Source organism: Vulpes lagopus, chromosome 19 (genome assembly GCF_018345385.1).
Source record: "Vulpes lagopus strain Blue_001 chromosome 19, ASM1834538v1, whole genome shotgun sequence".
In the NCBI taxonomy this organism is placed as follows: domain Eukaryota; kingdom Metazoa; phylum Chordata; class Mammalia; order Carnivora; family Canidae; genus Vulpes; species Vulpes lagopus.
In genome coordinates, this window is record NC_054842.1 from 18,065,129 (window position 1) to 18,137,217 (window position 72,089).

General features: G+C 40.3%; 1 long non-coding RNA gene across 1 annotated transcript; it reads left to right on the forward strand.

Moving 5' to 3' along the window:
- Nucleotides 1-811: 811 nt before the first annotated feature.
- Nucleotides 812-12,742, forward strand: LOC121478586. The gene is made up of 4 exons (XR_005984521.1): nucleotides 812-879; nucleotides 5,464-5,578; nucleotides 10,507-10,639; nucleotides 11,568-12,742. It is a non-coding gene; the product is annotated as an uncharacterized LOC121478586 (long non-coding RNA).
- The last annotated feature ends 59,347 nt before the right edge of the window (nucleotides 12,743-72,089 follow it).

A 72,089-nucleotide genomic window follows, 5' to 3' on the forward strand; every position in this document is an offset into this window, starting at 1 on the left:
CAGAAACTAAGAAATCCTGATGGGGAGAGACAGGGAGAAATGAGCCATAAATGTTGGATATGTTCCACAGCACCAACAGATGATAAACTCCTGCTGCTCCTTGCATAGATCTGTAGCCACAACAGCACTTGCCTCTTATAAAAATAGCAGTTGGAGTGGAGAGCATTTCTAAGATAGTAGAGTGTCACCTTCATTATTATACATGAATAAGCTACACAGATGAAGCATGTGGAGGCTAAAGCATCAGGCAAGAGAGACTCAGGGCATAGACAGGGGTTGATTTTGTCAGGGGGTTCTAGAAAAGAGTTAGTTATTCATCACTCTTTCAACTAGCATGTAGGTAGCCTTTACTATGAGATGGCTACTAAGCATTTGGGGGAATATTAAAATATATGGGGTGCAGACCCTGTTTTCCAGAGGTAGTATGCTATTGATCGATTCCTATAGATTTGATAGACATATCTTTAATCACTTATTCATTCACTAACCAGATATTGTTGTGTAGACACTGTGCGGGACACTGGTGTGGCAAAGATAAGTAAAATAAGTGTTCTGTTCACCAGAGCCCACAGCATGAACCTCTGGAGGGTCAGGATTGCAGTGGATCTGGAACGATAAGGGAAGAAAGAACAAATAAGGCACCCAATTCAGTTTGGGAGACAGAATGGAGAAGTTTCTAAGAGGAAGTGGTACTGGAACTGAATGTCAGAAAGAGAATTTAAAACATTCTTTAAATGCATGCAATGTAATATGTATAGAATTCATAACTGCCTTGTATAACTGACTTTCCATCTGTCTGTCCACCAGGCACGTGGCTTAGAGGTTACAGTCATGGGCTTTGGATCCCAGTTATGCCACCTACTAGCTCTGGAACTGTAGGTAAGTGACTCTCTGGATGCCTGTTTCCTCATCCACAAAATGGGGATACTATGAGAGATTATTCCCCATGATCATTATGAGAATTAAACAAATGAGTTAATGTCTGTGAAGTGCTCAAAAGAGTACCAAGACCAAATAAGTACTGAGAGTGCCCCACGCTCTATGTAGGTATTACTTATTTCTGTCTAGAGAGAGAGGCAGCAATAAAAATTTTCCACCGGGATGCCTCCCAGTGATATTCCTCGGTCATAGGACATAAAATCATGGCTCACAAAAGAGAAAGGCCAAGATTTGAGAGTGGTTGTAGAGATGAGGTGAGAAGTCTTTATGGTTATCCACCAGGAAAAGGCAGAATTGCAAACTTTTGGGCAAGAAGCAGAAGCAAGAGCCAGGCATCTCAGATCTTCACAGTATCAGAGGCCTTGAGGTTGGGACTTTTGTACAGATACCCTCACGGATGCTCTGGCTAAACTGACCACAACGTGGAGGAACCAGTGTGCTTGGGTTGCATCTCCAGCAGCTTTCTGTGGGGTAGAAGATGGGCTACTTTTAAGTTCCATGTCCTCATTTTGTCTCCCCTTCTCTACTCTCTCCCCTTGGGAGGCCCAGAGACTGAACCCATTGGGGAAACTGAGCCTGCAATCAATGTATGACTTGTATACAAGTAACCGCTCTACAATGTATGGAGTGAGAACCCTTATTTGAAGCAAAATAAATAAAATTAATGGTTACAGCATTTTGTCTACCTTGTGGTATCATGTTATATATGTATCATTCCGTGTTTAGCTTCAAACCAGCCTCCTGAGGAAGCTAGTATTATCACTCCCATTTTAAAATGAATGAGGAAATATTCAGAGCAATCAATACGTTCTCTGATGTTATTATTAGCAATTGGAAGAGCTGTGTTGTGAGCATAGATCTATACGACTTTAAAGCAAGTGCTTGTAACTTCTGTGATACGTGGTATCAAAATTAAGGAGTTCTAGAAATCCAGAGAAGAGTAGAGGGGAAAACGGTGAGGACTTCCCCAGAGATTGGGTATTTGGTTTGATTATCAAAAATGGGTAGTGTTTTACATGTGAAAAAGGTAGAACAAGTCATTCCAGATGAAGAAATGCAAAGGTTATGAGGGCATGAGAGTTACGAACTTCCCAGGGATATGGAGAGGAGGTCAGTGTGGCTAACACATGGGAATGTGGTGCTTCACAAAGCTACCTAGGGTCACTTTCAAGGAGGTTCATTTGTTCTTTCAACCTAATAAAAATGCAAGCTCTTCTTTAGAGTAAGGCGGTGGGAAAGGGGAATGAGGGAGAGGCTCTGTGTCCTACCATGTAGCACACACAGATGACATTCTGTTCCAACAGCCTTTTGCCTATGGCTGATGCTCAGATCTGCATCACTGTCTGAATAGGTGGCATGACCTCTAGACACTGCAAGGGACCTAGCTGTCTAGACCGAACTTGATGATGTGAAATGAGCAGCAGAAGAGAAACCTGTGAGGAGCTGAACCTTAGACCCAAGAATGATGGATTCTGAAGCAGAGGGGTTGCCTGTCTAGGCCAGGAAGGAATCCCCTCTGGCTTCTCTGGGCGATACTGACAATTCCCATGGTGATGCCAGTTTGGACACAACCATTCCACAGACAGCCCATGTGTTTCTGAATTGGAGTTCATGGAGATATCAAGTCTGGGATTTGTTTTTAATGATCTGTTCTTTCCCTATACCATCCTGGACTAGAAATCACCCCCAGGCAGCTAGCCTGTCACTTTCAGAGAGGTAATGTGAATCCCAAACAATAGAACTCTGACCTATTCACTATGAGAGCAGGTAGGGTATCACTTAAACAAAACAAAACAAAGCAATGAAGCACTGGTTTTGTAATCAACGGTTCAGATTCATGCCCCAGCGCTTGGCACTGAGCTGTCCCATGATTTTGGACAAAGAGTTTACCTTGCCTACTCCTCAGTTTTCTTAACTATAAAATAGTTAAGAAACAAATAGCTTGCCTACTCCTCAGTTTTCTTAACTATAAAATAGGGTCAAGAAAGTGTCCTTGCCTACTCCTCAGTTTTCTTAACTATAAAATAGTTAAGAAACAAATAGCTTGCCTACTCCTCAGTTTTCTTAACTATAAAATAGGGTCAAGAAAGTGTCCCTCACAGGGTGGATGGGAACAGAAGTGAAATAATGTGTGTGAAAAATCACTGTTATTTTAAAGCTTCAAGCTTTTAGACTGCATGAAAAATAGGTAGGTTGTCTCATTACTTTCTTCATAACAAAAGTTCTAAATTTGATGAAGCACAATTTATGTTTCTCTTTTTGCTGCTTTCAGTATCATATCTAAGAATATATTGCCAAATCCAAGGTCACAAAGATTTAGGCCTACATTTATTTAAGAATCTGAGGGAAACATGAGGACCCCTAAAGGGGTCCCCTTGAACACTACTTGTGCCCTGCTCTGTTAGGTCCCCTGCAAGGACAGTAGAGCTTCTTCCCGGGGACAACCAGAAGAGAGAAGACTTTGGGACACTGTTGGCTCCTGTTTTAGGCAAGGTCTCCGATCACCTTCACATCCTTCTGTGTCCTAGGAAATGTTAGAGATGGTGACATCCAGGTGCATTTACCTTTAGGTGTCTTTTTTTTTTTTTTAAGATTTTATTTATTTATTCATGAGAGACACACACAGAGAAACAAAGACACAGGCAAAGGGAGAAGCAGGCTCCACGCAGGGAGTCTGACATGGGGCTCGATCCTGGGTCTCCAGGATCATGCTCTGGGCTGAAGGCAGGCACCTAACCACTGAGCCACCCAGGCTGCCCACCTTTAGATGTCTTGAACAACAGTACAAACCCCAAAAGCACCTCTCTCTCTTGCACCCTGGCATCGCTAGTTACTATCTGTTTGCAGTTTGGTGGTCTTGAGAAAGTCATTTCATCTCTCAATGCCTCACCTTTGTCATCTGCAAAATGGTGACATTAATAGTACTTCCTTCGTCGTACTATTATTGTGGAGAATACTCATGATCCCATATATAAGCAAAATGCCTGGCACATAATAAGCACTCAATGAACATTAGCTACTACTAACATTGTAATTACTGCAGTTCACTGCAATCACCTCATTCCTTTCCATGGGGGACTCAGCCCCATTAGCCCCATTGGACCGCACATTCCCTGGGAGTGGTCCAGCAAGAGGGGAGTCTCCCATACAGTAAATGAAGAGCAAATGAACCCAGAAAAGCCAGTAACCCCAGTGGACAGCAGTGGGCAGACAGCATGACAGGAGAACTGCTTGGAGAAAACAGAGCTGAGACTCAAAATGAGTTGATGTCAAGGCCAAGTAGGGAGGCATGGCCTGAGCACTCATCCCAGGCCCGGTCCAGGCACCCTACAGGGTGAGAGTGAGGCCAGGACCATCTGGGAACTCAAGGTAACAGGTAGTGGAGGCCCCGAGCTGCACATTAAGCAGCCGGGATTCTCTCCCACTCCCACGGGAATCAGTGTTTTCCAAACTTCAGCCAGTATCACCTGCACAGGTTTTGCCACATCTGAGTAATGCGGTATTTCTTAATTAACCTCTTAATATTTTCCTTAAATTAATTTACCTTTTTAATTTTTTTTATTTTATTTTTATTTTTTAAATATTTTATTCATTTATTCTGAGACACACAGAGAGAGGCAGAGACACAGGCAGAGGGAGAAGCAGGCTCCCTGTGGGGAGCCCAGTGTAGGACTCCATCCCCGGACTCCAGGATCACGCCCTGAGCCGAAAGGAAGATGCTCAACCACTTAGCCACCCAGGTGCCCCTAATTTACCCTTTTTAAACTTAAATAAACCTATTATTGTTGTCAGTAATAATCCATATCTTCTGCTGTAAAAATAATGGCAAAACAAGTAAAGTAAAAACAAATTACTTTCATAAATGCTTGCTAGATACTTTTGCCTGCAAAGGCTCTGAGCCTACTGTCTCTTGGCTAAAAAGGGAAATCAGTAGGTTTTCGAGGAGTGTGAAAACCATCAAGCACATATGGCAAACTTTTCACTTAGAAGGATGGAGAGGAAGCTGGGAAGGGAATGAGCTTGGTGCTGTGGAATCCAATGTCAGGTAATGCTGTCACCATGAGTTTCTTAAAGCATCCTCAGAGCTGCCAGGGGCAGAGTTCCCACAATTAGGGAAACCCTCTTGGGGTGATAGGAACATCGTTTAATGGTTTTAAGGAAGAAAAATTACCCTTTTGTAACATCTCTGTGGCTATGTTGAAGAGTGTAGATTTATGGGCACTAAGACTGGTGGCCAAGAGTTCAGGTAGAGGCAAATGACCACAGCCCAGGGGAGAGGTAGTGAAGGTCTGAGAGAGGAACGTTGTAGGGCTCGGGGGTGGGAAGTGGGACAGAGAAACCACTGATGGAATATTCAGGGAGCATATACTGTGCTTGCTGATTGGCTATGCAAAGAAAGAATCTAGGATGCCCTCCCTGGGCTCAACTTGGGCCAGGGGAATATGACGGAACCATAGCGGAAGAGAGCTTTATAGGTGACGTTCTCACTTCTCTTTTCTGGACTTGTCCATCAACTTCTTCTAGGCTTCCAGGGTCTTCCAGCTGACTTTTAGGTGCCCAGACCTTCAGGATGCCCCCAGTCAGACCTGCAGAAGAGTTCATACTCCAAACCCATGAGACTGCTTAGGATGGTCCTGAGGTAAGGCCTGGCTGAAGACAAATCACTCTATATCTTGCTGTCTCCATTCCACTACAAGTATACAGTTGAGGACTAGTTAAAAAGAAAATCAAGTACGGGGGCAAAATGAACCTCAAAATTCACCCAGAGAACCCCACAAATCCAAGTGTGGATTCCAGGATCTCATTTTTTTTTCCACTTGGGGACTAAGCGGGGTTGAGAAAGTTAGAGGCTGCATGCATGCATTTATATCTGAGATGATTTCCTAGTGCTGCTGGGGGAACAATTTCTTTGGTCTCAGGCTTCCTTATTTCACTGCCCAGACAGATATCTTTACTTGCTGCCGTGGAATTCCTGCCCTTCTCTCGAGGGGCCAGTGGTCTTCACATCAAATTGCTATATCCTGAAAATGACGCTATCCATCTTATTTCTCCCTGATCCAAATGAAAATATCAGCTGGCAGCCACAGCAGCAAGTGGCTAATGAACTAGCTCACACTATGGTGTAAATGACTATGAATAAGTTAACTGTCTAACACTTAGCGACAAACTAATCCAAAGTAATAAATATCTTATGTGGAGTTTCAGATCCCCGGGGCTTTATTTTGAAGTAGCAAATCCATCTTTTCCCTCCTGTTATCTTACCCTAAATCAACCGACACCAAGGCACTAAAGTTTCATTGATTGGATAAGAGTGGTCCATAAAAGACACTCCCAAGAGTGTCATCAGCAGTCTACTTTCAAGTCTGGCCATAGAGTCCATTAAGTTCTGAAACAAACACCTTCTCCTATTTTTAAGAATTATCACGTCTATTTCAAAATGAAAACGTCTCCTTTGGCAATGCTTTAAATTGAAAAGACACTAAAGGTAGTGACAAATGCATAAAGGCCCTCTGTGGGATCAAAATATTTCTGTGTGATTTTGTTAGTTAGTGATGTAATTTGACATTTCACGGATACTTCAAACATGGTATCTGATTAGGAAAATGGAAGGGGAACACGGGAGAAAGTGATAAACATTCCTGGAATTATATAGGCAAACTATGGAGTTCACTATTTTGAGAAAGTAGGTTTCTCCTGCCCTCATTATAAATATGTCAACTTCCCTTAAGTGGACAGACTTTGAATTTGTCCTTGTTGACAAGTTCCCCAAACTGAAACTACTTGAAAATATTGAAGAAGTTGTTCCTAATTAGATTTAAGAGACTTAAAACACATCTTGACTCTGACATGCACATCTTGTATAGGTGTTGCAAATCGTAGCCATTCAGAATCTGTAAGGTCAGTGTCAGCCAACAGGTCTATTTCCTTTAACTTATAGAAGGAGAGTATCTAAAGTGTGTAACTATATTATGGTCTGCTATGGCAGAGAATCAAAATTAATGATATAGGCTACAGAAATATTCTTTCTCCACTGAGTCATGTTTTTCTAACCCAAAAGTGCCTTTTTTGACACAGTACTTGATTATTCACTCAAATCATAGATTCCTAAGTTAGAAAGGAACTTAAACATACATATACCCCATGTTGTTAAGTTTAAAATAATGGTTTCCAACCCTCAATGCTCATTAGAATTCTCTGGAGAGCTTTTTTTTTAAAACACACACACACACACACACACACACACAGCTGGGCCCCACTCTTTAGCTACAAATCATTATCTGTGGTTGTTTGGGCCCAGGCATCAGTATTTTTTAAAGCAACCCTCCCTCTCCATGATCCTGATGAATAGCCAGGGTTGGGAACCACTGACTTAGAGATCAAACTCACCCCTAGTGTCGAGATTTTGCTTTTAAATGGTCAAATTCAAGGAACGCTTCACTCATATATAAGGGGTTTAACTTGTAAAAGGAGCCCTATGCATTTTTTAGTTTGTTTTCTTCTTTCCATATACAACATTGATTTTCCCTTTCCTCTGTAGTCAGAAGAGAGCTTGACTGAACAAGAATAAGATATTAATTGAATAGGGAGAGGGGGGTTGGAGGCACTGTCCTTCCCATCACCATGGTGGGAAGAAACCTTCTTCAAGCTTCTATCGACAACATCCAATGAAGCCAACTGGGATAGGAATGAAGATTGGGGGACTAACCCACTAGATCCTATGTCAGTGCAACTCAGCCTGGACTTTACACCCCGTGGCTGCCCCATCCTTGGCTTGGGAAATGTTGTGTTTTCTGCCCAGGGAGTGAGCTACAAGGATTCCTCTCAGCCTACGAACCTGAGGCATTTGTCAGCTGTAATTATTACAAGAACCAAACACAAAGACAGAGTTAGTGAATATTATTCACTACATTTAAATGTATTCTCTGGCCTAGGATATTGGTATCATTGGGGGTTTTGTTTTTTGTTTTTTGTTTTTTTTTTTTAATTGGCATCTGCAATATGTACTCCTTATTCTCAAAAATGATGAATGAGCCTTTAAACCTAATGAGTCAGTAAATAACTGTTGAATTTCTACTGTGCTTAACACTGTACCAGGTGCTTTTATTAAAGATTATTATTTATTTATTTATTTATTTATTTGAGAAACAGAGAGACAGAGCATAAATTGGAGGGGTTAGGGGTAGAGGGAGAGGGAGAAGCAGTCTTCCCCTGACCTGGAAGCCCAACGTGGGCCTCATCCCAGGACCTCAGGATCATGGCCTGAGCCAAAGGCAGCCACTCAACTGACTGAGCCACCCAGGTGCCCCTGTACCAGGCCCCTTAATGAACAGAGAATAGGACCTAAATCCTGTCCTCAGAGAACATCTATTTCTGTGCACCTGTAAGAGTGAGAACATTGTGAATTGAAAAAGCAGTGATCTCAGGGACTTAGATCCTGACCAAAAGAGAAAGTACGTATAGCAAAATAACAAAGAATAGATTTGGACCCAAATGGGGAGATATTAGGAAGGGTCGTAAGAATACAGCAGAGATTATACTCAGTAAAGACAGTCACAGGAGGGATTTGGTTGCAAGCGTTGTGAGCAGTGGTACCAGCAGGAAAAAGTGCGAGCTGGGAGGTCAGAGATAGGCTGGTGAGACACTCCAGCAGGTGTTGTTACATGACTTTGTGGCCATGGGATCCCATTTTTTAATGGGAAAATGATAAGAATTAGTCTTTGGGATTGGAGAGCAATGAAGAACATGCAAGATTTCTAGGGTAAATAAAGGTAGGGCTATAAACAGTGGTGTTGGAAAGGAACCAAAAAGACTTTGGATTTGAAGCCATTCTAGGGTATCTAAATAAAATCTCCCAGTTGGTAATAGAAGATAAGAGGTTAGACTCTGAATAAGAGAGATCAGGGTGATGGATCCTCTAAGATCGAGGACCTAAGGAAAAAAAGAAGACAGAGCTGCAGACTCTGGGGAGCAGTCTCAAGAGGATATCATCCATGAGCTGAGCGCTGCGTGTGAGAAAGATGCTTGTGTCATTATTTATATGCGTAAATGCCTCCTACGTGGTTTTACTAAGATTGAAATCTCAGGCCTTTGCCCAAAACAACTGCATTTTATGCCATCAGTTCAAAATCTTCCACATAAAATGAAATTCTGTGTTGACCAATTAGCTCAAACAGAACATTTTGTCAGACAGAAGAAATGTGTACAAAAAAGGGGAGAGACAGTTACCTTTTAAAACTGACCTTTCATTTTTTGTGTTTTATTCATCCTTTTTCAGCAGATAAGGTTAAACTCATTGTTACTTAAACCATGTTACTATTTCCATGAATTTGTGAGAAAAACATTGAAACTTAATAGTGCTGACAATTTTAAGCATCTTCTTTTTAATGAACCAATTATTACTTTTTCTCTAATTACCAATCAGTCATAGCTCCTTTTTATTTCAGACTGTAAAATATGGAGCAATCTAGAAGTATTTAGCTGTATGTAATGGGATTCAACAGGGAACCACACAGAATAATCATTATTTCTCTTTGGGACTCCAAGTACTATAAGTAACCTACCTCGGCCAAGTTCACCTCATCCATGAAATGGGCCAAACGAGATCTGACTTGCTCATCTAATAGGTTTTCTATGAAGGCTAAAACTAAAAAAGTGGAATAGAACATAAAGGAACTTTCTAATCCATAAAGCATCACAGGCATAAAAGTTCCCATTATTGGAGATTGTATGAGTTCCGTGAAGAGAGTTCTCTATGAGCATGATGCTGAGGCTGATAAAGGAGCATTGGGCTGGGCTCTGAGTGATACAGAATGTGGGTGCTTCTGAGATTGTCTTAGTTTGGGTCCCCTCACAAAGGAGACACTAAAGCAAGGGTTTTCATTCATGTTGTTTATTTGGAAAGTACTGTGAGGGAGGGAGGGAGGAAGACAGGGAGGAAGGGCGGCAGTGAAGCATGTGGACGTGAGCAGGACACCACTATAGGCAACGTGAGTTGAGGCCCACAGGGATCCTCTGAAGGACCCTGTGCAGCGCTCCTCCAAATATCCACTGGGGGTGAGGAAGCTCAGGTAGTCTCTAACTTCCGTCCCACCCTGGAGGGTTACTCTGGGGCCTTAACTTCTGATATTACTAGGCTGTGACAAATGGGAGCTGAAGAAAACAAGAACACATCACCCTGAAATATCCTCCTTTAACAAAAATTATTTTGAACTGAAGGCAATTAATAAGCAGCAAATAAGTAATAAGCTCCATGTACCTTCCCCCTTTTCTGCCTAAAGCCAAGATATAAAATGTGTTTTACAGGAGATGGCACCAGAAGAATCTATAAACAAAGCTTACTTCATGAATTTCCTTCCTTATATACTTTCCCACAATTTTGCCATCTTTGGAAGCCAAAAACCACCTTCTTGTGTCCTGTCTTTTTTCCCACGAATTGACTATTCTTTGTTGAAGACACTATATGACCCAGAGTTCTGAGCCACCTCCGTGTTACTCATCTGTTGGTACTCCCATGTGACACACGTTGGTCAACTTATTTTTCTCTTGTTTATCTGTCTTTTGTTGCAGGTGCCCCACTTTAAGACCCTGAGATGGACAGAGGAGAAACGTTTCCTCCCCTCCAGAGCTAAGCATGCCTCCTCTGGCTAGAGAACACCTTCAGACAGAGTTGCCGGAAGCCCCTACACATCCAGGACGGTCGGTAGGTGACTTCCAGGGTAGAACAAGGCCCTGCAGGAGGGGCACCATGCCTCTGCTTTGCAGCCAGACACACCAGGTTTTGAATCCTGGCCCTGCTCCCCATAAACTGTCCTGCTTCTGCACATCACTCCACCTTGCTAACTTCAATTTCTTGGGCTGCAAACCGGGGACAGAAGCGATAGCTACCTTGCAGAATATTAAATAAGTCATTATGCATTCTTTCGATGGCATATCCAATCGCCAATGTTATGCAAAAATATTAAACGTCCTGGGAAAAAGTTCACATTATAGAATTAAAAGAATATAGGAAGTCACACTTATTTGCACGATGAGCCCATTTTTGTAAAGTACATACATTGTATATGAAAGGATAATGATTGGGACAAAACGTATTAAAAGATTAGGAGTGCTTATTCTAATTTCGATTTTCCTATGTATGCTTTTCCACATTTTTGAAGTTTTCTGCAAAGAGTATATATTACTCTACAATCAGAAAAAGGCAAGTTTCACAGAACACATTCTTCAGGGCTCTTCTGAGGATAATAGACGATTGCACAAAAAAAAGTATTTATTGCAGTACATGACACAGAATATGTGCTCCATATCTGATCATTCAAAAACCAAGTAATAAACATTAACAAGGAAATGAGAGCTTACTTACCATATACCAGACACTGTGCCCAGCGCTTTGCATTTATATCCTCTTTTAATTCCCAAACTGGTCTTATGCGGTAGTTACCGACCTCACCACGATTGCACAGATGTAGAGTAATGAGAATTAGGAAGAATACTAAAGCTTATTAAAGAAACACCTTTCTATGTATAAGAACCCCTCAGATTGGCTCTGACATTTTAGAATAAATCGATCAGAAAAAAAAAAAATTTCTCTTACTTTTTTCTTTTTTTCTTTTTTTTTTTTTTTACTTCAGAGACTGAACATAGTTTGAATAACTGCTACTTTACTAGAATGCTGGTTAAGGTTAATGTCAAAGAATAGCCCCTGGGTGACTGCAGTTCATGAGCAGAATGAACTTTGATCCTGTGGCAGAAATCAAATGGACCCAGGAAGCTTGGGGCTTGGCCTGCAGGGGAAGATTTCTGTGCCTCTCCGAAACACAGTTATCTCTTCTAATAGCAAAGGAGGGCTGGAGACAGCATTTCAGCCTGCAAAGACCTCATGCCCCAGAGATGAGAAGAGGCTGCTTCGTGGACAGTTCTGCTGCATGCCATATAACAAAACACACCCTGGACGTGCCCGTGAGGAGCGCAGCCTGAGAAGCAAAGAAAGGAAGGCTTTATATTGGACAGAATGGTGTTACTTCATTTTATTTGTGTTGCTGACAGTAAAGCAGAGGCCCTTTTCTTGTTTCTTTGTTATTGTTGTTGGTGTACCGTGTTCCGCAAAAGCATTTAGGACTTAATTAAAATAGTTTAAATGGCCCTAGTCTGTCAAGCTTACAATTTCCCTTGAAAACCTCTTTGTTCTCCCCTTAGTGAATTTCATTCTAAGAAAATCAAAGAGAAAACCTCTGGAAATTGTCACCATGAAAATAAATGGGAAGAGGGTGGCGGGGAGGGAGAGAGGGGCCGGTGCCTACATGAGTTTGGGTATCAGCAAAGCCATTTGTGATTTTCGTCTTCACTTTTCAAATGACAGGGAGCGTCAGCTACTGCTGGTCAGAGGTGGAGGCCTTTGAAAATACACAGGAGAGCTCTAAGTCTGTTTCCTGGCTCTGTTTCTTGTTGGCTGGAGGGAAGTGGGGAAGGCTAGAACAAGAGCTTCGCCTACTGCTCTCTTGATTCCAGGTGGCACGAAAGCTTGCAAGTCCTTGGAACATGTGCTCCAATTAATTTGATGGAGGCTCCTGTGTGGAGAAGCAAAAGACCTCATGTCCCAGGTAGAGGACAAGCATTGGTGTCTCAGAGCTATGGATCCTGGGACCCCCACTAGTGGGCTTATTTTGGGGATTTAGTCTCTTGTGGCTAAATTTTAAGAAAACAAAGAATTAGGGGCACTTGCGTGGCTCAGTGGTTGAGCGTCTGCCTTCAGCTCAGGATGTGATCCCAGAGTCCTAGGGTTGAGTCCTACATCAGGCTTCCCATAGGGAGCCTGCTGCTCCCTCTGCCTATGCCTATGTCTCAACCTCTCTCTGTGTCTCTATGAATAAATAAATAAAATCTTTAAAATAAAATAAAATGGCCTGTTATATTGATTTTAACATCATTCTTAGCTTCATTTTGTAAGCCTTTCCTAGATTTTCTTCACCTTTTTAAAAAATGTATATTCTCTTGCGTTATCTTAGGCATTATTGTGAGCTTACTTAAGGTAAGTTGTTTTTAGAAGAGAGTAAAATATAAACAAGGTTAGAAGACTTGTCTGTGGGCAATAGTGAGGGGTCCACTCAGTACTTGGCAAGAAGATTGTCCCCTAAGAGTGAAATCGAGGGGACACGGTGTCCTGTGGATATGGTTGCAGATTGCTTGTTCCATCTAGAGAAGGCATGTTTCAGCTGGAAAGGCTAACATGGAGAGAAAACTGAGTTCAAAGACACCAACTTGACAGTCCACCATTGTTCCAGAGAAAGTCCCTAAACCTGGGGGTGACAGGAATTCTGGCAATCAGCCAGGGGTACCACTAGTGTGGGGGAGAGGAGATTTATCAGGCCTCTCCGTGGCCTGGATAAATAGCTCCACAAACATCCATCTCCCTTTGGCTATATCATTGCCAACCTGACACATTTCTGATCATTTTATTTAGCTTTGGGCACCCTGATGGGGGTACTATTGACAGAGAAGGAAAACATACTGATTCCTAGAGCAAACTCTGTCTTACTATAAAGTTACTCATTGGACTTCTGGCATTGAATCATTAGGCATGTGTACATAGTTAAGAGAAGTTTAACACTAAAACACTGATCATGCCAGTGAACTGAGAAAGTCTTTCTATGGCTGTCTGGTTGGATCCTGGGCTGAGTTTATCAATTCATCCAGGAAACTGAACCCGATGGGGCTTTGAAGTAGTCAGGCCTTCAGCGTTCCCTTGGTTATATCCTCTTGCTTGGATCTGTCTTTGACTGGCTTCCCACAAAATCCTGAGATAATGATTTGACTGCAGTTTGTTTATTTGGGAGATGATGCTCAGCAGCACTGGAAAGGCGGAGGAGGAATGAGTCAGAGATGGGAAGAAACCCCTGTGGCCAACTGAGACTCAATCTCCTTGGAATACTTTGCTAGACGGTGTTGAATGCTTCAACTTCACAGGAGAGGTATTTATCCTTGATCACATCCCCCATTGGCTGAGGACTGCTTCAGGGGGAATTAACTACTGGAGACACTGCTTAGGCTGCATAGACTTCTTTGGCTAGAGAAAGCCTCAGGCATAGACGTAGAGTTGCTGGCAGTAGGAAGCCCTTGGGGTAGAGGGAACAGTGGGCTCTCATAAGATTTGGGAGGGGCAGTGTCAGTGTCTATGACAGCACCCTTCAATGATGTCAGCAAATGACACTGTGCTCTTGCATTTCCCGCCTCCACCTACTGCTGCTGCCCAATTTATTTGCTGTTTCTTTGATTTTGATCCTGAATTCTATAGTCAACTTCATAAGAGTGGTCCACGTTGGATCACTGAAGAATACTAGTTGAGGGCTTAAGGTACGAAAAATGCTTGTTTAAAAAACAATTTTAAGAAAGAAGAGTATTGCATCTATGATCATGGGAAATAGCACTATTTTATCGACTTCTTTTCATTGATGTTATGGTTAAAATTATTTTCACTTTGAGTCATATGTGGTGATTGGGGAGTCATGATAACTGGAGATCAGGCTTCCTTGGTGTTAACTGTATTAACTCGTGTTAATAGGCTAAAGATGAATCCAATCAGGGCATAATAGCCCTAAGTGTACTAGAGCTGCCTCTCCAACAGCCAAGCAACTGTCTTTCCTAAGAACGGCCTCAGTGTGTAGGGGTGAAGTTGCAGTAGCAATGTATTTACTACATGATCTTGCCCTTTTGGCCATGGTGATTGGACATCTGATGCAAGATGTGTCAACCAGACTTGCTTTCGAGGAATTTAAAGTTTGGAATGAAGAAACACTGAGTAAGAATGATTGGACCTGACTAACTTTAAAATGATGGAAGTTTGGAAAGAAAGTACACAGGCCCTGCTCAAAAGAGATCCTGATTTTTTCTTTCCATTCCAAAGCCAACATCATCAACTAGGACTCCAAGATAGAGGATGGTGGACGTTCATTTGTTACCTGATTAACATCTATCCCTCAACTCCCACTTTCTAACAGGGCACTAGTTGACATTTAGGTGTCTGTCTTGTGGCTAAAGTGATCCCACCCTCAATCAGACATGGACCGTGGTGAAACTAACCCAATCAGCTAACCCCATTTTCCTTGTCACAGTGACTGTTCAGGTAACTCAGGTCATCCCCCAGGCCACAGGGATTACTTAATTGTTGGACACATCACCCAGTTTAGGCTGTTATCCTTCAAATAATACTGTATTGGTTCCTGGTGTTGGCCACCTACTGAAAGAACCTATAATTAATGGTGATAATGAGCCATGATATCTTTTCACAAAGTTCAAAGAGTACTTATATGTTAAGGCTACAATAGCTAGGTAAATACTTTGAATAACCCAGAGTAATGCAGTCATCTGAGTCAAGGGTGGTCTCCAAGGATTTCCCCCTTAGCTATTTTGTGCCTCTATATAGTCTGTCCAACACCAAATATAGCTGGCTTGTGCAGCAAATAAGACATTTCAGAACTGATGCAGTGTCACTTATGAGACTGTGTCATAAAAATCACTGTGGCTTGTTGTTTTCTAAGACCAGTTGCTTGCTCTGGGGATACCAGATACCATGTCATAAGAAATTCATGAAGCTGAATGGAACGTACTAAAGAACTGAGGTCTCCTACTAATACCAGGAATCACTAACATCTATGTGAGTGAGCTATTTGGGAAGTGGATCCTTTAGCCCAATCTTTAAAGATGACAGCTCTGGGTGACATCTTGAACATGTATTTGATAAGAGTTCTTGAGCCAGACAATTCAGTTATGCCATTATTAAATTTCTGATCTATAGAAATTATGTGAGATAATAAATGTAGTTTTAAGCTGCTAAGTTTGGGGGTACATTTTTATGCAGTGATAGATAACTAATACACATAGCAAACCACCTACACATACATACACTTGTATTATATATGTATGCGTGTGTGTGTGTGTATATATATATATATATATATATATATATATATATATATATATATCTCCCAAGTGGAAATATACAATATACTTTTCATAAGAATGAATACATTATTTTAATTTCTTTCATCCATCCATTGATTTGTTCATTCATTCATGGAATGTTCACCATGAACCAGGAAATGAGTTAGGCACCAAAGATACATTGTCCCAGTGCTCTAAGGACTCTATATATAGCCTGTATATTTCCTAAAAATACTTGGGCTTGCCTCAGGTTTATCAGCTACTGGCTTCAATATTCATGGAAAACACAAAGCTGATTGGAAACACTATTTGCACATCAAGCTAAAAGCCTGAGCAGAAAAGAAAAATAAAATGAAGATAGGCTCTCTAACCAAGTACACATAAACATAGCATTCTGTCAAAAGCCAGTGAAGCTGGCTCAAAACTGATGTCCTACCCTAACCTAATGGTGTTAGGGAAAAGATAAGTCACTGCCACATCTCCAGTGCTGTGTTTTTGTTCTGTTCAGTAGCTATTCCTCACAAACAGGCACTCAATGCCTTTCATTTGGATGGGAATGATGATCATAATCATCAGACCCAAGTGCAATACTTCGAAAACTCAAGAGCATAGTCAGATCAGAGGATTTGGAGGCTCTGATGTTAATTTATCCAGACAAATTTTTCCTCTCTGAATACAGAGTTAATGAAGCCATGAAGAAAACTAATCTGTCTAGAAAACTAATCTTCCCCACACAGACACACAATTTATATACTCTTTCATTCCCCACTTCAGGGAATGTAATACTAGAATTGAGCTCAAGTATCCCCCCAAACTTACTTGTTTTAGATGATGCAAATGGCATGTAGTCATTTATATAACCTGCATGGTTTTAGGTAGTATGCATAATTTGACAAACATCAACAAATACCACCTAATCAGACACTTTAACAGTTTTCTATGCCGCTACGCTAATATTTTATGTGTCATTTGTACAACTTCTTAAAGGCGTATTTGATACGTATCAACTGAAAATATTTAAACTGTCAATTTGGTGTTATGACATATGTATACACTTGGGAAAATACCCCAAGGAATATAATGAACATGCCTTTCATGCTTAAAGTCTTCTTTTATAAATATTCCTTCTGCCTCTCCCCACCAACTTTCCTCTATCCATAGTTAACTACTGACTTACATTTAGCATTATAGATTAGTTTACATTTTCCCATGTTATATAAATAGAGTCATATGCCATGTGTGTTCATGATCTGGTTTCTTTCACTCAGCATAGTTACTTTTCTCTCTCTCTCTCTCTCTCCCTCTCTCTCTGTCTCTTTCCCCCTCTTCACATAGGCAACAGCTTTTTGGATTTTTGTTTTGTTTTGTTTTTGGTTGTTGCTTTTTTTTTTTTTCTTGCTCAGTAGTGTTCCATTCTAGGGATATAACACAATTTTCTTTTTCCTTTCAGCTGCTGTGGATTTTGGGTTTATCTCAGGTTTTTACTATTACAAATAAAGCTGCTATGAACATTTGTGTACAAGGCTTTGTGAAAATGTGCTATTAGTTCTCCTGGGAAAAATCCTAGAGGAACAGCCACCTCACATGATGGATGTGTGTTTAATACTCTAAAAAATTACCAAACTGCTTTCCAAGATTGTTGCATCATTTTACCTTCTCATTAGAAGTATCTAAAAATCCCAGTTGCTCCATGCTTTTATCAACACATAGTATGGCCCAGTCTTTTTAAATTTTAGACATACTAATAGGTATTAGTGGCATTGCATTGCAGTTTTAATTTTCATTTCTCTAACTAATGATGATGAACCTCTTTCAGGTGCTTATTGGCCAACTGTATGTCTTTAAATCTTTTGCCCATTTTTTGATTGGGTGTTTTTTGTTTATTATTCAGTTTTGAGAGTTCTTTATATATTCTGGTTAAAAGTCCTTTGATAGATATGTGATTTGCAGGTATGTATCTTTTCATTCCCTAAGAATGTCATTTAGAGAGAGAATTCTTAATTTTGATGAAGTCTACTTTATAAATTATTTATATGACGGATTGTGATTTGGATGAATATAAGAAATCTTTGCCTGACTTAAAGTCACAGAGACTTTTTCCAATTTTGTTTTCTAGGTTCTTCTGTTTGGGGTTTTACATTTAGTTTATCATTTATTTCCATTATTCTTTGTGCATGGTTTAAGGTATGAATCAAGGCTTATTTTTTTGCATTTTGGATATTAATTTTCTTCATTTTTGAGTATTAAATTGTTCAGGAATTATTTGTTGAAGAACATACTTTTTTCCTCTGCTGATTTGCTTTTGCATATTTGTGAAAAATCAATAGGTTATATATATGTGTAAGTCTACTTCAGGGCTCTGTATTTTGTTCTACTGAGCTGTTTGTCAACATTTATGCCAATATTATACTGTCTTGATTGCTGTAGCTATGTTATACATTTTGAAATCATGTAGGGCAACCGCTCCTTGTTTCTCTTTTATTTTTGCAAAGTTGTTTTAGCTAATCTAGGTCCTTTGCATTTTCAAATGAATATTGAATGAAGCAGCTTGTCAATTCCTATAAGAAAGTCTGCTGGAGTTGTGTTGGTATTGCAGTGAATCTCTACATAAATTTCTGGAGAAATGACATCTTAGCCTTCCCAGTTTTCTTTTTTTTTTTTTTTTTTAAAGGAAGTATTTTTTTTTTTTTAATTTTTTATTTATTTATGATAGTCACAGAGAGAGAGAGAGAGGCAGAGACACAGGCGGAGGGAGAAGCAGGCTCCATGCACCGGGAGCCTGATGTGGGATTCGATCCCGGTCTGCAGGATCGCGCCCTGGGCCAAAGGCAGGCGCCAAACCGCTGCGCCACCCAGGGATCCCCCTTCCCAGTTTTCTATCTCACAAACAGGAACTACCTCTCCAGCCCTTCTCTATCTTCTTCCAGCAATGTTGTGTAGTGTTCAATGTTTAGGTCTTGCATATCTTGTATCAAATTTATCCCTAAATATTTTACATGGTGCTGGTATTGTAACTGGTCTTGTAAAATTTCAGCTCCAGCTCGCTCATTGCTAGTTTACATTAAATAATTTTAGTGTACCATTCTTGATCCTACAAACTTTTTTCTTAAGATTTGATTTACTTATTCATGAGGCACACAGAGAGAGGCAGGGACATAGGCAGAGGAACTCCCTGCAGGGAGCCTGTTATGGGACTCCATCCCAGGACCCTGGGATCACGACCTGAGCCGAAGGCAGACACTTAACCACTGAGTCACCCAGATGTCCTTTGTGCCTACAAACTTCCTACAAGTCCACATACTGCTTCTCATAACTTTTTTTTGTGAATCCTTTAAGGTTTTCTTCAGAATCAATCATGTCATCTGTGAATAAAGATGGTTTTTTTAATCTTCCTTTTCAAGCTGGATACCTTTACATTTTTTCTGCAATAGTTTTAGATTCACAGAAGAGTTGCAAAGATTATATCAAGTATTACTCTTTATTCTCTACTTTCCTTTAATGTTAACAACTTACACCAGTGATATATATATATCTAGCAAAAAAAAAAAAAAATTAACCATGGCCCAATACTAACCTAGATATTACTATAAAATGTACCTCTTCATCTCTGATAATAATCCTTACTTAAGAGTCTACCTTCTGTGAAATTACCTTAGCCATTCCAGGTTTCTTATACTTTGGTTTGTAAAGTATATCTTTTCTACTCTCAATTTTTGCCTGTGTGATTATATTTGAAATGTAGTTCATATAGACCTATATAGTTGGGTTTTTCTTTTGAACTCAATATGTTCACCTCTGTTTTTATTTGGGCTGTTTAGAGGATTCACACGGATCCATATATAGGTACATAGATATAAAGTAGATAAAGAGTAGAGAGTTTGGGTTTATACCTATCATCTATTTTTTTTCTACTTGTCCATTTTTTCCCCCAGTTTCTTTCTGAGAGTGTTGACATCCCCACCGCCACTACCCCTGCCACTTAGGAAGTAAGGTTACTTAGAGAGCAGTCTGATTCTTGGATGCTTGTTTTGAAGATTTCTTAGGAAAACCTCTCTCTAGGGCTATTTTACCCTATCAGTAACATGTGATCCTATTGATATCTCTACTAAATGCCCTGAGGACCCAACAAGATCTCATTTTCCTGGCTGGGCAGCCTCAGAAATCACTGTTTACAGTTGCCTGGTAACTGTTCTTTGCCTGAAATTTGTTCTTTTTCTAGTAGTTGCTCTGGCACATGAGATTTTCCCCTACGTTTCCACCACTTTTTCTTTAGCCAAAGACTTGAGGGGAGCCTACTGCAGATTTGAGGAGCTTTTTTTCTAGCAGATACCTTCTCTCTGGTACTCTTGCTTAGGCAAATTCTATTCATCTCCAGTTCGATTGCTAACTATCTAATTGCTAAATATCTCCTGAACTTAGAGAGACCACTGGGCTCTACTTATGGTTCCCTTTCCTCTACTGTCTGCTCAAAAATGCCTCTGGACAGAAAACCAGAGTGATAAAAGAGCTCTCAACTCTTCTTGTTCTCTCAAGGATCACTTTCTTTTCCTTCCTGTTGTCCAATGTAATAATTTCATTTATTTGTCTCATTTTATACTTGCTTGTAGTCATTGGGCAGTGTTTTAGTTTGCTTGGGTCACTATAAGAAAATAACTCCAACTGGGGAGCTTAGCAACAGAAATGTATTTTCTCACAGGTTTGGAGGCTGGAAGTCCAAGATCAAGGTTTGGTAGAACTGATTTCATCTGAGGCCTCTCTCCTTGGTTTGTAGATGACTGTCTTCACCCTGGTCCACCACATGGACTTCCTTCTATGTTCATGTCCTAATCTCTTATGAAAACATCAGTCATATTGGACTATAGCTCACTCTAATGATCTCATTTTAATTTAATCACCTCTTTACAGACTATGTCTCCAAATGCATTCATGCTCTGAGGTACTGGGGGTTAGGGCTTTAGTATATGTTTTTTTATTTTTATTTTTTATTTTATTTTTTATTTATTTATTTATTTTTTTTTTAGGGCTTTAGTATATGAATTTGAGAGACTGGGAGAGGGGTAGAACACAATTCACCTCTAACAGGCAGTCTACAAATGGCTACTCTTACACATCAGTGGCTGAATTTTTTAATTTCACCATTTGCCAGTTATTTTAAGAATGTTGTTGACTTTAATTCACTTAATATTTTCCAACATCCCTGTCAGAGAGGCATGATAAATCCTATTTTAGATCTAAAAACATTGAGGCTCAGGCAGTTAACTAATTTGCCTAAGATTCTATAGTCAATAAGCAGAAAGGCCTGGATTTGAATCCATGCATTACTCCAAAACTCTGCCTCTTAACCACTGTGCTTTGCTTTCTTTTAGGACACATGTGAATGGCATGACTAATGTCTCAGTATCATACTCTCAGAACTGTGGGCAGATATTCCTGGAATACCTAGCCTTGAAGCTTGACTGAATACAGAGTTTCACTTCTTAGCAAGCAAGTCACAAATTTTCCCATGTCAGAAAACAGAAGAATACTAGAATATTCCAGGACTCAGAAGAATCACTTTGGACAACAGAGGAATACTAGAGTACACCAGAACTCCAGGGATATAAACACCTTTCACTTCATTCATCTATCCTACCCAAACTCTTATTTCACCTATGTTTATGTCATTACCTTAAGATATTTTTTAAATAAGCAAAATCTTGGGATTTTACATAAGTTAGATGTCATATACCATAATGATCTACTGTATGCTGGGTAAAGTTTACTTTGTATCTAAATTATCAATTATGTATGGATAGCTGACAAAGATGACTCTCATCATTTTGGGGATAACAATTTTTTAATCAGTCAAGTAAAAAGGTTCATTTAGGCATCAAGAGAAGTAGATGTTGTTTAGTGTTCTTCTATGGGCCCATTTCTGTCAAGGATAATTAATGATCATCATAAATGTATTATGACAGCAGTGTTTTCTATCTTGAATAATAGATTAGACTAACACTTGCCATCAAAATTTTAGTTTTTGAGTTGTATCGATGACAGCATGAATGTTCTGAGCAAAATAGATAGTCCATGCATGAGGCAGAAACAGACAGGGTAGTATGTACTGAAGATTCTAATGTCAGTATGCCATTTTGAGGCACTGCAATGTGTTTTCCTTTTTTTTTTTTTTTAAGATTTTTATTTATTTATTCATGATTATGGTAGGAGAATTCAGAAATCTGCAGATTGTCTTTGATTTTGAAGGCATTGACCAAACAGAAAGTTTTCCCATTTTCTCCACGACACTGCTAAGCATTAGTGTCAAAATACCTTTGTTTTATATTGTGTTGTTTTATTTTATTATTTTATTTAAGATTTTATTTATTTATTCATGAGAGACATAGAGAAAGAGAGGCAGAGACACAGGCAGAGGGAGAAGCAGGCTCCATGCAGGGAGCCCGACGTGGAACTAGATACCAGGTCTCCAGGATCCCACTCTGGGCCAAAGGTGGTGAGAGCACTGAGCCACCGGGGCTACCCCTGCAATGTGTTTTCTAAGCGGATAATGTTGCCATGTGTATTTATGCCATTGATTGTCCAATGATAATGAGCCCAAAGGCTCTGTTTGGTTGGAATTTCTCTTATAGAACTGATCCTGATGTTAAATAGAAATATCATTTTCTCACTCTCCTTGCTCAAGTACTGTTATTTTTAACCTGTGATTAGAATGTCAAAATTTTACTTATAAAGGATTGAGGAATTAAAGGAAAAGATGTCAAAAACTTTTTGAAGTTTATAAGAACACTCTACTTTACTATCAAAAATTTTTGCTCAACTTCTTTTGTAGACTTACCCATGAGCTAGATGTTGAACTTCTTCACTGAACATGAAGATTCTGATGTGGTAATGATGATAATCAGAACTTGAGACAAGGTCTAAGATGGAGTTAATTATATTTGGTAGATAATTCCTGGAAGCAAAAATGAGTAATTGGGAAGAGAGAAAAGAGAACTTATCAAAGGCAATCCGAATGCATAAGTTATTTGCTCACTACTGTGCAATGGGACTCATGCCTAGGTTAGCTCTGGGGCATTGCCTAGAATGTGCTTTAAATGCCTCTTCAAGGACTATGGAATGAAGGTAGCATGTGCTTCTATTCCATTAATTGAGGCTTGCCCACAGAGCATTAAATCCTGTTCAGTTCTGGCCTGTGCCTGGTCACTGGCTGAGAGGGCTCCCTAGCATCTAGAAGAAGGCCATAGACAGAAAAACAAGGGCACTGGAAGGGGAGGGCATCAGTAGCCAATGCATGAGACTTTCCACGATGGCTATCCTGGGACACATGTGAATGGCATGACAAATGTAAAAAATCTGCCACAAATTGTTTGCTTTATTTTTAAAATGTAGATTCCTTTTAATAGTGAATTCCTGATGAGCCTGCTTCTTTCCAGGGAGGCACAGAACACCTCTGAGCAGAGGCATTTGTCCAGTTTTCTAAAGATAGATGAAGATGAAGTTTAATCTCTCTCTAGACACAGTGCCATCTGGACCTGGGATTAATGACTACGAAGATGAGACCTTTAGAGCATTAATCCCAACGCAATGGCAAATGCACAAATACAAATGTGTGCGAATTCAGGGCTAAAGAGTCTCTAATGACATTGCTTTTATAAGAAATCAGGAGGGAATATATTAAATATGACCTTGCAAGCAGATAAAATAGGTGGCTATGTATAACCTACGTTTTGAGAGCTGTCATACTTGGGGGAGAGAGGCTGCACGGGCCTCTCCTTAAATCAGGAGAAATTTCATTGTAATAGTATTTGTAATGGCTTTCATTGACACACAATAAACTACATATGTTTAGATTGTACAATTTGATCAATTTTGCCATATGAATGCATCTGTGAAGCCACTACCAGGATCAAGATAGTGAACAGATCCTTTACCCCAGAAAGTTTCCTCAAACCCTCTTTAATCCCTCGCCCACCCCTCCATCCCAGGATCCCACTGATCTTCTTTCTATTGCTGTATGTTAGTTTCCATTTGAGACAATTGTATATAAATATAAACAATTGCATATAAATAGATTCAAACAGCATGTATTCTTGTTTCTGGCATTTAAAACTCAATATACTTATTCTAAGATTAATTCTTGCTGTTGTCTGTTTCAATAATGTATCCTTTCATTGGGGTTGAGTATTTTCCATTGTATCAATATAATACAAATTGTTTATCTGTTCATTTACTGAGGGACATTTCAATTCCTGGCAATTGCAAATAAAGCTGTTCTGAACACTAAACACACGTCTTTATATGGACATACGATTTCATTTCTCTTGGGTAAAACAGGAATGACTGGGACATATGGTATGTGTATATTTAATTTTTTAAGAAACTGCCTAATTGTTTTCCAAAGCAGTTGTATCATTTTACATTCTCACTTGCAGTGTATGAGAGTTCCAGATGTTCTCCATCACTGCCAACACTTGGTGTGGTCAGGGGTTTTACCATAAGTGGTATCTAGCAGTATCTCTTTGTGGGTTTAATTGCATGTCCCTAAGGGCTAAGATGTTAAGTATATTTTTATGTATTCAGTTACCATCTATGCATCTTCTTTGGTAAAGTGCTCATTCAAATCTTTTGCCTATTGTTTTATTGCTTATTTTCTTCTTACTGAATTTTGAGTTCCTTATATATTCTGGGTACAAGTCCTTTATAAGTATCTGAATTATGCATCTTTCCTCCTCCGATGGGGTTTGTCTTTTCATTCTCTTCATAGTGACCTATGAAAAGCAGGGGTTCAGGCAGCACCAGTGGCTCGGGGTGTGATCCTGGAGACCTGGGATCGAGTTCCACATCCGGCTCCCTGCATGGAGCCTGCTTCTCCCTCTGCCTGTGTCTCTGCATCTCTCTCTCTCTCTCTCTCTCTCTCTCTCTCTCTCTTTCTGTGTCTGTCATGAATAAATAAATACAATCTTTAAAAAATGAAAAGAAAAGCAGAGGTTCTTCAACTTGACGATGTTCAATTCTTTTTTTTTTTTTTCTTCTATGGGTCTATTGTTTTGCCTATCCCAGGTCACAAAGATTTTCTCCTATGTTTTTATCTAGACCGGTATAGTTTGGTGCTTTATATTTAGGTCTATGATAAATTTTGAATTGATTTTTATGTGGTATGAATTGTGGATTAAAGCTCTTCTTTTTTCAATTGTTCAATCATAACATAATTAATAGCAGTAGTAGAAGAGGTCATTGCAGTGTTGGGTTAATTAACATAGGTTTCTTTGAAGAATGTAAGGCTGCAGCCTTTGTCCACTATAAGTCAGGTACTCTGGCAGATGCTTGGAGGTATCATCCCTAATCTTAACCCAAACTGGAAAAATAGGTATAGGTGATGGTCCCCGCTTATCTCCTTAACTTACCTCTTATTTAAGTTATCGTTGCGATGAGTATCCGGGGCAGGCTCAGATTCATTTCTGTTGCCATCGCCCACCCCAGCACACTCTACTTTCCTCAGGGTCTTCTGTGATGCCACAGAGCCAGTTCTCACTCAGCATTGCAAATGCAGCCTCAGAGGGCAATCCTCCACCAAAGGAGACTGAACACCAATGCGTTGCTTGAGCCTCATGTCCTTCAGGTAAGCAATTCTGAGAGGCATACTGTACTTTTCTCAGGAGGTCATGGAGGAATTAGGTTCTCCCTGACCCCAGTACAAACTTCATAACATACCCTCCGCTGCCTTTCCCTCCTGTTTTATTCTCCTTGCTCCCTCATTGCTGCTTCCTGAGATTATTTTCCAGATAAAACACTTGCATCCAAGTCCTTCCCTTGACTCTCCTTTCAGGGGAACTCAAACTGAGGTAGTGGTTATTTTTATCCCAATTTTAGAGAGAATTAAATAACGCCCGAGATCAAAAGATTATTTATTCTAAGTCACTAGGCTCATAAGTGATAAAGCTGAGATTTGAACACAGATCTATCTGCTCCCAGAACCTACATTCATTCCTCATTAGGATCAGCCTGCTGGGCAGCCCTGGTGGCTCAGTGGTTTGGTGCTGCCTTCAGCCCAGGGTGTGATCCTGGAGACCTGGGATCGAGTCCCATGTCGGGCTTCCTGCATGGAGCCTGCTTCTCAATCTGCCTGTGTCTCTGCCTCTCTCTCTCTCTCTCTGTCTCTCGTGAATAAATAAAGTAAAATCTTAAAAAAAAAAAAAAAAAAAAAAGGATCAGCCTGCCTATCATCAGCATCCTGGCAAAGGCAGCAGTGTGTGGTAGTTAGGAGGATGGATTCTGGCACTGTCACCGCTGGCTTTGATGCCTTGAGTAAGTCATATAACATCTCTGTGTCTCAGTTTTGTCATATGTAAAATGGGCACGCTTTTTTACTTTAACTCATAGGATTAAATGAATCATTATTATAAAGTGCTTAGAACAGTGCTTGGTATATTATAAGCATTACATGTGTTATGATTACTATTATTATCATGTTGTTCGTACTGCTGTAAGTCATACCATATTCAAAATATCTTCCGCAACATAGAACTTGCATGTAGTAAACTTCTCAGTGGTTATATTTCCAGTATAGTAGTTATATTCCAGAGAAGTGGAGAAGAAGAAAAGTTTAGGAGTCTCCGCTGGCACCCTATATAATCAGAAGATGAGGAATTTGAATTGACCTACCTTAGCAAGAATATTGCTGTGAAATGGATCATGCCCCCACTTCTGTATTCTTTTTTTTTTTTTTAAGATTTTATTAATTTATTCATGAAGACATAGAGAGAAAGGCAGAGACATAGGCAGAGGGAGAAGCAGGCTTCCCACAGGGAGCCCAATGTGGGACTTAATCCTAGGACCTCAGCAGATGCTCAACCACTGAGCCACCCAGGAGTCCCATCCCAGTCCCACTTCTGAATTCTTATGTTGAAGTCCTAACCCGCAATACAATTGTAACTGGAGATGAGGGTTTTGAGATGTAATTAGGTTTAGATGAAGTCATGAGGATGGTACTCTCATGATGAGATTAGTGTCCTTATAGGGACAGACACCAGAGAGCTTATTTATTTAAACTCCTGCCTCCCTCTTCCGCTCTCTCCCTCTCTCTTGCTGTCTCTTCACCATGAGAGAGGACAGTAAGAAGACGGCCATCTACAAACCAGGAAGAGAAGCTCACATCAGACTGGACAATGTGGGCATCCAGTATGTTGTATTTTGTTATGGCAGCCCAACTGACTAATATGGAAATCATGTAACTTGAGTTAGATAAAGTTAAACAGTTTTATAAAGTGTTTACATCAATTTACACCCCATGAGAAGCATATGATAATTAAATGGTATGGGAAAACAAATCTATGATAATAGAAGCCACACTCAATGAGAAGTCAATACTGACCATTTAGTGCAAAGACCACTCCTCCCTAGAAAGTCATTCTGTTACATTGTGAACACAGATAACAGCCCACAGTTGCATTAGCAGTACTTACAATTTTTTCACAATTGAAAACACATATTTTCACATTTTCAAATCACAGTTTTTACAAACATCATGAGATATTGTTTGAAATTACTTTGAAATTATAGTAATTATCAGACCCACTGCTAGATCTTGTTATTTAATGCATTAATTAAAAAGAAAACATATAATTCCATCACAATTTGTAAATTTTTTGCTGACTACATTCTGATATAATTAGTTTCCTTGATGATTCTCTGTGCTTGATTTTATGGATTTAAAAACATTATTCCAGCAAGAGATCCACTGATTTTACCAGATAATCAAAAAGATCTACATCCCCCCCCAAAGTTAAAAACCTATGTCTCAGCCACTAAGCTAGGGTGCTTCTGTTAGACTTCCTGGTCCAAAATTTTGCTGGTTGATGTGGAGACACTTTTACTTCCCAAGAGGTTCTACTCAGTTAACACTAAATCTAGTAAACCTCCCAGCTCCCAAATTAGGAGAAGATTCCTGCAATATGTCATTTATTTGGCGAGTTCAATCCTGGTGAGTGTTTCTTGTGTGTAGTTTAGTGTTTCTGTATCCAAATAAGGTTGAAATAGATATTCTGTGCATTCTGAAGTTGGTGCAAAAATAAACATTCTTCAGGAAGAGCTTCTCTTAGGTTTAATCTAATTAAATGGTGGACATATTGGCAAATTAGGCTGTCATCAGTATTGTAGGGCTGGATGAATCCCTATTACAAAGATTCCTGGGGCTCTTTGTGAATTATTTCTCCAAAATGAGTTTAAAATGTATTTCTTTGTCTACTTCTTTGCTTTTAAGGGGTGGTAAAGCAGAGAACAATCTTTAGGAATAACCTCACATCTTCAAATTTGAAGGTTGGATGGATACAATGTTTGAATACAGCCCTTGAATAGCAGTTGTATTTGCCCACCAAACATGAGCTGGTCACACAATGGGTTAGACAGATCAGTAAAAACCTTGTGGCTGAACTAGTTGTTTACTGGTTATACACTGTTTAAATTGATGCTAAATAAATAAACCACATCATTGTAGGGTAAGAACTCAAATAAAAATCAAAAGAAATATTTTATACGCAGTTAGGAAAACATTTGGGCTTTCCTCAATGTGAAGAGAAACTTGTCAGTTCTTTAACCATAAAGCAGATGATGACTCAGGATTGTCACCATCGCCAACTGTGTAGGATAATGTTGTTGTATGATATTTGTAACCTACTCATAACTTTATATTTCTAAGCTGCCTGTAAACACATCTTCCTTGTCACAACTTTGTGTGTTCATGCTGTAAAGGAGGCAGGATTGAGTAGACAACAGAGTATTTTAGGTTGATCCAAACCAGCAGCTGAGGCAAAGGAAGATCTCAGGGTATATTAGTTAGAATGTTTGGGGTTGCAACTAAAACAAAACAAAACAAAACAAAAAACAACAAAACAACAAATAAACAGTATCTAAACTGGTAGAAGATGGTTATCATGTCATTTCTTTAATGTTTTCTCATAACTGCAAATAATAACAGCTTTAAGCCTGGCCTTATCTAGCAGTTGAATTATGGAACTAGGATGCAGATTTTCTTTTTTCCTTGAAGGCTCCTTCATCAGTGATAACTTTCCTTCTGTGGTCATGCAGTGGCTGTGGAAATTCAGGACGCTATAGGCTTTTTTGATGTGATGCTACTGGAAAGAAAAAGAGTTGTCTCTGATTGGACTCGCCTTTGAATTTACTCACTTGGACAATTTGAAAACTCTGCCCACCCACCTCCTCTCACCACCAAAACCACCATCAAATGGCACACTCTCCATAGAGCCTTTGTCAATAACCCCAAATGAAAATCCATTTCTTTCCTCTATGAATCCAACACTGGCTGACCCTCTGGTTGCTGTGCAATTGGAAGGGCCCTGATATCCCCTACGATAGATACACAGACTCATTTAATTTAGCACTTAGCCACCTAGTTGTGTGTTCATTGTCAGGGGTACGAAGATGAACAAGGCATGGTCCCTGACCTCGAGAAGTGTATGGTCTAAAGTGAGAGAAAATACAGGTCAGGGATCCCTGGGTGGCGCAGCGGTTTGGCGCCTGCCTTTGGCCCAGGGCGCGATCCTGGAGACCCGGGATCGAATCCCATGTCGGGCTCCCGGTGCATGGAGCCTGCTTCTCCTCCCTCTGCCTGTGTCTCCTGCCTCTCTCTCTCTCTCTCTGTGACTATCATAAATAAAATAAAATTTAAAAAAAAAAGAACTGCTTTAAAAAAAAATACAGGTCAGGATGTGAAAGAGTTGTGCGCACTGAGATGACATATAGCTGCAGAAAGACAAAACTAGGAGAGACTAATTGAAAAACTCAAGGTACTCTAGACAGGGGAGGGAGGGCTGTGACAAAGAAGAGAATGATATCAGCACAGACATGAGAGAGAGGGTGTTCAAGAGTAGGCCCACCAAGGAAAGGGATAGGGTATATCTAATTTCATATGATGCTTAGACAATCTTGAGCAATGTGAGAATGTTTTGAGAAGGAGGCCTACTTATTGCCTCCTTCTTTGCTGGGGTAAATGAAACCTGGATTCAAATTCCAGCTTTATGACCTAGGAGCTGTTTGACATTGAGCAAATTAATTTCTTTGATCCTGACCTTCCTCATCTATAGCATGGGGAAACAGTAATGTTCATGCTTAGGTAGAAATGTAGAACACAATGTATGTCCATACTTAGAACAGTGCCTCCCACATGGTGGAGGGCTTATCAAATTGAAGTTTTGGAGTTTTTGTGTCTTCTGTACCTTTTGCCTAATGCTTTAAGGAGGACTATATCAGTGCTCAGAGGATCTCTAGATCCTCTCACATAAGTATTTGACCACGGTGTGTCTTCTCTGACTTCCATGAAATTTCCAGGGCCAGAACCTGTGGCTTTCTTCACAGAACTAGTTTCAGGCTGCTGGAACCACATGTCCGACAGGTGCAGAGAGCAGAAAGTAATCCACTAGGGTGGTAGTTAGTCAATGATTGGCTGGTGCAAAATTTTACATCAATTTAGGACAGTGCCACCACCTGGCACAACTGACCCTCCAGCTTCCCCCAGGGCTTAGACTGGAGCTCCGCTCTGTGCATGTTGCCTGAGACCACCCTTCTTGGTTTACTCTCTTCCCTGCCCTATCCCCCCCTTCCTTTAATGGTCTCTCTGGCACACTTCCTTAATAAACTACTTGCACATGAAGCCTCATCTCAAGATTTAAAACCAGGAACCCAATATAATATATGTGTCCCTCACCTGACTTCCCAATTTCACTGTTGGCTTCCAGCAACTTCGATCAAGCTGTGAGAGTAGCAGCAAAACTAGATCTAAGAGAGGTGGAATGGACAATACATGGTGCCAGGCATTGTGAGGAGAACTAAAGAAGTGAGATGGGAGGCCAGTAGAGACTCTAAGATATTCCATTGCTGAGATGTTCTTTCTATCTAATGGAAAGTAATTGATGCTTTAGGGCAAATCCATTCCCCAACCTTAGCACCATGAAAACATCATTTGCTGAAAGCACTGAGCTGTATGCACCTGATAATCTCTCCAAAGGGCCAGTTTGCTTGGTTCAGAGAAGACAGTGGGCTAGCTGTTCCAGGGTGAGTGCTGGACAAATGTCCACCACCTGGCCAGAACTTCAGAGTTCTAACACATGGGTACTTGGGATGCAAGACCATCTTGGCTGCTCTCATCACCTTTTCTGTCTATCTTCTCTATGCAGGACTCCAGTGCCAGTTTAAATTAATCCTACTGTTAATTCACTATGCCATAATCAACCCCATCCCCAGAAACTCTACCAATAAACTGGAGATCCAAATTACAGTTAGTTTCTAAGAAAATTCCTATGAATCCAGAATAAATATCAATATAGATTAAATTTGTAACCTTTTGTAATTCTTACTATCATAAACTATAACAAAAAAAAGCTGTTGTCATATTTTAGATATTTCTCTCTAGACATGTTGTTGGCTAATGTGAAAATCCCAAATCTAGCCAACTCTTCCTTCCTGTATGGTGAATTCTTAAAAATGGTAATTTCCAGGGCACTTGGGTGACTCAGTTGGTCAAGCCATGATCTCAGAGTCCTGAGGTCAAGCCCAGCATCGGGTTCCCTGCTCAGCAGGGAGCTTGCTTCTCCCTCTCTTCCCCTGCTTTAGCTACTCACATTCTCTCTCTCTCTCTCCTCTCTCTCTCAAATAAAAAAAATAAATAAATAAAATCTTTTTTATTTTTTTTTATTTATTTTTTTATTTATTTTTTTTATTTATTTATGATAGTCATACAGAGAGAAAGAGAGAGGCAGAGACACAGGCAGAGGGAGAAGCAGGCTCCATGCACCGGGAGCCTGATGTGGGATTCGATCCCGGGTCTCCAGGATCGCGCCCTGGGCCAAAGGCAGGCGCCAAACCGCTGCGCCACCCAGGGATCCCAAATAAAATCTTTTTTAAAATGGTAATTTCCTTAAAGGTTAATAAGCAGGAAAGACTTCATAAGTTTAATTAGATACATTTTCAAGTTTACACACACACACCCCACCTCAAGATACAAAATATCAAGGAATCAGCATGAAAGCTTATGCTCTATATTTGACAGTACAATATATCAAACAAATAAAACAAGTTCTCTGTTTTTTAAACAAACTATTGATTGATTTTTTGAGAATCAGAAAAACGCATTTGGCTTAGAAAAATAATGTTTTCTTTGGCTATGCCTGGATCATTTAAATAAGCATATTTGTAAATTCTGTAAATGAAACCATAAAATGTATTGGACAGTAAGCCAGATTCCCCCAGTGGTTAGAGAGTGGACATTTGGGGCAGCACCAGTTAGTAATGAACCATCAATATCACTGCTTAATATATCACCATTAATGTCCAGATAGCGGGGCTCCCATCATTTCTCTGCCACGTTATAGAACAACAAGGGCTACCAGAAACCACTTTCAGAGGAGCTATGGATGATATGGTAGTGTCTATTTTTAAGACTATTTAAAGCTTATTCATTTTGCCAAGGCCAATAGCCTATCCTTGAACCACTGGGTATTAAGAGACATGGGGAACCAAACCCATTTCTAGAAAATAGTTATAGGTCATAGATGGAAGCACAGAAGACCTGGCCTATAACCTTTGATTAACCATGGTTTCCTGAGGGAAATTAGAGATTTCCTGTGTCCTTTTCGCTTTACAGATATTAATTAGCTATGCTTATAGACTCTAATTTCTGAGCGTGGGTGAGAGATGGGCAGGGTCTGCAAATATAGCCATATATGCAGCTGGGCTCACCTGCTGCATTCACCAAAAGGAGAAATTAGTTCTATTGAAATACCGTATGTTTCTAAGCCCCAAGCCCAGTGGGGCAAGAATGACTATATTAACTTTGTATTCATCTTAAGAAAATTAGACAGCTCCTGTTCTGCCATAGTGCTGAAGAGGTGAGGAGATTAGAAGATTTAAAGAACCCTGACATTGTATGAAGTGATGTGTTGCCTCTTCATTTCAAAACCTATAGTTAGGATCTGCATTATCGATCTCCTCCTCCCTCCTGAATCAGTCCCGTAAGTCCACAATCATACTCTAAAGAGGAGTTGGCAAACTCTAGCCCATGAATTGAATCTGGCCCACCACCTGTTTTGTAGTAAAGTTTTACTGGATGTCAGCCATGCTCATTCATTTATGTATTGTCTGTAGTCACTTTCATGCTACCGCAAGAGAGTTGAATAGCTCCATTTGAGACCAAATGATTCCCACAGCCTAAAATATCTGGTATTTTATAGGAAAAGTTTGCCAATCTCTGCTCTAGCATATGTCATTAAAGGAAAAGAAAAAAATTAAATATCTTACAGCACTAAGAGAAAACGTTTCAATACATTGAGAAATACTAATACAAATGTATTATTTAGAACTTTAAGGCAACAAGAACAAGGAAAAGAGTTAAAAGCAGTTGCCTCTTGGCTAGAGTCAGGGCACTACTGGGTTTTTTTAAAATTTAAGTTTTGGTGCCTGGGTAGCTCAGGGTTTGAGCATCTGCCTTTGGCTCAGGGCATGATCCCCGTCCAGGGATTGAGGCCCATATCCACCTCCTGTTTCTCCCTCTGTCTATGTCTCTGCCTTTCTTTCTCTGTGTCTCTCATGAATAAATAAATAAAATCTTAAAAAATAAATAAAAAATAAAAATTTAAGTTTACTAATACGATTAAATTTTTCAAAATAAGAATGTGTACTACTTTGATAAGCAAACATGTAAAACCAGAAACAACCACAACGCTCTTCCCTTTACTCCACCTTTCTCTAGGTATCACCTCCTTTCTTTCCTTTCATACCACAATTTCTTGAAGGACTTCTCCAAACTTGCTGCTCCTTATAGTTCTTCATTCTTCAATTAGTAAAATCTGGCTTCAGCCCCCTCAGTCTAAGGAAACTATTCCTGTCAATACTGCCAACATCCTCCATGTCGCCAAATCAAATGAATGCCCTCTCCATCTTCCTATCTGATTCTCAGTAGTACCCAACACAGTTCATTCTTCTTTCTGACTTGCAATATTCTACATTTAGCTTCCTAATTTTCCTCTCCCTCAGAAGCTGTTGCTTCCTACTGTTCTATGCCAGCTATTCTGTGCCGTTTCAATCTTTTTAAATCAACTTGTCTCAGGGCTTAGCCTAGCACCCTTTACTTTCCCGTGAGATCTTATCCAACCCCATGTATCCAGCTTTCAAATTTATTATGCCTAAAACCAGAGTTCTTGATAACTTGCTAGAGCCTCCATCCCAAGCCTTCTTCCACCCTAGTTGGCTTCATTTATTGAATTATACTCTCTGATAGCTCAAAACCCCGAATCCAGGAGTTATTTTTGATCCCTTCCCCTTTTTCACTATCGCCTTGAATCAATCACTAAATCCTAATCACTTTACCTCCAAAATATATCTCACATCTGTTTACCTCTCTCCCAAGACCACAGCCAACATCTTAGTTCAAGTAACCATCACATCTTACCTGGTCCACTGCAATGGTTCCTAAGTGCTCTGTCAGCCACTAGGCCTGCCCCACCATTACTCATTCACCACACAGTAGCCAGAAAGATCTTTCTAAAAATAAACCAGATAGTCTTCAGCACACCCTCCAATGACTTCAGACTGCTCACACAATAAACTGCAAACCCTTTATCCTCATCTACAAGTCCCCATGAAATCCACCTCCTGCTTCCTGCTCCCACTTCACTTCAACCCTCTTCCCACTCGTTGTGCTCATCTCTCTGGCCTGCTTCCGGGTTCTGTGAACACTTCAAAGCTTGTTCTGCCTCCAAGATTTGTACTTGCCCTTCCTGGAATGCTTTTCCCCAGCACTACACAGGGTTGCTCCTCATTCTGGCCCTAAGCAGATTGTTTTCTGACTGGAACTAATGGGGCAGCAAGGGGACTGCGTAGCAAAATAATCCAAAGCTTTGAGGCTTACAGCAGCAGTTTACTGTTTTTCAAAATTTTGTAGGATTCCAGGCAGATCCCAACTGAGTGTTTTTTCTGCTCCATGAGATATTAATTGGAGCCATCTATCCAGCCTCATTCAGCCGGCGATACTGAGAGATGCCTGAGGACTTCATTCCCACATCATTCCCAGGTCATCCCTGAGGTATAGTCTGGGGCAAACTTACCAAAGATTCCCATCAAATGTTTTCTCAGAAGAGTGTTAGGCCAGGGAAATTACTAGAACCACGTGACTAGCACCTAACACAGATAAGGAAGTAGAAAAAAGTCAATTTTTTTTAAAGATTTTATTTATTTATTTATGAGAGACATACAGAGAGAGGCTGAGACACAGGCAAAGGGAGAAGTAGGCTCCATGCAGGCAGCCCAATGTGGGACTCAATCCTGGATTCTGGGATCACGCCCTGAGCCAAAGAAAGACACTCAACTGCTAAGACATCCAGGCGTCCCAAAAAAAGTCAATTTTTTAAAAAGATTTTACTTGTTTATGAGAGACACAGAGAGAGGCAGAGACATAGACAGAGGGAGAAGCAGACTCCCTGGAGAGAGCCCAATGCGGGACTCATTCCCAGGACCCCGGGATCATGAAGTGAGCCAAGGGCAGATGCTCAACCACTGAGGCACCTAGGTGACCCAAAAGTCCATTTAAGTAGATTAAAATAATATCTTTTTTCAAATAAACATGTATGTTCATACATACACACACTAATATAGACATTTCTGAATAAATAAATATGTCAGATTTAGAGACAGGCAAATTGCCTGTCCTGGCACCATTGTTAACCAGCCCCAGTTGCTCTGTCTCTATAGCACCTCTGGCTCTCCTTGGAAACAGTTGATTAAAAATGGTTGCATAAGGTAGAGATGCCAGGCACCTTTGAGACTCTATCAGTGGGCACTTTTCCAACTTCTTCTGCCAAATATTCCCATCAAATGTTCAGATTATCTCTGTATATTAACTCATGGCCTTTCTACCTGGAAATTGGCCCAAGTCCACTTTGTGATGTCCAACACTTGCTTCTAGACTTGTGTTTTGATTTTATGTTCCCCTAGAGTTTTCCCACTTTGTATTGGGCATTGCCATCATAACTAGTACTTTGGAAGTTATTCCATACTTTCTTCATTAAGGAGCAGATTCATTTTTTCATTTTTATCAACTATACATAGACCAGACACTAAGTGAAATGTCTTGAATGTTGACTTCCCTTGGGGACATTCAAATACTGCATGTTGGAGACCCTATCACTGCTGGAACCATCACCTGCCAGGTACTCCTATCTCCTTTGTCACTCCATTTTGCCACTCAGTGGGGCTGCCTCTCATATTCTCAGGCTGGTTCTTTCCCCCACATACCTGCCCCATACCAGTGGATGAATCTAGACCCAAGCCTTTTATTAGTGTGTCCCATTGTGATGCAATGAAACTAATTAAGACTGGCCAGATTCTGACAAATAGTAGATTTGCAGCATAGTCTCCAGTATTTTTTTCAAATATGGTGGTATTGACAACCTGGATACTCTGAATTTGTTTGATTGCCTGTGACCTCTAGTATGATTTTTTTTAACTTGGCCACCTATTATCTAAAATTCACATTGATCTGGGGGAGGTGGAGGTAAGCAGGGGGATAGGTATCTTAGATGCCAAAATAAGGTTTTAGAAAGAAGCAGAGTATGCTGCTTATGACTATGGGAATAACCCATGAATTAACAAAGCCAAAAATGGTCAACTGAACTACCCATATAAGAACAAATAAGATAGTTGAATCCAGAAAGGTGAAGATGAGTTTGAAAGTCTTGCAGAAATACATGGCATAAAGACATCATCAAAGACCTTGGCCTATTTATAGTACAATGATGTTGATCTATTCAGTCTGGAGATATATTAGCAATATCATTAGTAATACTAATGAATTTCCTCTGACTTTATGCAAAGAGATAATATGGTATTAGAAGAGGAATGTGAGGGGCATCTGGGTGGCACAGTTGGCTAAGTGACCAACTCTTGGTTTCCACTCCAGTTGTGATGCCAGAGTTGTGAGACTGAGCCCCTATAGGTCTCCATACTCAGTGCTGAGTCTGCTTTAGACTTCTTCTGCCCCTCCCCTCTGTGCGTGCCTGCGTGCTCAGGTACAATCCCTTTCTCTTAAATAATCTTTTTTTAAGAAAGAAAAGGAATGTGAGCTCTATAATCACAGACTTCTATACATTACTTATTATTTCTTAGAGGTTAAGATCATCTCTAATGTTAGGTGGTGATTGGCACTTTGTAGAGACTTCATAAATTGCAATGACCACTATGCAATAAATCTGATCTTCTTGAAGCAGAGACAAGTCTCACTTGGCTTGTGTCCCCAGTGTGTGTCAAATACTTAGCACACAGTACGTGTTCAACACATGTTGAATGAAAGATACTTGAGAGAACGTAGCCAAGGAAAGGTGAATTCTGCTTTTATTTCAATTCACATCTGTTTCATATAATTTTTCATGGTTGACATCCAGTCCTCTTTACAATTTCCCTCTCTCTTGACATTTAATTTGGGCTTTCTCTGATCTGGTCTTTGAAAGTACCCACATTTAATTTGTTCTTGGTTTTTAGAACTTCATTGTGACGTTCATAACCCAAGATTATGTTTATTTTGGGATAACATATTTTTCTTGCAAAACCTATCATTTATTCCATTCACTATATTTTCAGTTGCCTTAATTATGCTTAATTGTCCTTAATTAAGGACAATGACTCATCAGGATCTGACCCATCTACAATCTATCCTGCTTCCCTTTCTTATAGTTGGTTTCCAAAATCAGTTAGTGTTCTAGTCCAGTACTTCTCAAACCTGTGTCAGCATTACTCAAGAGATCAGGGGAAAAACCCAGATTGCAGGGTCCCACTTCCAGAGATTCTGATTCAGACAGTCTGGATTAGGGTCTGAAAATTAGCATTTCTACTAAGTTCTCAGATGTTGATGCTGATGTTATTGATCCATGGACCACATTTTGACTAGAACTATTCTTGCCTGTGGTATTATGCCACATTCCCCCAACACATAAGCATATTTACAGTGCCATATCTTTGATTTATTCTCTTCTATCTGCCTAGAATATCCTTCCCTGGTCTTTTCATTCAGGAAATTTCTACTCATCTTTTGAGATCAAATTTAGTCTTATCTACTTGGCAATACATTCTTTGTCGCATCTTTTATCCCTAAAAAATCAGTCCTTCCTCATTAGCTTTCTTCTTAGTCCCTTTCACCTGTATGTCTTTTCTCATTCTGTTTCAGTTTGCTTTGTACATCTGTTCTTCCCACTAGATTGTGAGTTCATTGAGGTCAGAGACTATATTTTTCTAGAACCACATGTCCTTCTCACTGGCAGAGTTTTGTATACAAAGACATTTGTTACATATTTGTTCTTGATTAGATTATTGCTCCTATTTCTTCCTTCCTTAGGTTAGACTGTAATTGCATTGCAGCTTCATACCAGAGGTTTTATTCATTTTTTTCTTTTTAAAAATATACACCAGATGGCACCGGAAGGCTTTAGTTTAATTCTCTAGGGACCTTGGGGGTATTAGGTAACTGCTGTATACAGTGAAGATCACAAGGAGGATTGGCACAGTCTAACAATTACAAACCCCTTTAAAAGCCATTGTCATCCTCAGAGACAGGCAGGCCAGTCATTAGTGACAAAACATCACCAACACACTTTCTAAATAGGAAGGATATAGTCTGCGTGTAATGGAAGGAAATTGGACCAGTGAGACTGTTCACCTGACCTACCTGAGCTGAGCTTCATTTAAAGTTGGAACCAATCAAAGCTTGTAAATTAGCTTGAGATTCATGGTGAATTAAAAAAAAAAAAAGAATATCTCAAGGGTGCTAAAAGCCTCTGATTTACTACTTCTGATTTCTTGAGCTATTACATTAAGGAGATCTCAGCATACTGCCATAAAGAAAAAGGATGGTTCCCTCAAATAGTTTCATTTGTTTGGTTTGAATTTCTCATTTAAGCATTAGCATTTCTAGACAGAAGTAAGCAAGGGTTATGGGGAGCTGGGGGACAATCATGCATATTAGTCTTACATAATCATGTACCCTTTCTTACAAAGGATGAGCCATAATAACCTGAAAGCCAGTGTTTCTAAGAGAATACCTGCCCAAGACTAATGGCAACATTTACCAGCAAGGATCCACAGAACTAGATACTGTCACATAATTAAGTCCCACATCCGGGAAGTTTAGTACTGTTGGCTTAGCCAACTTCTAGAGTGATTGTCTAACAGATTAGCAGAGTCTATGTTCAAAAGGCACCAGTCTCTAGGGGACCAGATCTACCTACTAGAGACTGTAAAGCTAAGAGTTCAATATGAGGTCAACTTGTCTATCAAAGTCAGCCCTACAATGACCTTACTTGATTTTGCAAGTTTAATGAAATCTGAATGTTTATTTTGTCCTGCACATTATAATCAAATACACCATTTTTTTTTTTTTTTGCTCAAATTGTTCCACTGTTTAGCAATTGGGACCTCTTTTGGTTGGCTGCTATGATCCTTTGATATACCTCTATAATTGGAGATTTGTTGTTGCTGTTGATTTAGCACTTCATTGTTTGCTGGCACTCCAGGACTCTCTAAGCCATATTGTTTATTTTCTATCTCAGTCCTAGAATCAGCCATTTTCCAAGAAGCCCTGGTTCCCTCCGTTGGTGAGTGGTATTATTATTATTATTATTTTAAAGATTTTATTTATTTATTCATGAGAGACACAGAGAGAGAGGCAGAGACACAGGCAGAGGGAGAAGCAGGCTCCATGCAAAGAGCCCCCGATGTGGGACTTGATCCCGGGACTCCAGGATTACGCCCCGGCCCAAAGGCAGGTGCTAAACCACTGAGCCACCCAGGGATCCCTGGTGAGTGGTATTAGAAGTTAAGATGTGGGTGCTTGGTGTGCCTGTTGCTACTGGGGTCTTATTGTTTCAGGTCTTCTCAGCTGACAGAGCAAGGAAATATATAACTGTATACTGATCTGCACATATAGTCATCTTTGTAAATATTTCTATATGGAAACATCATCATCTATATTAAGCTAATCATGAGATCTTAGTGATGCCTCCAACTCTAATTCATTACTACCTGGATCACTTTGCTTCTCTGCAAATTGCCACTCCAATAGTGAGAAATCTGGCTCCTATTATCTGCCATTCATTTATTTAGTCAAGTTCCAGAATATATGTATAGCAGTTTCAGAGTCTTTAGCCTGTGCAGCCATGGGAAACAACTTTATCAACTACAGGATAGTGTTTATAAACAGTCCACTTTGCCTTTAATCGCAACAGTTGCTACTCATTTCCAAGGTGACTTATTTTTTCCCTTTACCCTGTTTATACAGATTCTTTCGTAAAGATTCTGTGTTCCATACTTTGGTCCCCCATCTCCTAAATTATCACCTTTAATTTCATACATCAATGTTCACTCTCTGCCTTGAAGTTCTATGAATATTGGCAAATACATAGTGTCATGTATCTACAATTACAATATGATCAAAAAATTGTTTTACTTGCCTAAAAAAAATCCCATGTTTCACATATTCAATTATTTTCCCACTCAGAATCCTGGCAATTGTTGATCTGTTTACCTCATTTATAGTTTTGCCTTTCTAGATGTTAAAATTATAACAATATAGTAATTCACTTTTTTTCAGACTAGTTTCTTTAACTTAGTAACACACATTTAACTTACCCATGTCATTGTGTAGCTTTGATAGATCATTTCCTTTTATTGCTGAATAGTTTTCCATTGTAAGGATATATTACAGTTTATAGATCACATATTGAAAGAATATGTTGGTTGCTTCCAGTTTCCAGTAATTATAAAGTTGCTATAAATATTGCACGCTCATTGTATATGTGTATGAGTTTTCAAGTTATCAAATGCTTAGGAGTGTGGTTGCTGGGTCATACAAGAAGATTTTGTTTAGCATTATAAGAAACTGCCAAACTATCTTCCAGTGTGGATGTACCATATTGCATTTCCACCAGCAATAAATGAAAGCTCCTATTCCTCCATATCCTTCCCAGCAATTGGAGTTGCCAGTTTTTAATTTAAAAAAAATTGCCATTTTAATAAGTGAGTAGTAGTAAAATTTTATATTTTTAAAAGTAGATAAATGCTTTATGTTTAGATTTTTTAAAAATAATGTTCAAATATTCATTGAAATTTCTTTATTTTTTTAAAGATTTTATTTATTTATTAGAGACAGAGAGAGGCAGAGACACAGGCAGAGGGAGAAGCAGGCTCCATGCAGGGAGCCTGAAGTGGGACTCAATCCCGGGTCTCCAGGATCCCGCCCTGGGCTGAAGGTGGCGCTAAACCGCTGAGCCACCCAGCTGCCCTGGAATTTCTTTATTTTTTCTTATTTTATTTTTTTAATTATAAATTTATTTTTTATTGGTGTTCAACTTGACAACATATAGAATAACACCCAGTGCTCATCCCATCAAGTGCCCACCTCAGTGCCCGTCACCCAGGCACCCCCACCCCCAGCCCACCTCCCCTTCCACCACCCCTAGTTCGTTTCCCAGAGTTAGGAGTCTTTCATGTTCTGTCTCCCTTTCTGATATTTGAAGAAGTCAAACTCTGCCTCTTTGCCGATGACATGATACTCTACAGAGAAAACCCAAAAGACTCCACCCCGAGATTGCTAGAACTCATACAGCAGTTTGGCAGTGTGGCAGGATACAAAATCAATGCCCAGGAGTCAGTGGCATTTCTTTTTTTTTTTTTTTTTTTTTTTTTTTTTTTTTTTTGCAATTAGCAAGAGGGTTTATTGGACGTTTGCGCAAACGGGCTCTCCGCCTCCGAAGAGGAAGAGAGCCCCGATTAGCAATTACAGGTATCTTTTAAAGGCAAAAGGAAAAAAAAAAACCGCTTAAAGACAAAAGAACCTCGGGAGTTGCATAGCATTCAGGTTATTGATTTCACAGAGGGTCAACATGAACCTATTCAGGGACATTCCAATCAGGGTGTGGGGGGAAATGGTTTTCTTATCACAAACAGAATGCTTTTAGTTGCTAAAATTTCAGGAAGGCACCTGGATGGGCTGCCTCTGGATTAGGGCTGGCCCTACTTACAAGGGGGGAGGTTTCTTCATTCCCTCCTCTTGTTTGGGCTGATTTTAACCTTAAAATCTTAGGGAACATTTATTTCTTCAGTTTGGAGGGCCCGACATTGCTGAGTTAATACCAGAGCTTGGGTAATAAGCAATCTTTCTCGGATGAACTGGAGCGGCCAGTTGAGGACTCAGGGGCCGAAAGTTAGCAGCAGGAGCAGGATAACTAGAGGGCCCAAAATGGTAGAGATTAGGGTGGTTAACCAGGAAGACTGATTAAACCAGCTTTCAAACCAGCCCTGCTGGGCCTCCCGGTCCCTTTGTCTTTTATTTAGCCTATCCCTGAGTTTGGCCATGGAGTCTCTGATGACTCCAGAATGGGCTGCATAGAAACAGCATTCCTCTCCCAGGGCCGCACACAGGCCTCCCTCTTTCAGGAGTAGTAAATCCAAGCCTCTCCTGTTTTGAAGTCCTACTTCTGAAAGTGAGGTGAGGGACTGTTCTAACTTAGAAACGGACTGCTCTAGTGCCCGTAGATCCTCATCTACAGCTGCCTGGAGTTCCAAAATAACATCGTGAGCCCTGGATCAGAGCAGCTGCGCCAGTACCCACCCCAGTAGCGACCCCTAGTCCCAACATAACGGCTAGGGTTAGGGAGACAGGTTCGCGCCAAAAACGGGTGGGATGTTCATTATACTGATTTTCTAGAGTTTCAGCAGGGTGATAGAACACCCTGGGTATGATCTGCACCATGACACAGAAGTCGTTTGAGCTATTTAGAACCTTAGCTGACACACAGGGGGTGAGGCCTTTGTTGCATGCCCACCAAGTTCCCGGCTGGGGCTCCAGGTAAGAGTCAGTCCCTAAAATCGGGGCGGTAGTATTGCAGAGTTCCTGGTAACCCCGGGTGAGTATAGTTAGCCTTGACAGTGATGTAATCCCAGGAGGAGGAGGGCCTCTCATCCTGTGTCTCCCTAGTCTCGCACCCCCAATTTTTACAATAGAAGTATTCCCCTCCTCCACAGGTGGGATTTAGCCTGCGATCTCTGTGGTACCCAGGACAGACATAAAAGGGAAGAGTGCTGAGCATGGCCCTTCTGTCAGGCGTGCCACATCCTCCCCATGGGTCTAATCCCAGTCGCCCTGGAGGGCTTTCTCGGTTAGGGGCTCTAGAGGTGTCGAAGTATCCCTCTAGGTCCCATGGCCTAGGGGCCCCTATGGTTAGCTTGCATAGGTCAGGATATAGGTTAGGCCACCAGGTTCCCACAGGGGCGGTCTTAGTTATAGACCAGACCTCGTCACCCCCAGACGTTAGTACCTGCCAGGTTAACCTTTTGAGGGCATGAGGGTCACCTTTGGCGGAGGTAAAGAGCGCTAGGAGAGGTAGGAATATAACAACTGTCATTGAACAATTTTTTGAAAGTCTTATCTTGAGCGGGTTTTGGGTGCAGTGGAGCTTCCATTGGAGTGGCTCGCCCGGTCCGTCCTGGCTGGCGTCAGCGGTGCTCGTTGATGGGGCGCGCTTGACGTGTGAGGCGTGGACCCAAGCAGCAATGCCGTCTACCTTTAAGGCGGTTGGGGTGGTCAGTAGTACAGTGTATGGGCCCTTCCAGCGGGGCTCAAGCGTCCTGGACTGATGTCTCCTGACATAGACGGAGTCACCGATCTGGAACAGGTTGTGTCTCCGGGGCGGTAGACAGCCCCGCAAGGGGTTTCCAGATCTGGCGCTGGATAATCTGGAGCGCCTTTAGCCTGTCCTGTAAACCGGGAGCGTTAGCAAGAGGGTCAATAGCAGAATCTAGTAAGTCCGTCACTGGTGGGGGACCTCCATAGAGAATCTCGTAAGGAGTTAGCCCATGGCGCGCGGGAGTGTTCCGGACTCGGAACAGAACCATAGGGAGGAGTTGGACCCAGTCTCTAGTGCCAGTCTCCAATGTCAATTTGGTTAGGGTCTCTTTAATTGTTCTATTTATTCTTTCTACCTGCCCTGAGCTCTGGGGTCTGTATGCACAATGTAATTTTTAATTTATCCCCAGTAATCTGGCCACCAACTGACTTACCTGGGAGACGAAGGCGGGGCCGTTGTCCGACCCTATTACCTTGGGCAGTCCAAACCAGGGGAAAATTTCTTCTAGGATTTTCTTGACAACCACCTGGGCAGTTTCTCGTTTGGTGGGGAAGGCTTCTGTCCATCCTCCTGTGGGCCTAGTGCAGCGGCTCGTGCTGTTTCATCGGCCATCCTGTTCCCCTCTGCTACTGGGTCGTTGCCTCGCTGATGCCCCGGACAGTGAATTATCTACCACGGCCGCCCCAGCTTTACGTTCACCATTTCGTAGAAAGCTACTCCCCTCGGTGTACCAGGTTGCTTCAGCATCTGGCAAAGGCTGGTCCGTCAAGCCCCCTCTGGTGCCATGGACCTCGGCTAGGATCTGGTGGAAATCATGCATTACTAGGGAGGGGGACTCGGTTTCTGGAAGCAAGGTGGCCGGGTTTAGAGATGTAGCCGTTCCAAACCGTATCCGCTCAGAATTCAGTAACATGGCCTGATAATGGGTGACCCGGGCGTTTGAGAGCCATCGATCAGGGGGCTGGCGGATGACTGTCTCTACGGCGTGGGGGGGCCACCACAGTGAGGGGTTGGCTGAAGGCCAACTTATCTGAGTCTTTTACCAGGACTGCCACAGCCACTATTATTCGGAGACATGGGGGCCATCCTGCAGCCGTCAGTGGCATTTCTATACACTAACAATGAGACTGAAGAAAGAGAAATTAAGGAGTCAATCCCATTTACAGTTGCACCCAAAAGCATAAGATACCTAGGAATAAACCTAACCAAAGAGGTAAAGGATCTATACCCTAAAAACTATAGAACACTTCTGAAAGAAATTGAGGAAGACACAAAGAGATGGAAAAATATTCCATGCTCATGGATTGGCAGAATTAATATTGTGAAAATGTCAATGTTACCCAGGGCAATTTACACATTTAATGCAATCCCTATCAAAATACCATGGACTTTCTTCAGAGAGAACAAATTATTTTAAGATTTGTGTGGAATCAGAAAAGACCCCGAATTGCCAGGGGAATTTTAAAAAAGAAAACCATAGCTGGGGGCATCACAATGCCAGATTTCAGGTTGTACTACAAAGCTGTGGTCATCAAGACAGTGTGGTACTGGCACAAAAACAGACACATAGATCGATGGAACGGAATAGAGAATCCAGAAGTGGATCGTGAACTTTATGGTCAACTAATATTCGACAAAGGAGGAAAGACTATCCACTGGAAGAAAGACAGTCTCTTCAATAAATGGTGCTGGGAAAATTGGACATCCACATGCAGAAGAATGAAACTAGACCACTCTCTTGCACCATACACAAAGATAAACTCAAAATGGATGAAAGATCTTAATGTGAGACAAGATTCCATCAAAATCCTAGAGGAGAACACAGGCAACATCCTTTTTGAACTTGGCCACAGTAACTTCTTGGAAGATACATCCATGAAGGCAAGTGAAACAAAAGCAAAAATGAACTATTGGGACTTCATCAAGATAAGAAGCTTTTGCAAAGCTAAGGATACAGGCAACAAAACTAAAAGACAACCTACAGAATGGGAGAAGATATTTGCAAATGACGTATCAGATAAAGGGCTAGTTTCCAAGATCTATAAAGAACTTATTAAACTCAACAGCAAAGAAACAAACAATCCAATCATGAAATGAGCAAAAGACATGAAATCTCACAGAGGAAGACATAGACATGGCCAACAAGCACATAGAGAAAATGCTCTGCATCACTTGCCATCAGGGAAATACAAATCAAAAGCACAATGAGATACCACCTCACACCAGTGAGAATGGGGAAAATTAACAAGACAGGAAACCACAAATGTTGGAGAGGATGCGGAGAAAGGGGAACCCTCCTGCACTGTTGGTGGGAATGTGAACTGGTGCAGCCACTCTGGAAAACTGTGTGGAGGTTCCTCAAAGAGTTAAAAATAGACCTTCCCTACGACCCAGCAATTGCACTGTTGGGGATTTACCCCAAAGATACAGATGCAATGAAACACCGGGACACCTGCACCCCGATGTTTCTAGCAGCAATGTCCACAATAGCCAAACTGTGGAAGGAGCCTTGGTGTCCATCGAAAGATGAATGGATTAAGAAGCTGTGGTCTATGTATACAATGGAATATTACTCAGCCATTAGAAACGACAAATACCCACCATTTGCTTCGACATGGATGGAACTGGAGAGTATTATGCTGAGTGAAATAAGTCAATCGAAGGACAAACATTATATGGTCTCATTCATTTGGGGAATATAAAAAAATAGTGAAATGGAATTTCTTTAAATAAGAACTCTCCTAAGTGTCTATTTCCCTGCTTATATGAAGAAATCATTAGTTTCTTTATGGGAGAAAGCCTACTGAAGTTACTTAGTAGAGCTTTGATGCACCAACATCATTGTCATCACCTGGAGACTTGTTAGAACTACAGAATCTTGGGTCTTAACCCAGACCTACTAGATCAGAATCTGCAATAACATGACCTCCAAGTAAATTATGTATAAAAAACTTTAAGAAGCATTGCTCAGGAATCACAGATTTATAAAGGTGGAAGGGATCTGCCATTTGGCAGGTAAGGGAACTCTCCTAAACCTTTGTGTACTGTGTGTGGTTTGTGTGTGGTTGTTTGTATGCAATGCTGTGTTGCTAATCCTCTTGAGTACATACCTTCTCAAGGCAGGTGAGAGTTTGCTCAAGGTTACACAATCAATTATTCAAAAAGGGAAAAAAATAAGCCTAGCCTCATTACTCAGTTATATAAAACAATATAAACTCAATCTGAAATCATGCTGAAAGTCATTACACAAATTCAATGTAAAGATAATTTGCAAAGCCCATCAGTTGTGTGAGGCCAGCCAGCAGTCATTTCTCACTGAGCATTCACTGAGCTGAACTGTGCTGTCACTCACATTAAGGTAAAGCACCTGGCCTCCATTCGGCCCCAGGAAAGGCTAAAAAAAGCTAAAAATAATAATAAGGAATCTTTTATTTACCAATTCCAGCCATGCAGCTGTGAACTCTTAATCTTACAATAGCACTTAATCACCAGCTCACTAGAACATAAGTAACCCCCAGGGCCAAGGATTGATGTAAATATTCTAATGTGAGCTCATTGCAGCACAGTGGCTGCCACTGGAGAGTCGGGAGAGTTCAATCTCCCCCTTCCTCAGTTGGGAACAGGTACCCTCAGACAGTGCTGTCTTCTCAGCCCCAACTCCCATGTCTTGAAGAGGTTTGAGGTGCAATATCCAGGTATCCACCCAACAACCTAAGGTGGGGGATGCCCTCAGGGACACAGATGCCCTCAAAATTCATTCCGGGAAGCAAAATCCAGGATCCTTGCTAGACACAACATGCTTCCCAAACTAGCCACTGGGGAGCTTATTAGAAATGTAGGCTATCAGGCTGTACCCCAGACCTGCTGAATCAGAACCTGCATTTTAACCAAATAACCAGATGATTCATATGCACATGAAGTTTGCAGAGCACTGGTATGGAAGGAAATGTAGTAAAGGACAAGTATTCAGGTGAAGGGAACAAAAAATTCTCCCTCTACCCTTCAAGATCTTCTAGCTTGACTAAGAATTAAATTTACCTCAGACAAATAGGAGGGGAAAAAAGTTTCATTACATATGCAGAGAGGCCCAAAAATTAAACTGAGACCTAAAGAATGACCAGGGCAGGCAATTTTTATACTTTTTTTTTTTTTTTGACAAAGAGACAATAAATTTGTGCACATTTGACAGGCCAAAGAAAACTTGTGTTTGGGAGTTTTAATTAGTCAGGAAATCTAAACAGAATTTGGGCTGTGGTAATACATTAGCAAAAAGTTACAAAGGTTGTTTATATAGCCTTCTTGGTTCTAAATGTCCTATCTCTGGTTGCAAGGATGTTTCTTTATCTCCCGGTACAGAGAGGGCACCCCTCACATGGGGGATTTATATATTGCTTTTTAGGGGACAGAGGAGGGTCTTAGTGTCCTTCTTATGCAGGCTGTCTCTTAAGTAACTTTTTAAAATAGTCAGTATGCCAAAGTAGCACATTTTGGGGTAGCCTGTCCTTGGTCCCTACACAAGATATGCTTTGAAGGTGAGTAACTTCTATTTTTACCCCATAAGCCTTGTATCTCAGAGCCATTAATATAGATATAGATAGCGACATGTAAAGAACAATGTCAAGACTAAAGGAGATACACGTTATTATTAGGACTATAACAATCGCTAATACAAAGATGGTTATTGCAATTGTTAGTGAGAGATAAAGCCATCAGAGACCACAGCACAAAATTAAAATGAACTGTTCCCAACTTGTTTTTCAACTTTGCGAGTCCTTCAGAACTACCCCGTTCCCAGGAAGTCCACCAGAGTTACTCAAGGGAGCAGATGTCTGGGAACAAAGAAAATCATAAGGTTCCTGGGAAATTACACAGTTAAATAAATGCTTTTAAAGTCATGCTTAAAGGATTACAAAGTTTTGCTAAGTTCCTGTGATTGCTTCCAATTGCAAGAGTAACTGACCAAAAGGCCACTGGCTGGCAGTGTAAAGCTGCCCTACAGTTTGTGTTAGAGGAAACAGTGTTTGGAGGACTCTCTTCCTGTCTCCGTACTTGCCAGAAGTAATAAAAACCATTTGCTTAAATCAAAGACTCAGGCTGGTCTATTGGCTGACGCACCCCAAGCAGCAAGCCCTTGGCGTTTGGTCAGATTTGGCTCCATCACCAAGCTTCAGCTTCTTAGGCCACCAGCGACTTCACTGGGTTGCACAAAGAATGCATGACCTGATATAAAAAGCACTCCACACAGTGTCTTCCACATGGGAGTATCGAATAAATATTATTTATCAAAATTATTGTGTGAAGTATCTCTTCTCCAAGAGAATTCATAATTTTTGTATATCTTATAAAATTTTATTTACATAAATAAAAAAAAATGTATCATGATGTAAGAACCTCCCACTTTTCCTTTTTCTTTTGGTTGTTGTTAAAGTGGATTTGGGGGATTTGAGAATATATTGAATTCTTTTCACATTTAACCAAGCCTGGGGGTTTTAAGTGAAGATTGAGTGTGGCAAGGCTCAAAGGAAGATGGAGAACATCTAGGACTCATGAGAAGAAGCTGTCTACACATCTCCTATGCCCTCTCCTGGGCTGGCCTTTTTTTGGCAGGAAGTATTGCTTTGTCCTAGTGGGTTCCACTGAGGTTTGTTAACTCCCAAACTGTCCTTAAGCCTTCTTTCCCAGTCTTGGCTGCAAAAACACTTTAAAAATGGCTACAAGAAATGTACTGGGGGATAATTAGGGGCTCTCTCTCCCATCCTCCACTTCAAGCTTTCACTCTTGTTACCAAATTCTCCATTTGTTTTATGTTTTGTTATATTATTTTTACGATGTAGTTTAATGCTTTGGAATTAGATATGACTGACTGGATTTAAATCTTGATTCCTCCATTTGCTAGCTCTTCTATGGAGGATCAGTTACTAAGGTTCAGTAACCCTCAGTTTCTTTGTCTGTTAAATGGGAATGGCACCATCCTCTGAAGTTCTAAGGATGAACTAGAATTATGTATTCAAAGTACATAGCTGAATGGTTCATAGAAAATGTTCAAAAAAGAAAATGTTCAATAAAGGAACTTTGTTATGATTTGTTTCTTCCCCAAGGAAGCTGACTTCTGAGTCACTCTCTAAAACCTCATTACATGACAACCCTGAGCCACTGATGCCCTATCCAACTCTGAGATTGGCCACCAGGATGCAGCACCTGGCCCTGACCTCAGGGCCCCTGGGACACACTTCTAGGTACAGCTGGTTTGAAGTGTTTGTATAGGTTCCTTCAAGAATATTTACAAAATTATTGACCTTGGGGACAAAAATAGGAAGTGAGATCTATACAGCTGAAAATAGTCAAGATTTTATTTTTTTTAAAGATTTTATTTATTTATTCATGAGAGAGAGTGAGAGAGAGAGAGGCAAAGACACAGGCAGAGGGAGAAGCAGGCTCCATGCAGGAACCCCAATGTGGGACTCGATCCCGGGACTCCAGGATCATGCCCTGGGCCAGAGGCAGGTGCCAAACTGTTGAGCCACCCAGGGATCCCAAAAATATTCAAGATTTTAGAATAGCACTTTTAGCATTAAGCGTTCAAAGACACTGTCCATATTTGTGGACAAATTTTAAACTGAGGAAAGCTTTAGTTATCAGTTTATTTCAAAAAGAAAAGTAAGGCAGTTGAGAAAGAAGGTCTACTTATATAGCAATCTGAGGAGTAATTAATCTAAACAGAAGTAAGCTCCAGTTTTTGATGGAGCAGCATTAGAGTTGATGGACTAGTGAAAGGATTATTAGAAATATATATTTGTTCTCCACACCCCACCTTTCCGAGCTGTACCCAGCTTCTAAAACCCTTGGGATTTCCAAAGTGGTAAGTGTCTTTTTCTATATAAATGAGATGACTAGTGGCTGCTGGCACTCCTGGTCAGCCTCAGGGTGGAACTTTCAACCCCTTCCCATCCAAACACCATCCCTATACGCACAACTCCATTCACCATACCTCTAGGCTCAGGGAGAGTGGCTGGAAATTGGGCTCAATCACCAACAGCCAGTGATTTAATCAACCATGCCTATGGAATGAATTCTCCATAAAAATCCTACTCAAAGGGGTTTGGCACTTCCTGGTTGGTGAAGATGCGGAGGTGTTGGGAGGGTGGTGAAACAAGATAATGAAGCCCCACATCCTTACCTACAGACCTTTCTGTATGCATCTCTTCCATCTGGCTGTTCCTGAGTTGTATCTTTTTATAACAAGCCAGTAACCTAGTCAGTAAACTGTTTTCCTGAGTTCTGGGAGCCACTCTGGCAAATTAATGAAACTGAGAAAGAGATTGCGGAAACTCCTGATTGGTCGCCAAGTCAGATGGAAGTTGTGAGTAACCTGAGGACCCACTACTTGAGACTGGTGTCTAAGTAGAACTGAGCCCTCCACCTTAACCTGTGGGATCTGACACTAACTCCAGGTGGATGGTGTCAGAATTGAATGGTAGGACCCAGCTGGTGTCTGTAGAGAATTAGAGAATTACTTAGTATGGGAAAAATTCTCATAAGGTAGGAGTACAGAAGGATTCTGTGGATAGAGTTGAGAGTGGAGGGAAGAAACAGGGAGCTTTCTTCTAGTTGTTGTCAGTGTGCGGAGGAAGTAGAGAATAGAGTTTTTCTACTCAAAAGGTCAAGATCTATTTTTGATGATAAAAGACAAGGAAAAAGTACTATAAGACTGGCCCCCATTGGGGTACCTGTATGGCTCAGTTAGGTAAGTGTCTGACTTTCGACTTTGGCTCAGGTCATGATCTCAGGGTCCTGGGATGCAGTCCCACATCAGGCTCTATTCAGCATGGAGTTGGCTTGAGGATTTTCTCTCTCCCTCTGTCCCTCCCCTTGCTCCAGCTCACTCTCTCCTTCTCTCTCTAATAAATAAATCTTAAAAAAAAAAAAGACTGGCCCTTATCACACACTGAGTTGTAATGTCAGCTGAGCCTTCTTATTTAGGATGATGTCCCAAAATCCACTTTCACATCATGACCTTCCCTTATATGAGCTACTTTGATAGAGATACAGCAGCAGCCAAGGCATATAGAGAGGATCCCTGTCCCTCTACCCATCTTTAGTCACATCCACTCATCTAGGATACATCTGAGTATACTAGCTTGGTGCCAGGGGATTGTGAGCCAAAGGAAGCAATAACACCTCTTTTGCACATACAAGCCTGATTTAATCAGATGTCTGTTTTATAAGCATAAATGCTTAACTATGAGTGATTTGGGAGGAGAGGAAGTATAATTCTCTAAAGTGGAAACAGCCAGTCTTTTCTTTTATGTCCACATGATGTCCTGAAACTAATTCCAAAGGAAGTGCCCACAGTGGCATCCAGGGATGCCCCATTGGCTAATACTAACGTATGTGACAGGATAACTAGCAATATCAGCACATAGAATGACTTTTCAATTATTTTGTGGTGCTCACCCAAAACCTCTTTTGATACCATATCCTTTTGGCCTGTATCATCTGGCTGCTGTTTAGATTTCCTGACCATCAAGCTAAGGACCCCACTCTTATTCGTTTGGTCATTTGCTTTTTTAATGCAGATAATCCATCTGTTTGAAACAAAACAATATAAAGAATTCAAGTAATGGCTGCTAGATGACCAAATTAATATTCTGAGAACTAATATTATTCTGTGTCTCAGCACAATTTTTAATCTTATTTCCTTTCCAGCACGTAGAATAGTTATAATACAGTATAATACAGTTTAAAGCCTCGAGAAACACTTCCTGTTATGAATACAGATGAATAAAACACAAATGCCATTTCTGAGAGCCAGAACATACATTATTTAAATGGAATTCTTTCCTGGCATGACACTGGCAGTGATGGAGTTTTCCTATATGCTGCTGTGCTGATCAGAATCCAGGAGTCAGGGGTCATGATGTACTATTCTAAATTCTCCAGGTTGTCCCTTGTAAATACTGTAACACTGCCCAGTTGATGGGCAACTCCATCGCTTTCCACTAGAACACCATTGACCAGTAAAATACAGCAGATTTCTCCAGACCTAAACCCCCTCCTCACCTGGGCTATTATTCAGGATTGACTGTTCTCTTCCTTTTGACGACAAACTATTTGTACCATCGTCCCTTTATCACTTGAACTTGGGCTTTCACAGCTGAGTTTTCATTCTAGTTCTGCTTTACAATGACTGTGTGACATTAAACAAATAGCCTAATACTTTTGGCCTGGGATTCCCCTTGTATAAAATAAGGTATAGCAGAGTGTCTGTAGAGATAACTGCCAGTAATTCCACCCAGCCCTGTACACACATCAACACCATTCTTTGCTCCAAGAAATGGAGTCTATTTCCCCTTGCCTTGAATCTAGCCTTTGAGTTGCCTTTTCCAAGAGGATTGAACAGAATTGATACTATGAAAGAGCTACAGAAAAACATGGTCAACATTTAACATTGAAAAGAGCTTTGGCTTCAGATACGGATAATTCTGACTCATCTGTTTATTGGTTGCATGAAGCTCCCTGATGCACTCATGGTACGGTCAGTTTTCTCATCGTAATATGGGGTCACTGTACTGGACCTTCCTAGAGCATTGTGAATTGGCCAGAACAGTGTCTGGCACTTAGCACATGTCAAAAAATAATAGCTACCAATATAATTATTAAAACATGTACCTCATCTCCTTGTTTCCTTCTCCTTTCCTGCCCTCAGTAATGTGAAGGGCGCCAAGATTTTATATAAAGTATTAGTCATAGTACTACTAATTCTCTTCATTTTAAACCACATCTCAGTTTAGAAAGGCTTCTGTATTTAATATTTGATTTTTAAGATAGTAATTAGGGAGAACAGCATTGTCTTTGTGTGTCAGCCTATGCTCCATAACAAATCATTTCAAACTTAGTAGCCCAAGACAACACCATTTTCTTGTTTCTGATTCTGTGGTTTGGGAATGTGGGAGGAGAAGGTTGCCTGAGATGTTTGAAACACAGGTAAAGGATTGTCGATGTGGCATCCCCAAGGTTGGTAACTCCAATATGGCCTAACTCACATGCCTGGGCTTAGCTGTCAACTGAGTGTCTTGGTTCTCCTCTACATGGTCACTCTCCATCCAACAGAACAGCCTGGGATCCAGAAGAACACAAGCAGAAGCTATCAGGCTTCTTCAGGCTCAGGCTAGGGCTCACTGCCTTCCTGTGCTGTTGGTTTCTGAAGGTAGGAGGAAGGATGCAGGAACCAATGCCCCAAGTATGGCTCCCTCCTCTACTTCTTTCTTTGTTTTTTGTTTGTTTGTTTGTTTGGTTGGTTGGGGTTTTTTTTTTTGTTTTTGTTTTTGTTTTTGTTTTTGTTTTTGTTTTTGGCTCCCTCTATTTCTTGTCTAGTTTCTGCTGTTGCTGGGCAGGCCCTCACTTGCCCCTTTCAGGTGGGCCAAGGGGCCAAGGAGGTCCAGAGGTTCTGGAGAGCACAGACAGTGCAGCTTTCGGCTGCTGCTTTATTCTCCACAGAGTGATACATGTCAAACCTTCTGCAGGGGTCAGAAACAGATATTTGATAATATCTGTGAGTAAACAGAAAAAGAACAAGCTTCAAGTTTTCTGGCTTTCCTATCCTCACACACACAAAAAAATCATGCCACTTCTCATATATCCATGTTTTAATTAGCTGGGGCTTAACTGTGGACGATGATGGGAACCCCTTGGAATATTGGAAACAAAATAAGGAACCAACAACTGTGGTGCATGAAGATGTGTGCACACTGTCTCCACAAGCTGATGCAGTAGTTCCCATTCTGCTGGCCAAGGAACCCATGGAAATCAGTAGATGGTCTGGATATTGTGTTCATCTGAACATAGCCTGTTTGGACAGCCTGCAAACATAATTTGAAACAGAAAGACAAATGAAAAAAAAAACTCAGCTATTATCTGGCGCATTTGATCAATAACTACTAAGAAGTTTTTGGAGATCCCAAATCTCTCTTTCCCTAAGTAGTATGGTTTCTCTGAGAAGTATGTGGATACATATCTTCTTTTTAGGTTGTCTTATTTTGTCTTTGTGACAAGCCTACTGTTTGTCATATTTTATAAATATTATTACTTCCAATATCTTCAGAAACATTATAACCTGAAAATAATTTATGAAAAGATCTTCATCAATATTTATAATCAAGGTATTCATGCATTAGTAAATGTGAAAGAGGATATCATTTTTGTGACTTAGTTTCATTGGATTTGAATTTCATCACCTTGTAAAATTCACACCTTTAGCCTTGCACTGTATGTTTAATTCTTCTTTAGTAAAAGCCGGGATCCGGCTTTTTAAAATCTCCCACAGAGAAGTGTTCAGATTTCTTTTTCAACTCCTTTATGTTCAATTTTAGTTATTGGGAGACATTCAGACACAAAACAAAAACAAGACATTTTCATTCATCTTGTATTTTAGAAAATCCATTTTGAACTCCTGTTCTGTATTGCCAGCATTTCCAGAGGTAAATTTATTCTGTAATGCTCCTTGATCTGAAATATCTTATCCCCTCCAAACATCTGCCAATATTCAAATTCATGCTGGGAGAGAATATTTTGGAAGCGGGTGTAATGGAGGAAAACTTTTCCATTCTTCTCTTCTAGGTCCTTTGGGTGGCCTATTAATTAAATTGACATAAGATAGATTGACAGGAAGAAAATAAATTTAATTTTGTGTTACGGAAGACTATAGAAATGTGAGACTCAAAGAAATGACCAAAGCAGGCAGCTTTTATATCTTTTAGATAAAGAAACAACAAATCTGTGAAGAACTGACAAAGAAGTTTGGCTTAAGGTAGTAAATTAGTGAGGAAGTCAAGTTTTGTTTATACAGCCTTCTCATCACTTAAATCTCTTCTCTCTGGTGTTGAGGATATCTCTCTTTCTCCTGGTCCAGGGAAGTATCTTTCACATGGACAGGTTATTTTCTGCTTTCAGGGGGACAAAGGAAAGCCAATGTGTCTTTGCACCTGCTGTTTCTTAAGGAACTTTAATTTAAAATAATCAGTATGCCAAAGTGGCCTTTTTGAGAGTGGCCTGACCGGAACCCTGTAACAGTTAACGAATATTCATCTTCTCTGCAAGAGTCTTACTTTAAATTCCTTTAATTTTTTTCTTTGGAATCACTAAAACCCATAACACATAGACTCAGGATCCAGTTTCAGAAAGAATCCGGGAAGGTGCTCACTGAAGAGAGGATAAAGTTTGTATAACTGAGGTTAGATAGCACACTTCATAGATAAGACAAGTGACGGCCACCCTCAGTAAACCACCTGCTAATTCGTGTTCAACAAAGCCGCATCAAAATAAGCACTTTCAGATCATTGCTTTCAGGAGTTGTTCTAAGTGCATCCCTTAACAGCTGACTTCAATCTGCATGATGCTGGATGTTGTTGGGGGAGAGACCATAAAACTAGGAACAAAACACAAAACACAGCAAATAAGAAATACTTTGTAAAATTTCGAGTTCCATTTGAATTTATCACTATCTCCTTCGAAACCAATGTGCCAGGTCTCACTGTGTGGTTTCTTGTATGAGTTTTCACAGCTGTTAAAATGAGAAGGACGATTTCCCCCTTTCAATTACTTTGTAATGTGGTTTGAGATGGCCAGTCAGTGCTCTTCAGTTGAGAAAGCAAAGTACCGAAGGATTACATAGCAGACAGCCTTGGAGGGCACAAGCCTCAGGGAAGAGAAAGAGGAGAGGAAAGGAAATGAGATTAAGTTAATCCTACTTTATCTCCAATTCCACTAATGATTACAGCTGAGTTCCAAACAGATGTATTTTCCCTGACCTACATAGTGCTTGGAAAAAAAAATGAGGTACATTTAAAAATTGGAAGATGTCTCATCAAAATTTTCTCTAAAAAACAATCCAGGAGATTGGGAATAGTGGGCCAAGCTCCCTCTTGGCATCAGTGAACAGAGCTGTATGAAGTTGGCTCCTTAAGATGGAGCATATGTTCCCTAGTTTGTCAGAGGCCACATCTGACTTCACCCCTGCATTTGTGTTACCTGTCCATGCCTTGCACATACCGGAGTGCAGACTCTCAGATGTTTTTGTTCTTGTTGTTGTTGTTTGTTTGTTTGTTTTTAATAAAATACTAATGTTAAGGTAACTGGGATAGGATTGTGATAATTCTGGGAGTCCTAGGATATACTAGAGCCATTGTGCTATCCCAGAATACTCCCTCAATTCTTACTTTTTCACCTAGGTATCCTGTGCTACTTTATGGCAATTCTTTTTTTTTTTTTTTAAGATTTTATTTATTTATTCATGAGAGACACAGAGAGGCAAATACAGGCAGAGGGATAAGCAGGCTCCCTGCAGAGAGCCTGATGTGGGGACTCCATCACAGGACCCCAGGATCATAACCTTAGCCAAAGGAAGACCTCAACCACTAAGCCACTCAGGTGCCCCTCTAGGGAAGTTTCTATTGCAATGCTGCTGCTGCTAAGACTGGGACTCAGATGAGCTACTTTTATGAAGAGCTTTTGCCATGAATGCTGACCTAGCTGCTATCACCACTCTCCCCATCATTAACTAAGCAGCATGACAGGGAGAAATAAGAGGCACCACTGGGGCACTACTTGTCCTGGAGGACTCTGGAAGGCCAGGGAGCCCATCCCCTCCACCACAGGCCTATCTCTCTCTGGCTCTCCCTGAACAAGGATGGGAAAACAAGTCTCTCTGTTCCTTTGTGTGATGCAAATTTCTGCTCTGGAAATGCTGGCCAATGGTAGAAATGCTCCCCACCCCACAGTTTGGCCACAGAACCCGCTTTCTCAGGCCAACCTCCCCCAGTTGTTACTACAGGTCCTCATTGGCTAGGCTGAGAGACTTCTGTTGCAACCACCCATCTGTGCCTTTCTTCTCCAGACTCCTGAGGAGAGGATGCCTCCCCACGTCTCCAAGCTCATTCTCATTTCTGGTCACAGAGCAAACTAATCTGTCCCTCATGAGTAAAGCTCCATGTGCTGGTTATTACTGTTTTGTCTCTCAGCTTCAAAACTACTCTTCTAAACTCTGCTCTCTGATGCCAGAGGTGGCCCTCTGCAAACCACATGTATCACTCAGGATTTAACCAGAGAAAAAGAACCAGTAGTAGATAAAGAATGAATGAATGGATGGATGGATGGATGGATGGATGAATAAATAAATAATCAAATTGGCTTTATTAAATGATTCATCAATCAGGCAGCATGCCATCTAGCAAGTAGAGGGGAGACCCCACATATATGTATATTTTAAATATTTACTTATTATGAGAAATTTGCTTATGCCATTGTAGAGATTGGCTAAGCAAGTCTCAAAGGCCAAACTGTACTCTGTGAGGCAGGCATTCAGGAAGAGAAGTTCACAGCCAGACTGAAACCCATAGGCATGAGCCAAATATCCACAAGGGAGATTTCTTTTCTCTGTCTCTTTGTGTCTCTGTCTCTGTGTCTCATTCTCTCTCTCCTAAGGAAGCTTCAGCTTAACTTTTCAGGCCTACCAAGATTATCCAGGATCAGGATCATTTCCCTTACTTAAAGCTGACTGATTAAGGACTCTAATTACATTTGCAAAATCTTTTCATAGTGACACCTAAATAAGTTTTCAGGTGAATGATTGGAACCTATCACCTAGCCAAATTCACACATGGAAAAAACTAATCACTCCAGGGAATGGTGTCATATCAGCTCTTCAGTGTTGAGTTTTGTTTCTGGCAGACTGAGAAGTCATATTAGCAATAGCAATATTGACATTTCCAGTGAAGTCCATGTTGCTGAGCCTAGATATACCCTCCTTTCTGCCACCATGGCCATTTTGCTCATGAGCCCATTGGACAGTGACGGAGGTTGCTGGGGGAAAGGGCTGACTGCTAACCATAAATTGAGTCATCTTTTCTACTACATTATTAATATCCTCCTCTGCTGAGGTGACCCTTTCAGGAGCATTCAAATGGTACACAATAAATATCTTCATGTCCTATGCCTACCTGGAGAGGTCTATTCATATATGTCTTCCTCAAACTTCCTTGTCACAGATTTTCTAATCGTGTTCCTTCTAAGTTCCTCATCAACTAGCCAAACCATTGGCCTCAGCCCTTGAATTGATATATACTCATACCTCTGGCTATTTCTCCTTTCAAGCAAAATAAGCACTGCTCAAAATTCTGTATGTAGGAGGATTTTCTTTCAACACTATATATCTGAGATGTCCCATACATTTCTTATCTCAGAACATCATGATCAGCTGGCCAACACCATAAGGCTCTGTGAGTCGGAATATTCTGATTACCACTTTGGCTCCATTGTCCATTAGGATAACCACACCTATCTTGTCCTTCCTGATTAGTGCCTTTTACCCCTGACACCCCAGGGTCCCATTATTCCTATTGCATTTAGGAATCCCAGTTAAACAGTAGTGGTTCCTACAGAGAGGAGCCACCATATAACTTTTCAAGGGATCTTCACAAACTTATTTTTCACAGTCATGAGAAATGTATGTCCTCTAGGCCCTCCAAAAATGGGTGATTAGGTTGTACATGACACATCACCTCTAACATTCCAGTTAGCCTCTCTTTGGATATTTTCCTCTATAGTATACCAAAGCAGTTCTGGCATTTTAACTTTATTTAGTGCAGACCACCATTGACTCCATATTTTAGAAAATCACTCTCTAAAAATGTTAGAACCATTCCTAGCCTTTTGAGTCTTCTGAACCAAAATAATAAATCCAGAATCTTTGCTTAATGGGCCCATATCAGTAAATTTAGCCTGCTCCAATTTTATATCTCTTCCACCATAATCCCATGCCCTAAGTATCCATTCCTACAAATATTATACAGGTTTCTGTCTATATAAATGTTAAAAATCCTGTCATTCTTAGATGTGTATTTGCCTCCTCACAGGCAACTCTTTGTACCTCACCCTTTGGTTCTTGCTGGGATATGAGTCTAATTCTAAGACTGAAAGCAGAAAGGGACATGAAAGTAGGTCTTGAGGAGGAGCAGCAGTGCCTTACAAGGGGAGGCCACTATAGATTCTAAAAAGGAGGGTTGAGCTCCTTGAATAAAATGGAAGCACTACTTCAGCTGTCAAAAAAGACTCAGCAGAATTTAGGAGTTGAATCTCAAACTTCATAAAGATCATCCTTTATGTTCCCATTCTAATTTTCAGAACCCCATTTTTTCCCAAACAGTATCCTAACCTTTTCTCTTTCAACTTTATTGAGGTATAATTGACATATCATGCCGTGTGAGTTTAAAGTGTACAATGTGATTATTTCATATATGTATATGTTGTGGAGTAACTATCTAAATAAGCTTAGTTAACACATCCTTCACCTCATATAATTGTCATTTTATTGTTGTTATGGTGGGAACAATTAAAATTACTTTCTTACCAACTTTCAAGTGTACAATACAATACTGTTAACTATTTTCACCATGCTGTATCTTAGATACCCAGAACTTATTCCTCTTATAACTGGAAGTTTGTACCCTTAGACCAACAACTCCTCATTCCTCGCCTTCTACTCCCCCTGAGCCCCTGGCAACCACTAATCTGTTCTCTGTTTCTATAAGTTTGGCTTTTTCAGATTTTACATATGAGTGAAATCATTCAGGGCTTGTCTTTCTCTCTTTGACTTTTCTTACTTAACATAATGCCATCATGATTTGTCCTTGTTGCTGCAAATGGCAGGATTTCCTTTTTCACAGCCAAATAATACTCCATTGTATATATGCACTATGTCTTATTTATCCACTCATCCATTGATGCATATTTAGATTGTTTCCATGTCTTGTGGGAGTCATCTCTATTCATTGCTGAATTTGTATCTAGTTACAAAAGCTTGGACTTTATGCAGCTGAACTTGTGTCAACTGGGTTCCATTTTTGATAGGGATTTGATCTAGTGCTATATTATCTTCTGAAGTTAATGTATTGCCTTATTTAGGAATAATAAATATATTTTACAGGTCAATGCTATGATGTTACAGGTCAGTTCTAATCAATTGGCAGTGGCCACTCGGGGAGTTGAATTAAGAACTCTGAGGCTATGTCTGTACTCAGTGAGAGAAGACAATAAATTGGTTAGCCATGTCCATGATGAATTCAGAGTTGTGGAAACAGATAAACCACTGATCTGTCATTTCTGGCTTAAAATTTAGTGCTTGGCAATGTTGCTAATTCATTTGTTATTGTCTGTTAGTGTGTGCTTAGCAAAGAGGAAAGAGCAGGTTTTGGGTGGTCATCATCAACAAATACTGATTTAAGTGCTTATGTGTACATATAGTCATATATAGAATTGCATTTATACAGTTTCAATAGTAGAAGAATTTCTCTCTTCCCCCTCCTCCAATAGAGACAAAGGTCTCAGATTTAAAATATCATCTGAAATTAGAGGGTGCTTTGAGTGCCCAGCATATTGATAGGAAAACAATAACCAAGCATATGGAAGAGAAATAGCCATTCAGTACTTAATGAAAGATTTAAGTCAAGGGGAATTTTCTGGCCTTCAATTTAGGGAAACTGGCAATCTCTCCATGTAGAAATAGTTTGCAATGTTGTCCAGGGGGACAAGAAATTTGTCTTTTGTACTAGGGAGGGGGAAATAACACTTGATTCATAACGTCAGGTTCCTTCAGCCACACTCTGGATACATGTGACTGATTACATCCTATCTGTTCATCAATGTGGGTGGGCGCTCCCCGCCTTAGGGCTCAGAACAATTTGCCTGGACAAATGACAAATGTGCAGAGCAACTGTTAGGCAAGCACTTCTGTGTGTTTAGTCAGAACGTATTATTTGGAAGAGCAGGACACGATGGAGGAAATAAAAAGCTAAAACATTTAGGATAGCCACATGGTTCTGAGGTGGCCTCCTTGCTCTCTGACAATTGTTTCATTAAAAATTATCTGTTCACGCCTATTATAGTCAGGAATGATGAGAAAACTCAGGAAAAAAGATGCCCTTTTCTCTTGGCTGTTTATGGCCACATACAAGAAAGGAGAGAGAGGCTGGTGAGAAGGTAAGAAGACAAGAGAAAAGAAAGCTACGGAGAGAAAGGGAAGGAGCAAGGAGCTGGAGGGAGAAAGCTCTCCCGAGCCCCTTCCCAGTTTACAGATTTCGAAGGCAATATTTTGCATCAAAGAGAAAAGCATCTTGCCTTTGCACCAGCAGTAACTTTTCTTTGTGATACAGTTGCCATGGGGATGATGTGCTGGGTTGTGCCACTTTATCATCTCTCTCTCACACATTCTATTATAAAGTGAGTACTTGGGATTCTAGACCATAAATATGCAACCACAAAATGTTAATCTGTAAACTAACCTGCCAACCAACTTCGGAGCAGTAATTGCTTCTCTGGCTGGAAGAACTGCTTTCCCTCCCTTTGAAAGCAACACAGGCAGGGAAATGATGGGACAGGCACAGGCCTCCGCCATTAGAGAGCCGATTTCCTTTCTGGGCCTTGTGGCCTTTTGGGCCAAAGGCAGAAAATGAGAAGGAATGTAAATCACTCTCACAAGGAATGGAGTTTACTAATGATATCTCCATGTTTCCAGGTTACCTGAAGCATTTCTATGTAATCCTTTGAAAATATTTTTTAAGGCCAGTCAGACTCTTCTCCAAATCTATGGGAGAGAAAAATTGTATGTAGATAAACCCCCAAATGGTGGCTTCCTATGTGTATTTACAAACAGCACAGTGTGCCTCAGCAAAGTTCAGGTCATTGCCTGTGCTGTGCTTTGGCAGTCCCCACGCCTTCTGAAGCCACTGACTGACGCACAGAACATCTCTCTGAGGCTTTTGTGGGCTTCATTCACAGCTAAGTTGGAATTCACAGAAACCAGAACTGTGCAAAGGCAACTTAAAAACAAAACCAACTTGTTTACACTAACTGACCCACTCCAGTTACAGCTTTGTCCTTCCAAAACAATTCAGTCTCAGGAAACAGCTGTCAACACCTGCCATGTTATTGAATTGAACATAACATACAGGTTCTATTTCCTATTCACTTCAGCAAAAAGATTACCTTTAGGAAGAATTCAGGAACTCGGTGGTCTCTACCAGAGACTTAGTTCCATAAACGTGTTCTGCTGGGATTATGTGCCAACTTCTCTTTTCGAGGATGGAACCACAACTTAGTAATTCTTTTTAAAGGACACTATCACATGAAGACCACATGCTAATAATCCTTGTGAAAGATAATATTTCGGGGATCCCTGGGTGGCTCAGCGGTTTAGCACCTGCCTTCAGCCCAGGGTGTGATCCTGGAGTCCCAGGATCGAGTCTCACGTCGGGCTCCTGCATGGAGCCCACTTCTCCCTCTGCCTGTGTCTCTGCCTCTCTCTCTCTCTGTGTGTGTGTGTCTCTCTCATGAATAAATAGAAATCTTTTAAAAAAATCTTGTGATCGTTCAGAAAGAAATGCTAAAACCAATAATAATGCACTATTATCAGTTCAGATATATTTTTCGTGATGGATTATGTTATTACTCAGAATATCCATCGCTTCTCCCTGTGGAAGGATCACACACAGTCTTGCTTTATTGATATCAAGCATGGTTACGGAATGCCTTGGCCAACAAAATGTGAAAAGTTCTTCCATTTCAGGTTGAAGTGTTAAAAGCCATCGAGTGTTGGCCATATTCTCTTTTTCCCCTTCCACAAAACTCACCATATATAAAGAGTGTCTGTTTCTTTAATCTGGATTCCAGAATGGTGGCAACGTAGAACAGAGCTTTAACTCATCCAAGACAGACAGGATGTAAGATTTAGGGTTATTTGTTACAACAACATAATCTAGTTTACACTGCTTATACCTTACCTACAAAACTTATTCATTCTCTCAACATCCATTTATTAAATTCTTACGGTGGGCCAGACATAGTACTAGGTAATGGGAATTTGAAGATAAGGAAGACTCAGTTACTATCCTTGAAGTGTTCATTGTGTAGATTGCACAAAATATAATGATAAAGCAATTTCTGTAAAATAAGTTCTACTTTTTTATTTCAAAATACTGAGATCTTCCAGAAGATAGAATTTAACCTTTGGAATACTAGATTAAAGATGGCAGCACATTCTTTTTCACTTCCCTCCTCAGAATGTGGAGTTGATTTCTCTACCCCCTTGAACTGGAATGGAATATAGGGGGATTGCTGCTGTATCAATTTGGGGCCTATTCTGAAAGTGGCAGTTTTGCCTCCTCCTACTTGGCCCTCACCCCTACTGGAAACAGGGGTACTTGGAGGGTCCCAGTTGCCAAGTTGTCCTGGCTGGGGTCCAGTTATGTTAATGAGGGAACAATATTGCATATTCCAACCTCAGCATACATCATGTAGAACAAGATAAACCATTCCTCCTATGCTCTGTCCCAATTTTCTGCCCACAGAATCATGACCACACAAAATTATTGTTGCTTAAGGCACTTAAATTTGGGGGATTGTGTTATGCAGTGATAGATAACCAAGTGATGTAACCCAGAAAACCCAGAACTGCTTTCTAGGTTTGCTTTAAAACCCTTTCTACTGATTACTTCTAATCTCAGAGGTTTTCTTTGTTTTTATGATACCCTGAGTCCTGGTAGTTTCTGTAGTTTTCAGTAACACTTTTTTTGTTGTTGTTGCAATACTGTCCTTTGTTTGGAATTTATAAAATATCTACTAGCCTAAAATAGCACACTTTTCCAGGGCATCATTGTCAAATTCCAGCATAATATATTCTCTTCTAAAATTGCCTTAAATTAGAATTTAAGGATTAAGAAGACAGGGCAGGGGAAAAAGAAAGGTGATAAGACGAAATTTTTAAAATGGCAAATATAATGAGAAATTGTCGCTAAGAAACACAAGACGTTGTTTGGGATAGTTCTATAAATTTAGGCATTTTGATGATTGGCATTACTCCAACCCAGGGGTTTTCAACTTTAGCTTATAAAGTGAAATCTCCTGGAGGGCTTATAAAGATTGCTGAACCTCACCCCCATAGTTTCTGATTCAGTATGCCTGGGTAGGACTGGAGAATTTGTATTTCTAGCAAGTTCTCAGGTGCCGTTGTGGCCCCAGAGACCATGCTTCGAGAATCTCTGGGTTAATCTGTCCCCGCACATGTATTTCCACTTTGTCATCTGTATCCGTGACAGACATTACTAATTAATCATTGGACTTTTCTCTTGCTGAGCCTTGGAGCCAGTATAGCATTCAGGCAATATCAACTAATTTTAATTGAAAATCGAGAGAAAATATTTTTGCTATGTAAGATAACTCTAGAATTCAGGTAACTTCTATAATAGACCATTAATGTTTATCTTGTTCTTGTTTCATATTTATCTCCCCCTTTGTGTTTTAATTAATATGACAAAATGTTCAATTTCCATAAATATTTCTGGTCAATTTTGGTTCAATAGATAAAAGCATAAAATCTATGCCTGCCCTTCCCTACAGCATTGCGTAAGAAATAATTAGATGGTATATACTAAGAAATTAGCATTTTATGCTTGATGTAGTAATTGGCCAAGTCAAAGCAATACCAAGAGACAGATAGAAGTTGTTTATTTCCCCCCAAGGCTATATTGACTATGAATTCATAAATACTAGAGATGATTATGCACAAAAAAAATTAGTTTTACATCATCCATGTAAAATGCAGTTTGGGGTTTATATTTGTGTTTTCTATAAAATATTTCCTTCATGTAATAGCTTCTTCCATTCCAGCAGTAATTTCAAAGTTTATTTAATTTTGCTATGAACATTTTTCTGAAAGCATAAACTTAAATGTAATGATAAAGTATCTAATGCTCAGTATATACTGATATACTTTCTTCAGAATTTGTTCTCTTGTCTGAAGAGTAATTTTTTGGTCTTTGAGATATTTGAAGGTTTGTGGGGCATAATTTTATTCTTCTATCCTCAAAAGTCTCGAAATGTTCATAATTTCTCTCAAATGATAAATAATGAATTATGGCTTCTAGGTTTTTTTGTTTGTTTGTTTGTTTGTTTTTAGGACTTTATTAATTTATTTGAGAGAATGAGAGAGAGAGAGAGAGGGAGAGAGAGAGAGAGTGTGTGTGCTGAGCCCAAGGTGTGGCTCAATCATTTCAGGACCCTGAGGTCATGGCCAAAATCAAGAGTAGGATGCTCAACCAACTGAGCCACCCAGAGGCCCCTATGGCTTCTAGTTTTGAGAAATATCTCTTGAGTCAAAATGAGACATTTGTTTCTTGTTTCATTTTGAAATTCTTTAGAATGAAATCCTATGACACTGAGTATGTGTTCAAAAAAAGTTATAAAGAGGTAAAGTTTAATTTATTAAAAACCAACATGAATATTTACAATAACATTTGTCAAATTTTACAATTTGGTAAGTTTTGGTAAGTTTCAGATCTCTTTAATTTCAAGTGATAATAATCAGTGAAATGGACCAATGGTTTTCTTGACAAACTGCATGGCTTTATGCTTCCATCTTTGCCAAATTTTTCCAAATGTAATACAATTTACAAAGAATTGACATATTGCAGGTATTTTCAGAGTTAATTCATGTAGGAATAGCTAATAACAGGCTCAATTTATTGAGGACTAGCTCCAGGCCAGGCATTGTACTGGGAATCTATACCCTTATTTAATTATTAAGACAAACCTATAGATATATGCTAATAACTTCATTTTACAGATGAGGAAACTGGTTCAGAAAAGTTAAGTGACTATTCGCAGTAACAAAGCTAGTAAGGGTTACAGTCAAGATTTGAGTCCAGAACTCTCTAATTACAAAGCACTGTATTTTAACTGATGAATTGACATTCTGGAAAGCTGAGTGATGTCATCACCCGTCTTAAAAGGAAAATATAATTTATTTAAAAGATCATTACTCTAAGCTCTGTGCCCTCCCACAGAGTAACTTTACCCACAAAACTTTAAGTCAAAAGACAAGCATGCTCCTAGAAATGTAACTCTTCGCACCTGCTCCTTAATACCTGTGATAACTCCATGATATCCCCTGCCCTTCTTAGAAGCACAGTCATATTTACACTGATTTCTTCAGGCAAGTTTTGTTGTTGTACTTGTTAATTCTGTTTTGTTTACTATGATCACAAAGGTAAATCACGATAGCTGCTAAGAGTAAAGCCCATGTAGAAATACAGACTGTTGACAGTGAAATCTGTTGTAAGGCATTGGCGTTTGCATCCTTCCACATTTCGATATGGAGTTTGACATATATTTATCCTTAGGTAAAATAGTATTGTATCACAAACACTTTTCTAAAACTTGTTTTTTCACTTGACACATCTCTTCTGTCTCTCCAGAATCCTTCATTTGCTATATAGTTAATGCTCTGCAAGAATGTCCTCTGTTTCTTTAATTCTTTTCCCAAAAAGCCCCTCCAATGCTTTACTTTCAAGGAAGTCAGGGTAATCCCTGAAGATGTAGCTTCCTTTTCATCCTATTCCCTGGAACCCTCTCTCTAAGATTATGTCATGCTGGAATCAGGGATGCTGGAGTTGGGGTTGTTTCCCTCCTCTTTCATGGGGATGCTTCCAGACACCTACTCTCCATGTGCTTGGACAAGCCTGAGCCCCTTCTATTCCAGCTTCCTTCTGCCGTGACTCCAGCTACCTCTGCTCAGAGATGCCCTTTACTGCCACTCCCCACCCCATCAGGAATGCAGGACTTCACCCTAACTCATGTCATAATTTCTGGCAACTCCATGTCTCTTCAGTCCACCATAGCTGTGCTTTCTCCCAATCCAATTTATAGTCTAGACTTGATTATTTTAATTCTGCTCTTGTCAGTTCTCCAATCTCCTTGTTTCGTATTCACCAACCCTCGGTGGATACAGCTATTTTCCTTCTCATTGTCTAAAGCAAGTTCTGATAGAGTGAAAAACCACACGGTCCATTAGCTTGCTCTGCATGAGCTTGCACATGGTCTTTGGGGTCACTATTACCACGTTGGAATTTACTGTGTGTGAGCTTTTGAGCAAACAAGTGATGTGACTTTATTCATGGTTTAATAGAATCACTGGCTGCTCTGTGGAGAACAGGATTTAGCACAACATGAAGTGGGGACTCTGGTTAGGAGGCATTTGCAAATTCAGACCAAGGGGGGAGGTCACTTGGCCTAGCATGGTAGCAGTGGACAAAATGAGAAGAAGCTAGACTTCCTCCAGAGTGGGAGGGTTCTATTTTGTCACAGTGTTAGAAGTTACCTAAGGACAAAGCTCTGCTTCTGAATCCTCAATTTACCCTGACTCTCTCCAAAGGTAGATCTCCCCTGAAACATGGAGAATCTGTATTATGGCTTTGAGCCAAAGGAAAAATACTCTGAGGGTTCTGATTTGGTGATAATCTTTTTTTTTAAAGTGCTACTAGTGACAGATTTTGTATATTTCTCTTATTATTTCATTGAGACTGGGGAGGATGAGTGATAGAAGACATGTATCTTGTCATTTTAATCTGTAAGCTTCTTCATGTTTTCTAGTTCTCAGTTTCTAGTTCTCTGCTGCAGTGCAGCAGTCATCTAGCTAACGAGAATATAATGCCAATGTCCCTGCTTTGGACACTCCCAATGCCAAAGATTTATTTTCTTCAAATTCCAGGCTTTATGGTGACCCAATTTACTGGTCAATTCTTCCTGTACATAAGATTTGGAAGGTCTTCAAGTACAAAGCCAAACTCAAGAGCAAACTAAATGAAGGGTCAAGAACATGAAACTAATAAGAGAAACTGCCAGAGAAGTAGGTGGAGACCTATAGTCTCAGCAGCTATGGAGTAGAGGCTGTAGAAAGGAGATGAACAATGTTGAGGTCACCCTGTATGGTATCAGGGTGCTATGGCAGGGCACCCAATGTGATACAACAAAAGAATTCTGAGCTCCCTACTCCAAAAACAAGAGTAGAAGTTCACATTGCAGCAAAAAATAGAACATTGGTTGTCTACCTGGCCTTTTGTTCATGCCAGGAACAGTCAGGGTGGTTAACAAACCCACTAAATTCCATGGAAGGCTACTTCTCATTCTTTATCTATTTTTTCCTGTTCAAATTATCCAAGGACTCCTACATCTGCTTTACCTACTATGACATCAACAAAAGTCCATCAAATCTAATAGATCATGGAAAACAAGGGATAAGAAGAAACAAGGAGAAAATATTGGATTTGACTAGAAGATGATCCTGGTGTCCTTCACCAGGATCAGTGTCAGTGAGTAGTTTCTGCAGTGGTGGTAGTGGGTAGGTGAGCCAGGCAGGAAAGCAGCAAGCAAACAGCATATATAGATATATATTCAGAGCCTTCATTTCAAGAAAAGGAATGTATATGTTTCTTATGCAGGGGAGAACTGGACACTGTTGAGCACAAATAGACAGGAACCACACAGAGAGAAGGTGCTGGAGAAGAATGGGTTGAGTCAAAGCCTGATCCTTGAGAAGGTAAAACAGGGCACAATTCAGATCACCAGAGGGATTAACTTTACGAAAGAGCTAAACATTCTCTTCCCAGCATCTGGGGTGGGCTCAGACAAGAGATGCAGAGATAGTTCAATCTAAGATGGGGTAATTAAAAGGAAAGATGGAGCAAGATGCTGGCTGGGTTTCTGTCTTCTATGTGAAATAAGGTCACTAACTGTAAGTTTTCTCAGAAACTCAGAATCTCAAAAATAACATTAAGAGCCTTCTATTAGAACATCCACCTAATATTTAAAGGCTAAGGAAAGAATCTAGTGGCTTGGACATCAGGATGGTGTAGAGCAGCTTTGGTGGGAGGGAGCCAACAAGAGAGTGGGATGCAAAGAGGCTGCAGAGCAATGGTCAGGGCCATTTAGATGATAGGACCTGTCTGCTCAGTAATGGAATTGCAAGTAGCTGTTATTTGGACTTGTTCCATGGCCCTTCTGTGGGTTGGGAAGAGGGACAAGAAAATCTGATAGAAAAGGTGAGCCATGATCTGGAAGTCTATGTAGCTGACAAGAAGACTCACCTTTGAGATCGGAAAGTAGAAGAAAACACTGGAAGCAAATGATAACATAAAATAACTGTTAATTACTTAAGTAATGAGTGAATAAGCCCTTGAATTTTATAGTTGAAGAAAAAGTGAAGGGACAAAATAAAAATGAATTCCCCCACTTAACCCCGGTTCCCACTACACTGACCACTAACTCAATGTGTCAAATCAAAAGCAGACTAAGAAAGAGAGTTCCTTCCCCATATTGAATGGTCTCCCCTGTTGTGTAGATTCAATGCTCAGTGCATGGCTGTTTTTCCCAGGGGCATTTTTAGGTGGACATTTATTATGATTGACTGAAGACTAGACACGTAAGTATTTGTCAATTCTCAAAAGATCCTTGGAATTGAGAGCTAAGCCTTATATTTAGTCACATTTTAATTATGATGAAGACTGATACTGGGATGCCTCATTAAGTGCTCTCAGGCTGGAGATGCACCCAAGTAGCACTCTGAGAGCAGTGGCTTACTTTGTGAGTCATTCGAGCTGGTGGCCACTGTGAATGCCTTGTTTCCCTGGGTCCACTCTTCAACATGTTTTTAGGGAATACAATCCAATCCACAACAGTATGTATGAACATAATTTTCATTTCAAATTTTATGATAAAAATGACTAATATGCAATCTCTTATCAAGATTTTCTGTTGATAATCTCCTTAAATTATCAAGTTTATATTGAAAACTTGTTTGTGTATATAAGTGGTAGGAAAATTAAAACAATTTCACTCATTCAAAGTTGGCAACGGTTGACAGTGTATTGAAATAACCAGGCAGCTCACATTCTTTCATTGAAAAAATATAATGTCATCTTGTTGTGATGATGCAAATGGTTTTAGATTCTGATTAAAACGTTTTTTTACCAAGTATATCAAAATGATGAAGTTCTAAATGCATACATCATTAAGGCAGTCACTTGGCAATAGCTTGGCCTGCACTAAACGCATTCATCAAAACAAATGACAGAAGAATCAACAGAGATACAGGGCTGCTGCCTGGAGGAGAGCCCAACAGAAGCACTCATCCAGCCTTTTCTGCTCATCATCACCACTCACCCTCTACTCCCTGGCTTTGTCATGCATACTTCTATCCTCCATCATCTAAAAGAAGAACTCATTCAACCACACCACAGATTTCTTGTCCATGGAGAGCAGCATGCCTTGCTGTTGGCAGATCATCTCTTTGAGGAATTCTGCACATAATGGGCAAAGCAGCAGGAGCCAGAAGTCACTCATGCTCAGTCACTCATGCTACAGAACTGTGGGGTCAACCATTAGACATTGCTCAGTGCCAGAGCTGGTTACTTGGGATCTGAAAGCCATACCTGGCTGTCCCAATGCTGATGGAAAAAAGCCTTTCTCACATACCTAAAACCCAATCTCAGCCAGCCTGCGAACTTCTGCTATAGAACATGGAGCTGAATAATAAACCACCTCAGGTTTTTCTAAGTTCCATCTTTACCTTAATGTGCTAATCAGTGTGAAGGTTGTCTGTCTGAAATTTAGATAATATGATATGACAACTTAGCTGTGGAATTCGAAGATTAAATGAACTGCAGAAGCATCAATTATTAATGTTATTATTACTCTCAGCCCACCATTTCTAAATGTACTTTTCACCTCATGTAATACCTTTGGGAAATGAGCTACTGTAATAATTCCTGTTTTGAGCATGGAAGTAAAAGCCTCTGTAGACCTTGATACATGTAGCAGGGTACTTCAGGAGAGTAGTTCTCCAAGGTTCAGTTGACATAGAAAAAGATGGATATGCTTCAGTTTGAATTACATCACTCCAAAAGACTTTGAACTATGCTTTCAAGACACACAAATAAAGAATTTGTGTCAGTGCTGTGCTGAAGTTGATGTTTGGTCTTCGTATAAAAACCAGTACTTGCTAAGGATCTGGCTCATTGCATACTTATCAAGTACATAAAGTGGCTTCTACTTAACAAATAATAATAATTTTTCTTTTTCTTTTCTTTTCCACCATCCTTGAAGAAAATTGATAAATTTAATAGTTCTTGACTGACCATTTCAACCCTGTCCTGAGTTTATTTAGGTTACTAAGAAAAGAGTCATAGTTTTATAAGTTATTGGTGGAGGTACAAGAATCTTCTAGCGTGGAAGATGTAAGTTCTTGAAAAATCAAAGTAAAATCTTGCAAATCAAACTTTTCTTTCATTTCAAGGAATGGCATTACCATTAGCTTGATGTTTCAGCCAGAAACATGAAAGTAATTTTTATTGCCCTCCTTTTCACACTCCTCCCTCTGTCACTCTATGTTTATTACTTATACATTGACTTTGAAGACATTTGTCAAATTAACCTGTCCCTTAGCATCTCTGTTGCTACCCTCCTAACTCAAGTCACCCTCATTTATACCTGTACTTTATATAAGCCACCTACCGGTTCTCCCAATTTCCATTCTTGCTCCCAACCCCCATTCCATTTTCTACCTTGTAGCCAGAGTGATCATCTAAAATTCAGGTCTTCCACAGGTCAATTGATAAATGAAAAAGGTGATAGTGAAGTGCAGTAAGTGGCATTGGGTCAGTTAGATAT